Source organism: Lipophrys pholis, assembly GCF_963383615.2.
Source record: "Lipophrys pholis genome assembly, chromosome: 12".
Taxonomy (NCBI): Eukaryota; Metazoa; Chordata; class Actinopteri; order Blenniiformes; family Blenniidae; genus Lipophrys; species Lipophrys pholis.
The window spans coordinates 20,083,193-20,154,068 of NC_137641.1; the positions used below are offsets into that span (position 1 = coordinate 20,083,193).

General features: G+C 41.7%; 6 protein-coding genes across 8 annotated transcripts in view; 3 read left to right on the forward strand and 3 right to left on the reverse strand.

The window, feature by feature from the left end:
- The window catches only part of scarb2c (scavenger receptor class B, member 2c), a 10,109-nt gene extending 7,498 nt beyond the window's left edge, over positions 1-2,611 (forward strand). For both annotated transcript variants that reach the window (XR_013935865.1, XM_080477374.1), the window contains exons 11-12: positions 1-91; positions 304-2,611. The exon at positions 1-91 is cut by the window's left edge and continues 62 nt beyond it. Coding sequence is in view for 1 of the 2 variants with exons in the window: in XM_080477374.1 (XP_080333500.1) it covers positions 1-91; positions 304-342 (130 nt within the window). In the remaining variant the exon portion in view is untranslated. The remainder of the gene's footprint in view (positions 92-303) is intronic.
- A 4,032-nt stretch (positions 2,612-6,643) lies between these two features.
- LOC308117457 (AP-4 complex accessory subunit RUSC2) lies at positions 6,644-20,409 on the forward strand. The gene is made up of 10 exons (XM_080476357.1): positions 6,644-6,949; positions 10,528-11,874; positions 12,538-12,832; positions 13,829-14,836; positions 16,258-16,334; positions 16,472-16,646; positions 16,800-16,905; positions 16,995-17,041; positions 17,994-18,669; positions 18,770-20,409. The coding sequence occupies exons 2-10, from the start codon at positions 10,570-10,572 to the stop codon at positions 18,879-18,881; spliced, it is 3,801 nt and encodes a 1,266-aa protein (XP_080332483.1). The 5' UTR covers positions 6,644-6,949; positions 10,528-10,569; the 3' UTR covers positions 18,882-20,409.
- cimip2b (ciliary microtubule inner protein 2B) lies at positions 19,630-24,393 on the reverse strand (the record flags this gene model as incomplete). Its single annotated transcript, XM_080477625.1, has 5 exons — positions 19,630-20,735; positions 20,932-21,058; positions 21,702-21,856; positions 23,798-24,006; positions 24,329-24,393. 5 exons carry the CDS (start codon positions 24,391-24,393, stop codon positions 20,524-20,526), a joined length of 768 nt encoding a protein of 255 aa, XP_080333751.1. The 3' UTR covers positions 19,630-20,523.
- A 1,853-nt stretch (positions 24,394-26,246) lies between these two features.
- Positions 26,247-31,992, forward strand: LOC308118331 (uncharacterized protein). Its single transcript, XM_080477688.1, has 6 exons — positions 26,247-27,865; positions 30,248-30,400; positions 30,543-30,705; positions 30,851-30,933; positions 31,103-31,200; positions 31,477-31,992. Exons 1-6 carry the CDS (start codon positions 27,248-27,250, stop codon positions 31,562-31,564), a joined length of 1,203 nt encoding a protein of 400 aa, XP_080333814.1. The 5' UTR covers positions 26,247-27,247; the 3' UTR covers positions 31,565-31,992.
- Positions 31,993-33,326: 1,334 nt separating this feature from the next.
- On the reverse strand, positions 33,327-42,701 carry rnf208 (ring finger protein 208). 2 transcript variants are annotated; one of them, XM_080477411.1, is made up of 3 exons: positions 42,292-42,605; positions 42,045-42,162; positions 33,327-35,576 (listed from the first exon to the last, which is right to left on the reverse strand). In XM_080477411.1, the coding sequence occupies exon 3, from the start codon at positions 34,536-34,538 to the stop codon at positions 33,762-33,764; it is 777 nt and encodes a 258-aa protein (XP_080333537.1). In that variant the 5' UTR covers positions 34,539-35,576; positions 42,045-42,162; positions 42,292-42,605; the 3' UTR covers positions 33,327-33,761. The 2 variants fall into 2 exon arrangements, with proteins under 2 accessions (XP_080333537.1, XP_080333536.1); XM_080477410.1 differs by having other exon boundaries at positions 42,045-42,701.
- Positions 42,702-48,986: 6,285 nt separating this feature from the next.
- Positions 48,987-58,830, reverse strand: slc5a1 (solute carrier family 5 member 1). Its single transcript, XM_080477660.1, has 15 exons — positions 58,585-58,830; positions 57,780-57,851; positions 57,323-57,427; positions 57,057-57,116; positions 56,082-56,186; positions 54,760-54,865; positions 54,262-54,342; positions 53,969-54,177; positions 53,446-53,581; positions 53,193-53,300; positions 52,941-53,091; positions 52,221-52,389; positions 51,772-51,987; positions 50,423-50,528; positions 48,987-50,328 (listed from the first exon to the last, which is right to left on the reverse strand). Exons 1-15 carry the CDS (start codon positions 58,726-58,728, stop codon positions 50,114-50,116), a joined length of 1,983 nt encoding a protein of 660 aa, XP_080333786.1. The 5' UTR covers positions 58,729-58,830; the 3' UTR covers positions 48,987-50,113.
- Positions 58,831-70,876: the final 12,046 nt, after the last annotated feature.

Consider the following 70,876-nt stretch of genomic DNA (forward strand, 5'->3'; position numbering starts at 1 on the left):
CGTGGAGAACGTCCCGTTCATGCTGATCAGTCTGGGCATCGTACTGGGAGGACTTTTCATGTTACTGATGTGCCGGCAAACAATCCCAGAGGTGAGTGCTCGGGATTGGTTTAAAATCTACAACAAAGGAGAGCACAAGAACTTTGTAACTAATGGGAACACATTTATAACCACAGACGACTGTCAAAATGTGAAACGCGGTTGTGAATAGGCTGTTTTAATAGTAATTAGGTGTCTTTGGTCAGTCTGTGTTGGTTTGAAATCCCAACACTAATCCGTGTTTTCTGCATGTTTGTTCTTCAGAGCACTACTGCTGAGAGACAGCCCCTCCTCTCGTCGTAGAACCGAAGCACTATGAAAGGAGGAGGAAAGCCACGTTTGCAGTAGAATGTCATGGGGTCGGATGGTTCTGAGGTTTTTACACTGGATTCCAAGTAACAAGTCTTCATCTTTTAATCTTTTTACTAATCGGATGGTTTTTCTAAACAAAAAGAAGAGGACTGTGTTTGAACCTGAATCTAAAAAAAAAACCAACGTTTTCTTCTTGTCATTTTATTCCTACTTCTCAATCTGGAAAGTGAGGATGAAAAAGGAGAAATAATTCGAGTCATTCACTAAATCTAAGCGACACTCGGTTCAGCTGTCCATCACATATAAGGTCGTAGGCCTGAAGATTACAGCCATCTAAGGAGGCTTTACAGAAAGTGTGTACATGAAGAAGGTTAAACCAAAAATAGGACCCCCCCCCCCCCCCCCACCCCATTTTCTTTATTACATCAAGTGTTTCGAAACTTTATTTTCACCAAAACATGGCAAAGGTAGAACACCTGACAAGAAAATGCTCAGTGAAAATGCAGTACATGCTACTGTTCACTTCCCAAAACAGATTCATAAACCCCACAAGACGCTGCTCACAGGGAAAACAGTACAAACGCTCGCTATGAGCACTTGGCCGCCACAAGCCGGTTCTCCCTGTGGAAACTTTTCTGACACTACCTGCTCTGACAACTACAGATTAATTGAAATTGATAAGCAGAACCCAAATGGACGGCCCTGTAACTCTAAAGACGACTTTATCCTTCTTCAGCAAGGTGAGAGGAAATGAGATGCCAGTGACGTAAACTCATCAAAACAAAGGGAAACAGTCATGGGAGACCACAGTAACTAAATAAACCTTTAACTTTATCTGAAATCTCCAGAGTGCCACACTGACTTTAACATTGAAGACGTCTTTGCCGCACTTTAATTGACTTCAATGAGCAGAATGTCATTGAACATGTAGTAGGATTACTCTACCAGCTCTGTTATGTACTCACACTGATCGAAATATTCCAACCCCCCCTAAAGGCCTCCGCCATCACACCAACAGACAGTGGAAGTCGGTCTTGTTCACGGCGTTTCTTGTGAACCTAAAGAAGTGGTTTTTGAAGAGATGCTGTATCTTAAACGGCGTTGAAGGTACAATAAGACCCACAGATAAGACCTACAAAGACCCAAACCCGAAGCAGAAGTACATGACGAGGTCTCGTTGCCCATAACTACACTTCTTCAACCTCCGTACATCGCGAAGCCTGATCGTTATTGAACTACTTCTCACTTTTAGAGATTCAGCTCACAACTCGTCACACCTGCGTACATTTCATTAAAGAATTCACTTGTTCATTGGCAATATTTTTATTTACAGCCGTTACAAAACAGGAACTGATGAAAGATCGATTGTCTTGGAAGGATGAAAATCTGTATTTCATTTTTTTGTATTAATGCCAAGCGTCACTAAAGTGAATAACTTTTGCAAAACGACTATTAGTACAGTTTTTACTCTGCAGCTTAACGAGAATTGTATACAGCCATCAACGTGTTTACAGAGGAAGAGGTTCTGAAGTCACCGATGTTGAAGGGAGTCGCTCCATGATTGGATCCTTGGTGTCCACGTCGTGGAAGCTGAGCTGCAGTAGATCAGTACATGTCCTGTAAAACAAGAACCAACCAGTATTACTTCTCCGGCTGCAAGATAAAGGGAAGGTTTTCTGTAAATGTTTGGTTTAGGCTTGAAACGCAACGAATGATTCTATTTCTTGTACATTTCATTTTGCCCTGAGTTGGTGATTGTAATCGGCGTATGAAGAGCTTTGTGCTCGCCACACTACTAACAAGTGTTTAGACACACCACAATGGTCATCTCTCTACTAAAAACACTGGGTTTTTTTTTTACTGGCGCTTTGTGCAGTTATTTATGACATAAATGAAAGGTTTTGAAAGTGTTCTTTTCCGTACTTCTGTGGATACACTGACCATGAGCACTTTTATTTCTCGTGCTGCACGCAGTATCACTTTAACGTGCGCGTTGTTGAACCTTCTGTAACCACTATTCACTGGTGAGATGACGTGTGTCTGTTGTCTGGTTTTTTTTTTTTGTTTGTTTTTTTTTTTTATGTGAAAGATAATATTGCTTGTTCTAGTATCCCGCAGTAAAAGCAGTACTCCCAATAGGTCACCTGTTTAACAATTTGCACATTGTGTCATTTGCTACAAGAACGTCAATAAACGTGCTGCGCTGTTCTCGCTGAAATGTGTGGTCAATAAATGTCAACACACCTTCAAAGTTATTTGATAAAACAACTGAGTCATTTCATGCCTTTTGCAAATTCCTACAGTCGTTAAAAAAAAAAGGGGGGGGGGGGGGCGGGGCCTTGCGGTGTGGAGTTTGCATGTTCTCGTTCTGTATCAGGCGGGATAAGACCCTCCCGGGTGAACTCATCCTGTTGCTCAATGTGACACTTAGTCAGACGATGGTTCACAATGCGTCACGTGCTATCATGTTCCCTGCTGCCGCGTTTCACTGAAGCTGATAAAATGTCGAAGTGAGTCTCAGGACGTGCGGAGAGAAGAACTTTAGATGCAATGAAAACTGTCCCGTTCTGCACAGACAGACTCTTGCTTGAGTTGGATCGCCTCCATGCTCCATGTTTGATATACAATATCCAAATAAAAAAAAAAGTTTGTTTAGTGACCTGAAACCAACTAAAATGGCTTTAAATATTTTAGCTAAACTAGTTCCAAATCTTTGCTAAAAGGGTGAAAAACAGGTTGACTAAATAAACCTAAATGAGGCAAAAGAGCGAAACATGTCAGCAGTTCTTAAAAGTCATAAATGTCACAAAGGCTACAATGTTCATATAAAGGCTGTATAAAGACGATAAGTTCAAGTATTTAAGATGTATTATCTTTATCTTAAAGGTGACCTTTGTTTTGTGGCTCCAGACAAATTGTGTTAATTTGAAAGTGGACATAAACTGATTTCACCTCGTAGACTCCGGCACTAAAATATTTGACCAATGATATGTTGTGTTTGATGGAGACTTATCACTTTTAGCTTGTTCAAAAAAAAAAAAAAGGCTGATGCATTAGAGCAGTTCTATTTAGATTTGTGTTGTTGGCCTCTTTGTGATTGATTGGAACCAGTGAAGAGGGCAGACGGAGGTAATGCCACTCAGAAGGGCAAATCAGTCCAACTCTGTTTGCTTTTCATTTCAGCATTCTCTTGCACTTGTAGCCTTTTATTGAATCTCAGTCTGATCTAATGAGCTGGAGGCCTGATGAAGTGAGCCAGCACAGGAAAGTCACTTCAGTCCTGCACTGCTCTAATATCTTGAGTTTGCACAATCTCCCAAAGATTCTCAAAGACTCATTGCGGCTTCGGCGAGGGCCCTCTGACGTGGACGTGTCCTCAATTCCCCCGGCTGAAGTGTACTTTTCATCCCAGGCGATAAACTTTGGCTGGAGTCTATAAAACTGATAACTGCCCGAGTGCGAGAGGTCTGCGGTGCTGCAATGGGCGACTCAATCTGCCAAACACACCAGTGAGTAAGTCAGAGAGTAACTCCTCCTCCCCAACCCAGGTTATGGCCTCTTATTACACATGACCATGGGAGCACAAGCCAGCCTGGAGTCAGACCGACGTCTCTGACCAGCTCAGCCTGCAAACAACATGAGGACTCTTCAGGAGAAAGTGATCATTCTCTCTGTCGTATTCTCTCTTATTTGTGCCTTTCAGGTAAATTAATAACCTCTCCGTTTCTCCTGATGTCCTGCTTCTGAACCTTTTATTGTTTTTGTTTTTGTTTTTTTGTGGGTTTTATCTCGGTGTTTAATACTTAATTTGATGGTCGTGAAAAGCTCATAAAATAATCAAATATTTGCTGTTCACAGGTCAATACGCTGCCTGTACCTGACAACTGGAGTGGTTTGATCCAGCGGACCAAACGTTCCCTACTGTGGCGCTGGAACAGCATGAAACCTGTCGGTGCCGGCTGCAGGGATCACTTAGAGTGTGGTACCCAATACTGCAGGTACAACACTGTTTTCAACTCATATCTAACCTTTAATATTCAGCATTAAGATTATGCATTTTATTTACCACTACTTGATGGCTTTCTGTTACAAAATTTAAAAAAAAAAAACAGGGATACTGTTCCACATTACAGTTGATTTTTGACCTGTATTGATGCTTGACGTTTGTGTGTTCACGTGCACGTTGCATGATGTGGATGAAGTCATATTAATGACACCACACTAAAGTTGTTCCTTATCTTTTCAGGAAAAATGTGTGTACCTTCAGGAGCTGAGGGGGCAACACACACAGAAATGACTATGTCAGCGCGTCGATCTCTACAAACATGTGCTTTATGGAGCAAAACCTACCAGACTGAACCTGATCGGCGATGATCTTGGCCCCAACCAGAGATGTGTTGGAAGTACATCAGATTCTGACATAAGGTTGGAGTAATCTGACCTGGCGCCGCTGTAAAATGTGAAATGGCCCCATGATTACTGATCCTGATTTGTTTGGATCGCTGCCACACCCGTTTTAAAGGCTGTGTAGTGTCAAAGTGGTTTTTGATGAGAAAATATAAATATTGAAGCCAAATGTGTGAAGCGCTCTGACTTTTGTATATGTTTGTACATACTGTAAAAATGTATATATAAATATATTTATTCAAATAAGGTTATATCTGCCCCCATCGTCTTTGCCTTTAATTTACTCCAAGACTAGATCGCACGAGCCCCTCGCCGAACAGGTGTGTGTGTGTGTGTGTGTGTGTGTGTGTGTGTGTGTGTGTGTGTGTGTGTGTGTGTGTGTGTGTGTGTGTGTGTGTGTGTGTGTGTGTGTGTGTGTGTGTGTGTGTGTGTGTGTGTGTGTGTGTGTGTGTGTGTGTGTGTGTGTGTGTGTGTGTGTGTGTGGTTCATAAAAGCTGTGAAATTCTAGGTGAATTATTATACAGATGCTCAGCAGCTTGCATTTTATAAAAAGCTGCAGTCTCTACTCAGATTTAAGACACAAAGGACACCATGATTGAAAACAAACTTTCTATCTCTCCTTTGGCTATTTTTACTTGCTTGTCTTTCTAAAAATATCCTGAACAAGCTGGCAAAGGAAGTGGTTCAGACACTAACCAAATTTAAATGGGCAGGAAGCCCATCAGATCTGTGCTTCGCCCTTAGATGAACTTAAATAGAAGTGACCTGTGTTCTCAGGCTGAAATGAAACTTTTGACAAAGTCAATTTAGTTTTATTTATAGTAAATCTGTCTCATGGCATTTAATATGAATTAGTTTTTTTTTTTGTTTGTTTTTTTTAAAAACCAAACTACTTCAGGACATAGGGAGGAAAAAGATTAAGTTGATGACATGGAGAAAAACACAAGGTGAACTAAAGAAGGTCTCTCAGCAGTCTAAACCAAAAGTAGCCCAGGTATAAAATGGTCCATAGTGAATGAGTCAATTTCAAGCTTTTTTTTTTTTTTAAATTGGAAAGATTAATGCATGGTCCCAAAAGTAGAGACTTCTTTTTATCTCAAACTGAAACGGAATTATTTCCACAAAAAGCTGTATGTCTTGATGGAAATTTTTCTATTGCAAGTCCTAATATCCTGTAGTCGACTGTGTGGGTTGCGTAGTTAATATCTTCCAACAAGATAATACCCGTTTGAATTGGTGACTTTTAATGGGAAGTTTGCATGTTCTCCAATTGCCTTTTTGATTTTTATCCACATATTCCAGTTAGCTTTCAAGAGTTTCATGTTTTCTATAACAGATATAAACAGATTTTTAAAAAAAATCTCGTTCTTTATCGTAGTTAATTAATTTCATAGATTTGAGTTGACAGATTGGTAAAATACAAATTCCTACACTTGCGGTTCATTAATGTCACCACTAGAGGGCGAGCTGAGCCCGTTTATAGAGCAACACAATGCACCTGAGCCTTGGGTTTTGCATTGGACTCGTTAACCTTTGCAAGGCATCATAAGATCATTGTTTCGGTCACAAAGGTGACAGACACACTGTGTATTATACATCATTCATTTGTAAACTGAAAATAAAGCAAATACAAAAACACATGATGAAATATGTGCTTTTTGTTCCTCATACATTAACAGCCCCCCTCGTGACCGGTGATCATCAAATATTAGCGTGGGCGCTGCACTAAATCTAGAAGATAAACTGCACGGCTGCCTGTGGTGTTTATTTTTATCGCAGTTGTGTTTGCAGGCTTTAACTCTTCTCGGAGTCCTTGCAGGACTTCTCTGTCTCTTCTCATTGGCCGAGGCCGTCGTGACGCAATCCTCCAGGCAGCCCGAACGGTGCTCGAGCGGCGGCGTGCGGACCACCCGGGTCTGTCTCCGGACGTCCAGACCGGACCGCTCCAGACCCTCCTCCTGTCCTCACCATCGTTTTGTTCCTGAAGTCAGCCGCGAACCCGCTGCACTCATGCACATCTCACGTCAAGTGTGTGTCGAGCAGCGCGTGTCTTATTTTTATTTGTTTATTTATTTATTGGATTTCTGCCTTTTCAGACGCTTGTTTTGTAAGCCGCCGCGTGCGTGAAGATGGATCAAAGTCTCGTGCAAGAAGAGGATGGAGATCTACCTTGACTGACCACTGTTTTCAAGTAAGTGTGCAGGAGATGCTTTAGTGTTTTCTTTGCACTCCGGCGCCATTAAGAGGTTTATTCTTATTCTTGCTCTTTTATTTATAACATTTGTTCTGGTGAATCTAGTCGCTGATTTGTTTTTTGTTTCTGTCATGGATGAGTTGCTTTTATGGGCATAAATATGTGACCAGGATGTCTGGTTGTGTTTGTCAATGTTCCCCTGCCTTTAATATATTTCTGTCATCTCTAAAATCTGCACAGCAGTCACAAGGAGGAATACCCTGATTCATCATGCTCATGTCAGAACAAGGTCACTCAGCTTGTCAGACAGCAAATGAATCACAGGACTGTTTAAATACGAAATACACCACAAGCATAAGACAAGCATCCAAATCTCACCTGTTTAATTGTTATTGTTGTAGTTTTTTTTATAACACATTGGGTTCAGTCCTACAATTGTCTGTTTTAAAGAGTATGAATAGTTATTTTCTTTTCACTCAATTCTTCAATTTAAAGGAAAAAGGCATTCTGGGAAAGGGTGTCCCTCTGACCCACATATGTCTTTGTAAGGTTGACCATTAGAAATCCACAGTTTGTGGGTATTTAAAGCCAAATGACAACAACAGGCTTCACAATATATTGCAACTGTCTCATCATAACATCAACAGGCGCAACATTTTGCAATACATTGTGTGATTAATTCATTTTAAAATGTAATCGACAGTTCTAATTATTTCATACATGATGGCCACAGGGCAGAAATCCAGAAAAAGAAATGACCATAAACCACAAAGTTGAGAAAGTGCTCGTCTTCTAAAACACTGGTGCAGTCACAGTTGGTGTGAATTGAGAGACAAGAGAAATAACACTGTGATTTCTGGACCTAATATCATGCAACTTGGACTTCCTTCTTCTTTTGTTGTCTGTTTGAACTACCTGATCGAACCTGTAGCTGTATTTTCTTTTATTCTATGTGATGAAACACACAAAGAGTGACACAATATTGTCACGGAAGCTCTTTCAGCTCGTCTGTCGCACGTAACTCTACAAGATAAAATTGTGGAAAACTACAGTAAGAAATGAAGACAAGCTGTAGCTCAAACATCACCTCTGATCGTGTCTTCATTTCTCACTGAAATGTTTCCTCGCGTCCATCAAAGATCAACATATCAGCCGCTGCTATTGATGTTGCCTCATTATAGCGCAACATGATCCATAACAAGCGGCATCATGGCCACCGTGGGATCAGACTCTCTGCGTTCACATCACCTCCAGGCCCGTCGCTTCTGGTTTGATGGCTGACTCGACCTGACAGACATTTCCAGAGCGATAGTTGATGGGGGGGGGGAATCCAGCACAAATGTCTCTGTGTGCTCTGAAGAGAGATTTCTGTGTCACACTCTAAGACTTCCAGCAGAGATGACACACAAGAGCTGTATCCTCTTTGCGGAGAAATGATTAGACTTTGCAGACGAGTCGTGTGTCAGACTGGCCTACTTTCCACTGGTACTGAACTATCAGATTTATTCAAGATATTATGCAGCCCCCTTGTTACATTGGCAGAGACGACGATGAAACAAAGCTGGAAACTTAAAAATTCAATCAGCAACTGTTTAAAGAGAGTGGGAAAACGGAGGGGAAAAAAATGTGTGTATGATCGTTTCTTATAAAAGGATTTCTTTAAAATTTACCAGGGGGATTGTACGGCCATAAATTTTTACATCTCGCCTACAAAGGGAGCAAGAACGAGCGCCTTAGGAAGACTCTCCTTCCATTATTAAATGCCTGACTGCTGTTTATTTCCCAGCTGCAGCCATAAAGCCATAAAGATACACCTTGGTTGTTTCCTTGTGCAAATAAACATCCTCTAGTTGACTTTTTATTTTTTTTATCAGAAACGATAAATGCGAAAATGAATAAACATTAATACCTGCCTCCAAAAGGTTCAATATTGTAACTTAATCTTGAAATACTAGACTAGAATTGGACTGTAGTTGCTGTTTAGTCCATGGAGAACATGAGCCTGAAGAAGAATCTGCAGACGAAACATGATTTATTAATATCTGAATTGAATGCCTGTTATAGATTTATTGCTTCACTCAATAAAAATCCCTAAAATTGGTTGAATTGGCACTGAAATGTTTGTATTTTGTAGTCTGCACCCGTCAAGTCTCCAAAATGATAGAAGTGCAAAAAAGTCCATGTCACTGTTTAAATATTTCATGTGCACTTTGCACATGCAGTCTAATTATTTTTAGTGACGGGTTCCCCCGGGTTTTATTCCCGAACTGGAAAATAGTCGCCATCGCTCCACCTCATGTGTACTTTAAATATTCATAGCGAATGTGTGTCCGCACATTGAATTAAATAAGCCGATGTGAAAGTGTATTTACCCCTCGCAGTGCCAGCGGAGCATCTCTGCAGTGCAGCTGCCCTAGTTACAGAGCAGCCGGGAGACTGCGAGAGAGAGACGTTGGTTGGCCCAGGCGGCGGGAGAGGAGGAGTTTGCTACGGTCGACTGAATTATGGAGTGTAGGCTCGGAGCAGACGAGCAAGCAGGACTTTAGATGTGTGGGAGCAGACCTGCGCGTGCTTTGTCAATTCCTCTTCCTCTGCAGGGATGTTTTTGGCCCAATGCGTGTTGCTTTTGTTTGTTTCATTGATCACAAGCGTGTGTAATTAAGTGGTTTGTGGAGGGATTCCTGTGGATTAGCTCAACACCTACTGACACGCTGGATCTAAATAAAGACCTCAAATGGGGATGCCGAGAAAAAAAGATGTCATGAATATTTCATTCAAATGCAGCGTTTCAGTAGGTCTCCATGATGTTCTTGAGTCGTATAGTTCAACATTTTTATTCAACTTTTATTAAACGGCTAACACTGATAATTCTGCTTTAGTTGTTAGTAGTGCATGATGCAGAAAATGAGAACTAAACATCCCTTAATCCCTTAATGAAAATGTATTCAAATGTGTAAATAAGTAACATTTTTGATGGAATTCGGATCCAACTATTATAAAAAACATGTGTATATAAAATCCAGTGGTGGTTTGGTGTACTGTTGCTCCATGTTGGTTGCACCTTCTATTATGTTTTGGTAACACTGACATGAAAAGCCATGAAAAGTACCGTATTGTTAATGGAAGAAAATGTGATTCATTTTAGAGTTTAAGTTCCTATTAAAGTGAGAAGTTCAACGCAAAGGACTCCATTAAAATCAGAGCGACATCTGATTGGAATCCACAGGTTTGATTTGACACAAGCTATCCAGACGGTATATGCTCCAAGGAAGAAAAAAAGCTTATTAAAAAAGTGAGCATGCATGTCTAATAACTATAGGCCCAACTTGTTTATGAACATTTTCTGAAACACACAACTTTTTGTTATAGTAGGAAAAAAAAAAAGTTTAATATGAAGCAGACAAATCATAAATGTCTGTGGATCAACAGCATGATCTTTTATTTTGAATCTAAAGGAAATCTGTAATTCACTCAAACGTTACATTAATGTGAGACGATCTGGGATCAGTTTGAGTTCAGAGTCAATCACTCAGTATGTGAGAAGTAACATTTTCACGTTTTCTTCTCATTTCCAGTAACATGGAGACAGCTTCTTTGGTCGGGCCTCATCCGGCAGCATGATTGGAGCGTCCAGTCTGTCAGGTGACACTTTGATCGCCTGCCACTTCCCTGTGGTGCAGCTTCCCACTTGGCAGCTTCCTGTCCAGGCCCTGTGCGGCTCGGCCAAAAGGCCCAACCGGCTGTGCCCGGCGGGCCTGACCCGGGCCGTGTCCCTCCCGGAGCGGGACTCGCTCAGCCGGGAGCATGCCTTCGCCGTCTGCCGCAGGCACTTCTCCAGCAGCTACGGCAGCCTGAATGAGGAGCGCGCGGAGGAAGAGGGGGCCAGCGACAGCAGCGGGAGGTACGACTCAAACTCGTCGCCAGAGGAGACCAGTTCTCACGTGAAGAATGGAAGCGCTGGAGTGAGAGGAAGTCTGCGGTCGCACAACTCATTTCGACCCAATGCAGACCCGGACGAGGACGAGGAAGACGAGGACGTTGATGGAGATAACTTGCACAGATATCATGAGGACTCTTCTTTCGTGTTGCATGGGAACTCCAACTGGCCGTTAAGTAACGGTGACGCAAATTATGCAATGTCCCCCAGGGAGGTGGACAGTGAGTGGGGCAACGAGGGGACGATGCTGGGTACTGGGAGTGGCCATCAGTGGCTCTCTAACCGGCCGGACTCTCAGCCCCCCGACTGCCCGTGCTTTCATCGGAACAGGCCTGGCATGACGGCGATGGCGTGTTTAGGCGAGGGCTCGAACAGACTGAAGGATAACGCGACCTGCCGCATCCACAAACTCTCCCCGGATCGGCTGTCAAACGATCACACGGAGTATGTCAGCGACTCCTCCTGCAACAGCTCCGATGGCGTCCTGGTTAATTTCTGCACTATTTATAACAGGAGCAACAATCCTGCCACTCCTCATGACCTCAGCAGTCCTGCCCTCCAGCCCTCTCAGTCCTCCGAGGGATCTGTCTTCCTCAACCTCCAGCCGGTTTCCCAAAGTCTAGCTGGTGATGCCCACAGCGCTGGAAAAGCCTTCCAGGAAGAAGGCAACATGGTGCTGTCTGCCTCCGCCTGGTCCCCCCAGGGCCTCGACTCCAACTGCAATCTTTACTCGCTGGAGCCGCTACCCCCGGGCCTGTCCTCTCTGGAGGTATCGGACCTGACCGCCTGTCTGCAAAGCCAGGCCACTCTGGCTGTGGGAACCAATCAGAAATACTACAAGCTGGTGACGTGTGACCTGTCCTCCCAGTCGCCCAGCCCAGCGTGGTCCAGCCTCACCAGCGGCCCCGAGGGTCCGGGCAGAAGCAGCCCCTTCCTTCTCTCGCTCGATGACAAGACGGAGCGACAACACAGTGAAGTCAAGAAGGTCATTTTCAAATAAAAAGATTCCTTACATTGATTTTGAGTGAGACAAATATACTGAATGTAGCAACTTCTACATACATTTTTAACTGTAATTTTAGTGTCACTATTTTATCGTAATTCTTAAAACGTACAGGTGCATCTGTATTGTGCATTGTATTGTTTTTGGTTTTATAATGCTTTACTTCACTTATTTCAGTTAGATAAGATAAGTCATTGATACAAAAAAAATGATTATTCATGCTAATGTAGAACAAAGTATATAAGTATAAAATAGAATGCAATATACATAAATGTCATGTATATTTCATTTAATGATTTTTTTAGTTTCAAATGTCCCAAGTGTGGAAATATTTTCAAGACATGTATCAATACTTTTATCAAGATTTCTTTTTTTATATCATGCTAACTATATTTTTATTATCATATCAAATCAGCAGTGTAATAACATCTGCATTGTCATGTTGACAGTCGCAACTACACACTTTCTACATAAAGAGAAAACCTTGAGTTATTATTAATTAAAAAAATGAATCAAATACCTAATATTCAGATCATTTTAGAATCTGTACGTAAACAAGCCTCATAGTGTATCTCAGGTACGAATGCATGTTTGATTGGATTGTGGGGATCTTAACAGTTCTGCCTTGTTACTGTGTCCCACCAGGAGAAAGAGGATCAGCAGAAGGAAGTGAGGGTCTCTTCAGCGCCGTCTGCCTCTGGGTCCGACTGTTCTCTGCTTCACACGCACGATTACCAGGTTGCAACCACCTCCACTGCAAAAGCCCTCTGCAGGAGGAAGCATGCAGATGGCATCCAGAGCCTCTCCCACTCGCCTTGTTCACTGTGCCCCAGCCAGCGTGGCCCACATAGCAGCAAATGCCAAGACACAAGAGCGGCATCCACACAGCCATCTGTGAGCGAGGACCGGGAGCACGATCATGCTGATGCTACAGAGACGGGTAAGGCTGATGGTGTGTGAGAAATCACATTTGCCTTTCTTTGCTTTGGGGATAATTACTGGGGAACAGAGTTTAGGCGCAAACGTGATACGATGCAAAATACTAATGTAAAGCTGAAAGAGTATGGATACAAGCGGACCCTCCTGGTGCTGCTGATGGTATTTACAAGTAGTGATTCAGTGGTGAAACCGCTGTATCAAGCATACAACCAACTGACCCAATTATGAGTGACCGCGTAAATCACAGCCACTGTCAGTCACACATAATTGTTTTTATTGGGCTCATGTTCCTCATGTCCCTGAATGTGGCATGTGTGGATGTTAATGGTCTATATAACCTATATGCCACCAGGACATGATCAAGATATAGGTGTAGATTAAAAAAAAAACATGTAATTTTATAAAGTAAAGTAAATTTTTTGTGCCTGTGGGTCAAATCACAGTCCTCGGTCAGATTTTATTCAGGCCTGCTTTCTGACTCAAAATCCAGAACAAACAGAAAAAAAAATTCATCACACAAATCACACAATTAATATTGGTGGCATCATTTCTAACATATATGGCTATATTCATTGCTATATTCATTAGACACTGTTTTGGAAAATAATATATTTTCCAAAAGAAATATAAAGAGTTTTCTAACCTATTTTTTTATTTTGTGGTGTGGATACTTGAAGACCTACTGTCATATATTATGAGACAGTTTTGTATAGTTTAAAATAGTATAATGTGGGACTATTGAGCCCTTTCACTTTTATCAAATCCGGCCCTCGGGTTAAATGAAAAGTTTGGACACCCCCGAAATGTCATTGTTTAAACAGAATTATGTAGAAAACAGGGTTGTATTTTTCTGTATTTGGCTTATTTTTCAAGGAGTGGTCACATCTTTATTCATTTTACGGTAAAGAATAAAATAAAGGAAGGACGGGAAGAAGAAGTTTTACCACAAAAAAAAACTGACCGCTCTTATTTTGTTGTTGTATTTCTTTCTCCTCAGGAGTGGGTTCAGCAGAAAACATGATTCGATACAGCAAAGCCCAGAGACCAACCTCGCTGCCCATCCAACCGTTTGTTCTCGTTCCCTCAGGAAAACCACAGTCCCAAGCCCAGCACCTGGGCTGCCTTCTGGAGCAATACATAAATAAAAAAAACGGCAAGTCCGGCAGCTCACAGCCCGGCTTGAAATTTAAAGGAAAAAGCAGCCAATGTCTTTCTAATCTCCAGCTGTCGCCGGTGGAAAGCCACTTCCCGGTGGTCCTGGAGGCTCCAACCAGCTCCGACACCTGCTCAACCTGCACGCCCACCCCGGACTGCTTCACCTACAAACGCATGTGGGGCCACCCCAACAGAAACCAAGGCCGTCCAAGTCCGTGCACGTCGAAAAGCAGTCAGACCAGCCAAAAGGCCACAATGGTCGAGGCGCGGGACAAAGCAAGCCCGTGCTCAGGCAGAACTCAGACCAACGCTTTTTTAAGGCCAAGGTCAACCCTGAATCAGCCCGGCCTGGTTGAAATCCCCACCTACCAGGACCTCATCAACCTCACGCCTAAGCAAGGCTACACTCGTCACAAGCCCAAAACATCCAGTCAGTGTAAGACGTCGTACCACCCAGTCGTCTCCCAGACACCCCCCACTTTACCTCTTACCACAGACACCCTGCACCCCAACAGGCAGGTGTCCCAGACTCCTCCCACGACCACCCTGCCGCAGCAGAAGTGCCCTCAGTATCGAGCCGCACCGGCAGCTGATTCTGGCTTTTTTCACAGCAGCTTCACAGCAGCCCTGTCCTCCGTGGCGCCACTGTCCTCTCTGAGTTCTCTCTTCTCTTTGGCTGCTTCTGGGCTGCATCCCCAACAAATCCAGGACTCTGTGGGACTCGGTTTGAAGCCAGGTCAGAGCCGTCAGAGCGAATCTCTCATCATGAGTGACAGGCCGCCGGCAGAGTTCTGCCTCTCGCCTGATACATCTTATGAATCTATGTCCATCAGCCATCTTCAGAGGAGAGGTGAGGGTCACCTAATGAACTGGTTGGCCGTAATATTCTCCGTAAATGGTGTTAAATACATGGAGTGAATTACAATGTGAGTATAGTAAAATTGACCCAGGAGCTGTAATGGCTGGGTTCCTTCCTGTTTGGATAGTCTAGCCAGTGATGAGCTGTTGAAAGCGGCAGTAAAAACTCACTGCAGCAGTGCCTTCAATACCCTGAAGGGGCTTCCACTCAAACATGACCTATTTTTAACTCTCCCTGCTCAGGATTGGCTCAGGCTTCTGCTCTGTAGCCTATATGTGAGCGTCAGAGAGGATGAGAGGGAGAACGATGCAGCAGAAGCAGAGCTAATGATTTACACCTAATCAGTCCGTGTGTGTATGTGTGTGCGCGCGCCACCATATGGGCCACTCATTGTAAATGTTATTACACAAATGTGAGGCCCTTTTTGCAGTGGGTAATCACTGATGGAGGCATTTGCAGCAGCAGCAGCAAAGAGTCAGTGTTGCGCAGCACTGCAGGCGGCATCAGCACGCATAAAGAATTCACCATGACATTTGCAGAGGGTAGTCAGTACGAGATGAAGAAAGAGAGGCAGGGAAAAGCAAGTCAATGAGGCTCGCTGCTGGAGCGGGAAAGCGACCCTTTCATCTTGAGATCGCATTCCCATTTGCATTCTCGCAATGTGAAAGGGAAACCTGAAATCCTTCTCTCATGCTTCCATGCATTGACCCAGTTCTTGAGGTGAAAATCGTTTCATTTTTGGCTTGAACCTTCCTAAAACCAGCGGCACTCTTAGTGTGTTCAAATTCTAAGTGTAATTCCTACATCTATAAAGTTGATCTGCACCAAAAAAATTTCAAACCGCAGCTTTGTCATCACCAATAATCTGGTGAGAAGTTATGAAGTATAAATAAAAACACCTTCACTGAATCAGTGGTAGCTTGTGTTTAGAGTGGCAGCGTGTCTACCATAAGGCCCATGGACCAAATTCCAGCCAACCAGAGGCTCCGATCTGGCCTGCGAGATAAAGAAAGAAAAAAAAAATAAAATAACCACCACTTCCTGTAGGTTTTTCCCCAAAATTTACTGCTTTTTGTGATTGATTCACTGGAGATTGCAGTAAAGAGATGAGACAAAACAATACGCCTGAGGCTTGTCCTGATAGATCAGTGCTGCTGCAGTTATAGTCTTATTGATTATGTAGCATTGCCATTTGAGGACATTTGAGAAATGTTTCTCACATTTTTTAATTTAAAGTTAAAAAACAAAACTGCAACAAAAGAAATACATGAAGTTGTTATGTAAAATATTATTAAGCTCTCATTTTACTGGACTGGCCCACTGGAGACAAAATTTGGCTAAATGATTTTGACATCCCTCCCTTAGATGAATTACCGTGTTTTACATGTAATTGTTTATATTGACTCCTGCAGGTTTGTTGAGATCTGTGAGCAGAGCGGTGGATTTGATCATGGCTCATTTTGGCAGCAGCAGGGACCCTGAAGAAAAGGTATGAAATTTGCCGAGCTCGGCAACAAATCAGGGAAAAGTGCCAAATTGATATTACTTACATCCACTGGAAAAGATTCAAATAACTTGTGTCAGCAGAAAATGCACAGGGTCAGGTTTCCTTCTCTTCCGCTACAGATGCGTCTGGGAAACAGCTCCTGCAGTCCCACCATTGCCGGCCTGGTCCTGGAACACTTGTGTCCAGCGATTCAGAGTATTTTAGAAGACGGCCTTCGCGATCACAAACTGGACGTCATAATCGGACAGCGACGGAACCACTCCTGGAGTGTGGTGGAAATCTCCACTCGGATCGGTATATATAATGACAATACATCCCAGAATACAGAAACTTGTATGCATGTAGTTCGGGAGCAGTTTGCCAAATGTTAGTAGACACAGTTGGCTTTTGGAGTTCACTCTTCGTTCTGGTCTCTCTTGTATTTTTCATGTTTTCCGTCCACGACAGGTCCGTCCACCAGGGTCCTGCAAAGCCTGGTCTCCAAAATCAGACGGTGTCCACAGCTCACTAGCCACTGCATGAGACTGAGAGCCTTCATCATGGGCCTGCTCAAGTAAAACCAAACTTGCCTCTAATATTACTTATAAGAGCGACTCTAATGAATCTGCAGCACATTAAAGCTCTGATGATTTTCTCTGACAGCTTGAGAGCTTTGGAATTCTGGCTAAGTCACCTCCAGAGTCAAAAAGGTGAGTGCACGGTCCATTTACTCTACTATTTATATATTTATATAAAACTCTAGGGAGCCATGGCTCAGCCTATCCACCACTTTGGCTCACGTTCAGAGAGCTTTACAACTAAATGGACTGTAATGAGCGCTGGAATAACATTATCCCCAGACTCTGCTCTGAGTCTTGTTTGGCACTGTGGAAATGTTTTTTCGCCTGATGCTGCCGGTCCAGCGTGCCACCTCGGCTCCTCGGAATGATTTATACTTTGTACGAACTGGTCAAGATTAGTAGGCTAACAAACTTTGCTGTGACGATGATCATGATTACAATAATCTACTACTCTTTGGCTCTTAAGTTCAAACTCCATTGAAAAGGCAGATGGACTTTACTTATATTGTGCATTACATTGCTTTCGTGTTCATAATGTACTTTGCACAATCAGTCACATTCACCCATTCACATACACAACTTTTATTTTTTTTAAATTGGAACAGGACAGTACATAGTAATATAACATTGCAGCACTAATAAAAGCCCAGCTTTCATCAAGCTGGAAAAATTATTTTTGAGAGATTTTTCTTTCCATATTCAGAGATTTAGTGAATCACAATGGGTCCTAATACACTGTTAAATGCTTTTATTGAAGAGTGACAGCAAATTAATGACACACAATAACTTTAAACTGTAAATATAATCAATGTGACATTAGCTCCAAATTTTCAAAAACATTACTCTTCATAATTTGTCCACCGGGTGTCGCTCTGTGTTAATAAGCACAGCGCTCAAAACTCAACACTGAGAGGTACAACTGAACAGAGGATGGCAAAAACAATCAGAGCCCAAAGATCAGTGACGCTATAAGTTCACAAACACAACTGTGGCTTCAGACTCTTGTCTCTACTGCCAGATTGTCAACATCTTGCGTATGTTTGGATCTTTGTGCCTTTCACGCTCTTTGCTGTCTCCACAGATGTGGTGACAACTTATTACCACTCCTGGGGATTCCTGTCCATGTCGCTGGGTCGCTGTCAGCCTTTGTTTCAGGAGCTGCTGCTTCTGTTGCAGCCTCTCTCCGTCTTGCCCTTCGACCTCAACTTGCTCCTGGAGCCGCGACTGCTGCGCCACAGACAGCTGCGTTCGGACGATCAGGGGATTTCTCCTCAGCCATGTTCAGCACTGTTAGCCACCAGCTGGCCGAGACTACAGGTGGACAGAAAGGTGGGTCGCATCTACAGCAGTCAGCAAGCCAGGGCCTCACCCCACCAGGAGTCTTTCTCACCTCAGAATCCAAGCTTCTGCAAGCAGCAGGAGCAGCAGCAGCAAGGAGGCATTCAGGCCAACAGGAGTCCAATGTTGGCGGCCATTCCAGAGTGGTGGCCGAAGGAGCGTGAGCCGCTGGACGGTGTGGTGGAAGGGGAGGACTGTAGCCAAACTAATGCAGAGACTTGGTTTCACATCAGTATGGACAGCAGGCAAGAAGAGAGGAGTGAAGATAGAGACTTTGGGATCTCAAATTCATCAACTATACCCCAGGAGGAGAGTCCTTGTCGGGGCGGTCTACGCTGGGCCAAACTGTTCGGAGCAGCTGATTGGCCCATCAGAGCAGAGACAACTTCTCAGAGTCACATCGAAGCACAAAACAGAAGGTAAGAACCAGCGAGGAATGAATGAAGTGTCTGTGATAAATGTACCAAGTAATGTGTGCGTGTTCCCTTCACGCTATAGATTTCTCCTTTTATCGTTTAGGAAATCTAGACCGTCCCAGTGGCTGCATCTGGACCGATCACGGCTCGGACTGTTGGCCCAATCCATTCGGTCACTGAAGCTCGGAGGACCACAGACCAACAACCGATGCTAAAAGAAGAACCCTGTGTGGAGTGAAGTCAGACAGGGGACACTGTAACACCACCATGGAACTGCATGGAAATACATAAACGGTCCTCACTCCCACCACTTTACTAATAGAAAAGCGGAGAAAAAGAGAGAGAGCAGCTTTTTCAAAGGCTCGTCTTCATCATGTTTTTGTGTTGCAGTAGCTGTTTGTAAATCAGTGGCTGAGTCAGGTTGTTTCAGTAAATCATGTCTGTTTGTAATAAATAGCAGGCAATTGCTAAGAAAACAGCGACAGCATTTTTCATAACAAACTGTTTTGTGCCAAGTTCGAAAAAAAAAAACGGTCTAAACTTTCAGCTTTAGTGAGGCAAACTTATATCTAACATGTCTCATGTGCCTCAATGTTATTCATACAGTTGTTTGTTGCTTGTCTTTCAATCGGGCTACAACTCTTTTTCTCATTTGAGTTAATCAATATACAACGCCATGTTGTTATATTTTAAAAATGTATTTAAAAATATCTCTAAAACATACAATGATCTGACTATAGTATCAGTTCTGTCAACCTATAGATTTGCATACTATGCAACAATTGACCTAAAAGTCACCGTGTGTACATATTTAATGTGGGAAATCTGCATGTGAGAACTGGATTGTCTGACTTCAGGTTAGTTTGGGTTAAATGTAACTTTCGCTCAAACTTTCAAACAGCTGCTGCAACCAGATCCTGCTCTTAGGTTGTCCATTGTTGTTGTTGTTTTTTTTTTTTTTTTACAGTGTACTTTTGTTACGTGTGCTTATGTCAAATGTGAATTAAGATTTAAGGACAAAAGATCACAGTTTCTTTTCCTGTGACATAGCTGGGTGAGTATGGGCCATTGCCTCGTTTTGCCTTTGTACTGTGGATAAACATGATTAGGTGCTTATGTTTCTCTCTGTGTTACTTGTGGGTGAATATCGGTCACACCATGAATACTGATGTGGACTGTTGGACGATTTAAAAAGAATAGCAATACCCTCCTACTAGTGCCAAATATGCCACAGACACACCAGCCTCCTGTCGTACATTACCAGTGCTGTAACTTTTCTAAACATAATCCCTGCATGGATTGACTGTCGGTGCATGAGTTAACAAACATACAGTATGTGTCCCTCTTTTACTTGAGATCTGAAAATCCTGATGTTTTTATAGCGACAAGACCTGTTTCTTTTGGCACGGAAGTTCAAATATGTGGATCTGCTTGGTTTTTCCAGTAGTATGTCTTCCAGTGCAGTTTGTTCAGTTGCACAACTCTAAGCCATCTTGTGGCAGTTTCAGGTATTTAATTGTGTGTCAGGTACATTTTGATACACAGGTGAGCAGACAGGTTCGAGGAAAGTGAAGGTAATGTCTTCCGTGAGTTTGCTAAAGAGAGATATTTTCTATGTGTTTCAGTGATGTGAAGTCTGTGAAATGGTTCCACCTTTTCTTTACTTTCTCTCCTCTGAATGCTTCCTTTAATGCCCGGTGACAATCGACTTCTGTCAATAAAGACTCAACATGTTTACCCATCTGCTGCCTTCCCACCCCCGGAGCCACTGCTTTCATGCAAATGTGAAGACTTCTTGATAACTTAGTGGATTTGACTCATCATGCTGCCAACAATTACCCTAATGGGATTTGATAGTTACAATGTGTTTTTATCCAGTCCTGTGTAGGAACGCAGCACGCTGTTGTTGGACGGGTAGATGGAGGGCATGGACGACGTTGGCCTGTTTTTTCGGTCTGGCTCGGAAAGATAACTCTGCTGCTTGTGAAACTGGATCAGTGCCTCGTTGGTGGTGGCGGGGTAACCTTTGCCAATTAGGAAGCGAGCTTTTGGCACGTGCCCCATGAATCCTGCAAAAAAAAAAAGCATTGCTCTCTGAGCCAATGCATCACTTTTACTACGACTACTCACTTTATACGTAAACGAGCAATCTTAGAAGGTCAAACATATTGGAAAGCTCTATTTTTTGTTTTGTTTTGTTTAGCTTGATAATTGGCTTTAATTCAACTGCAACATTTCAGATAGTGAGAGTTCACTATGTTGTACCTGGGATGAAGTACTTATGAGGGTTTTCGTCCTCCATCGCATGCGGTTTTCCAAGAGGGGTGAAAGGCTTTAAGGATTTGTAGGTGAACACGTCGTCTGAGATCAACGTCAGAGGAGGTTTTGGTCTCTGGGATGAAAGGCAACACAGAACCATTAAAACAAAATGGAAAAAAGCCTTGAAATAAAGTTAACAAAGGGGTGAATTTTTATACAATCAATGTAAGTACGTTTAAGCAAACGTTCAAGAAACAGTTATATCTAACAATGTAAAATAAATCACAAATTAGAATGGCATTTTATTTTTATTTTTTTAATTTCGATTGTTGAAAATAACCAAAAGAAGAAATTCACTCGAGATTAGTGAAAAGAGGCACATTAGCTTTGCCTGCTACAGTGTAAAATACATGCTTCTGTTGCTTTTTATTTGCTTGTTATTTAAAAAAAAAAAAAAATGGTTTAATAACTGGGTTAAATTACATTTTACTTATTAGAAAGTACCTTGGTGAGCTTACGTTTTCACACGAATGGAAATCAACAAATGCACATTAAAAATTGCATCGCAAACTTCATCTGATTCAATTCAACCGAGAAGAAAACTGACGAAACAGTTTTCACAAATGATGAATCTTGAGATGTGAATCTATAATCGCTCTAATTGTGGATAGTTCACCTCGTTATTACAGTGAAATCGCAAACTGAATTTGACAGTAAACTGAAGAGATTCAGAAGTGTCATGTCAATGTGTGAGTGATTGTGCGAAGGCACGTTACTTCAGTTTGTTGAGTGTTGTAGCCGCCAACCACTGGCAGGCTGGATGCCCGCCGCTGGAATCTCTCTTGCTCTTCTTGGTACGACTCGCACAGCGCTTTGCGATATGTTTCATAGTAGTTGCATCCAAAGAAGTTCCTGCTTTTTGGTATGAAACCTGAAAAAAGACCAACAAGCTAAATTAAATAACCATATTTGGTGAAAGGAAACTTAGCTTGGTCGGGTGGGACGCTTATCTTCACATCAGTGTGTGTGATTGTCTGGCATGTTCATAGGAATGAAGAAAGTTTACACTAAATATTATACTTAAGTATTCTTCTTTAACTTGTTAACTACAGGGCAGGCGCCAAACTTATTTAAGCATTTGAGCATCAGAATTGGAAATACGGTTCATTTAAGTCACTCTGAACGAATCTTCATGGTGCTATCGCCTTCATTTGGACCCGGATCTGTGAGGAAACACCTTAATGAAACCAAGAATGAAGGCAGTCCTACAGGCAGAAGGACGTTCAGCCCTGTACTGGCAAGGTGTGCTACAGAATGAGCTCGATTTAAAAGAAGTGATGATAACATGTCAAAGACAATGTGTTTCTTACCAAAGTCATTCTGGTCATACCCTAAAAATCCATTTTCATTTATCCAAATAACAAAACCTTCGTCCCTCAAATCAGCTAAAGACAGAGCCAATCAGAGAACTATGAACTTTCTTCAAGGGGTCATGATCCAACACAAAGAACTACACCAACCGGCTGCGCTGGTATAAATAAAGCTCGGGGCGTGCAGGAAGGCGGTGAAATCTATGAGGCAGATGCACTCGAGGAAAAATGTAGTTACTTTTAACGACATACAAGACCTCACCCTCTCCAATAATCTAAATCACTTTTATAATTGTTTTATTAATGATGGTTTTAGTGAAAAATGGTGAAAGTCAGGAAAGGTCCTGATGGTTTAATAGGCCATAATGTGAAAAACAGCTGGTTCATATGTTTCATTTCATTCTTAAATATGTTTCTTCTCCTCAACTGTTTCACATCTTTGGAAGGAAAGCCTCAACCATGGTGGTGTGGAGAGGTATGGATTGATTTAAGGAAGAAGCCTTCTGCTCTCCCCACTGCAAAAGTAAACGATCAGATCATAGAGGTTGTAACTCTGCATCACCATCAACGGTGTATTGTCCTTTCAGCACCATGCTGATGCCTTGTGTAAAAAAACAAAAAAACACTGCATGTTTTTGTAAAATAGGAAGCAGATTAAATGTCATCTCACATTTTTATGAGAAGTTTCACTCGCTAACATTCTGGTTTCTTCCAACATGCAAATCAAACAGACACAGGCGGTCACAAGAATAGGGTGACATACTGTATGTGCATACTGTACGGATGTTGCCTTTGTTATTCATGCTTTACCACTGTCTGTGCCACAGATTGCTCCTCGGGGAATACATTTCACCTTGACCTTGCAAATGTACACCACAAATTGGTGTATTGCATCGCTCAGAGCGGCGACAGGAGTTCTATTTCACTCAACAACGGCTGAGCTGAGGCTTTACACAACAAAGGGCTGTGGTCTACAAGGTGAGCAGATATACACCAATAACCCATTTTGACATGACCTGCACTGCTGCAACAACCAACCAAAAAGAAAAGATCCAAAAATCTGAATCACTAAGGACAGCCTGGTTGTAAAGCGTCTCAACATTGTCACGCGATGTGCAGCAGAGACATGACGATCCTTTCTAAAGTCCTTCCAGTTGTTTGTGGTTGTGTTTCTGTTTAACCGGCAGCTCATATTTAATGAAACACGTGAAGGCAGATTATCTGCCTTGTTGTTGCCGATGGCAAGTTGCCAAATTTCAGTTAAGGCAACTACATACTGCTCACCTGATAAAAAAAAGAAAACAACTATTTATATTGACTGTCATTATACTTGACAGGAGCATCTTCCCTATTTAAAAAAGAGAATTGCCCCTGGGGTGTTGGGTTACTCGGCTGACCTTTCTGAGTGTGTGTGTGTGTGTGTGTGTGTGTGTGTGTGTGTGTGTGTGTGTGTGTGTGTGTGTGTGTGTGTGTGTGTGTGTGTGTGTGTGTGTGTGTGTTACCTGTGTACCCTGGTATCACCCTGTTCAGGTTACAGTTAGGGATGCCTCTCAGCGTCAGATCCGCATCGTTGTGTGTGGACTGGGGGTGACCGGTGTGGAGGACCAGGCTGCTGGAGTGTTTCACCTCAGGACAGGTCAGCAGCTCACCTGTCAGCTTCCCGTAAGACTTGGCAAAACTGTACTTCAGCTGGGGGCAATAACCTGTATATCTAGATAAATTAAGGCCAACAACTATTCCCAGTGCGTTTCAGCAACTAATATTATTTTTATATATACTTTGTCATGTATAATTTTAACAGGCAGACACTTTTTCTTCTGACCAAAAACAAAAAACAGTTATGAAGATCTATTTTGTTCAAACAGCATAATTAGAGATGTCTGTATATTTTATGACCAGGACTAACATCTAAGTCAGCACACGTAAATTAATACGAACAGTTTTGAGTCGCATCACAACTCCGCACAAACACATTCCAAACGCAAACCGCATATATCGCATGATACATGTCTCGTGCCAGGAGGCGCACTCACCCTGGGATGTAATGAGGATCTGGTGTCAGCAGGACTTCGCTGAATTTCGGGGCGTACTTGTCCATGTGTGCTCCGGTGCAGCGGCTCGCCCTGCAGACCGCCTGCGGTGTTTACCGGTTGCTACAGAGGATCGAACTCAAACAAAAGAGATGCACTTGACTGACGCACGCTCCAAAACTTTGCCTTGCAAGGTTGCATTGTTTTCCCGAACACCCGGAGTGAACGCGTGAGGGCGCAGCGGCATGTATCAACACAAATGTAACTCTCCGACATTGCTGTCTAACTTTTGATTATTTACAACCTCTGTGGGGCTGCAGTGTTGTGACTCAAGTTACATTTCCCTTCTTGAAGTCAGATCAGAGTTTTAAAAACGAACCGTCTGCTCTCTAACTATTGTAACGCATTTCAAATGCTTGTGTATCTGAATTGGCTGAATCAACACACCAAAAACTAATACCTGAAACTTGAAGATTGTGGAAGATATTCTTAAAAAAAGAGATAATTCTGAATGACGCCCCCTAGAGAGTTTCTGCTGGAGCCTTTAACCTGAAATCAATCATTAGAAAGACAAATACTTAAATGCTTATTAAGGCCTAACAAGCCCTACAGTCCCCAGGACCCTGCTCAAAAAGTACTGTTACATTTAAAAATACATGTTGAATAGATGAATTGTTTCACCCTTTACCCGTTTATTTATTTATCTTGTGATTTCTTCTTAAAAAAAAAAGGGGGGGGGGGGGGGTCAAGCTGGGAAAAATCAACCTCTGACCCACAGGCAAGCTTTCTGATGCCCCGCAGGGAGTCTTGCACCACACTGTGAAAACCACAGCTCAAAACACACTGTCAGGACATTACAGAGATATTTTACATGCATTGGTGGGAGTGATGTGGCGATATCAGGCAGGAACAGGCTGGGTTGCACTGAGGCACAGTGCACTTTCTGATGTACCATGGCGAATCAGACCAGACAATCACAAAAACTTTAAGCAAAAGTATACTCTCGTTGTACAAACTTTACAGAAAACTATTAAAATCTACCCAAAGTCAATGGTTCCAAGAATGTTATTCAAATTAAAATCAGGTAAAGGAAATTACACTCTCACAGTATTAAATGTCGGCTTTATATTAAATGTGTAAAGGTGTTCAAGGGATTAAGAACATCGTGTAGTGCAAACATGAAAAACTGAGGATCAGCATGTAGTTCTCATACAGATAAACTGAGTATTACCCACACAAGTGCCATCTTGTTTATTTTATTTATTTGTAATTTTCTTGTATTTTATAAACATCTGCTTTTTTGCATTGTTGGAAGAAAAATAACACCCAGCACAGACCGTTCTTGTCTCTGCTGGTTTAACAAGTGATCCAGCATGATGAAACTGATTCACACAACATAAGCTGGTTGAACCAGCTGGCTTAACCAGTTTATATTATCCGGGATCAGTTTCAACATGCTGGTTATGCTGATGACCAGTTATGTTTGCTTTTGGTCGTAAATATATTGACAGAGCTGAGAATTTGAACTAAAAGTGATCAATAAGTTGAATCATTTTGTCTTTATTTATTGTGAATAATACAGTTTAATCAAAACACTTCATGACACATCAGATAAGATTAATTACTAAATTAAAGTTCACATACAATGAGACAACAATGGGTGCCCAGCTGTACATTATTGACAACATCCATGCTGTGCACGTTTGTATTTGGTATTCAAAGCATTACGAAGGATCTGGGTCATTGGATGAGGTGACCAACTGTTCACCTGGGGAATGTAGAGCATGCCAGCAGACAGGAGTGTCCTTCCTGCACATTCCTGCAGTCGCAGATAAATCTGGGTTTTGTTGAAGTGACGAATTTCACCATTTTCTCACACTTCTACTTTACACACACAAATACAATTTTTTTTTTTGAAACTATGTTTGATTAACACAAAGACATGTTGGCATTGGGAATGTTTATTTATTGTAGACCCATGGGAAGAATGTAAAAGACAAACCTACAACTGTTCCTCAATATTAACATTTGTTTAGAAATACCTCCGTTTTGGGAAAGTTGTCTGTAGTTTTATCAAGTTTATTTGACTCGTTTTCAGGCAGTTTTTGAAATACATTCAAATAGAAATATGAGCAAACACTGAGGTAAGCTATGATACAATTAGTAGTAAAATAAATCCATGCAATCATCATTTGCTTCTAAGGTTGACCAACACTATAAATATAACACCAATCTTTGCTTTAAAAAGTCTGTAAATAGTTTTTTTCTTGAAATATTTCCTCTACACACTGTTGAGCACTGCTACAAATTTATTTATAAAAAGTAGGGTATTATTAATATGATTTTTCTTTTCAGATTCCTAATTTCCTTCAAAATGATACTGTGCATATACCTAATGCATATATTTAAGTGTGTAAAATTCCCGACGTCTTATACAAGCAACGTCTACCTGAATACTCCGCACAATTCATTTCTGTATTCTGTAACTGTCATCATGTTTCCATCATTACTTAAGATGAAACTGGAAATTACCAAACGTGTTGACTGGCTGATGGACGGTTAAATCTGTCATCGGCATCTGCCAATACAGAAAGTTCTCATGACAAATATATGCAACCATGTCACAGCTTGCTCTTATTATGTTTGGGATTCGTTTTTCTTTTCTTTTTTTTTTACAGGTGTGTGGACAAATTGGCTGAGTCACCTTTCCCCCCCAGTATTTAGGTACAGGAAGGAGCGTGTGTCGACATGCAGCTGAATGCTGTGATGGGGAGAGGCGTGGCGAAGGAGGAGAGGCGGATCACAGGGCATGCTTTGAGTTCGACAACACCAGCTCACCTCAGCTAATGACTGCGTGGGTTGCCTAAACTGGTCTCTTGTTCATTTTTCCGTCGCGACGAACAGAGGTAACGCTTGTTCAAGATGAATTTGTACAGGAGTTTTGGGAACCTTATGGAGACATGGGTAATTGAAGATAGCCCATGTCAAGACTCACTGTGGCCCGGACGTAACGCCAAAGACTCTCCGACAACTTCTTCTTACATGGAACCCAGCCTGCGCTCCGAGTCGGTGGACTCTGGGGTGGAGACGGCCAGCTGCGACACCGTCCTGTCCACGTCCGGCTCTGTTTCAACGGATCACACAGAAATGGATTTGTTCATGCCACAACAAGGACTCTCACCAGCATCCATGTCTCAGTCTCCTGTCCTCTCTTCTCCCGCGCCGTCCTCCTACTCCTCTTCGTCCCCACAGTTCTGTCCCATCAGAGAGGCGGAAGGTTCTACCAGCTTGCACCTGAAGGAGGAAGAATCCCTGCAAAGGACTGACTCTGTTCACCTCAAAGAGAAGCCAAAGACCCTCACGGTGGAGGAGGTGCTCAGTCGCAGGCATCGAGCATCTTTCCTTCCAAAACGGCACACATCAGATTTAGGACATAGGACAGAGAATTTGGGGAGAATAAATCCATCCCTTCCCATCAGGCAGATGTCAGATTTGTGCAGACGGCCAGTTTCTCTGGGTCTTGACAAACAGAGAGCAGAGGTGAGATGCTGTTTTTGACATTTAAACTTTAAAACACTCGAACCCTGTGTCGAATTTCACCTTTGGCGGCTTGTCAGGGACCAGTTTCAGGATTGCATAAGTTATTCCGACTACATGCATGAGCTTGCACAGGCACGTAAGCATGAAAACAAAGCCTCTGAGTGCCAGAAGTTCGACAAGGCCCTCTACTTTTACTTTAGTTACAAGGTTGCAAGTGCAGCTCACAAAACTGCTCTTTTATAGGCTTGTCATCAGTCATGTTGCCTTTCTTTTATGCTCGCAACCTGTCACGTGTCTGTCAATGGAGGGAAGCATCATAAACCAGTCTGGCCAGGTGACAAACATGAGAGGAATGGATGAAGACGCGCGGGAAGTTAAGCCGTCTGTGCTTTTTTTTTTTTCATAAGTAGGACAGACGTGCTGTCAGCCAGACAGCGGAAAGAATTTGTCCTGATGATAATTTCATTTCTACCATTGTGTTGTAAAAGAAAACTGGTTAAAAACAACATGTTCTTCTACATATGGGTGTGAATACCTGCTCATGATGAGCATTGACAGGCATTGAGAACACCTAGATTAAGGGTGCCATTCAAGTTTAATGAACCGTCAGTGTGTTTATTTTAGTCTGTGGGTGTGAGTGAATGTGTATTTCCTTGTTTGCTTTTGGCCCCATTAGAATGGTTTGTTGCAAGTAACTGTCGATAAGCCTGCCAGGTATGTTAGCCGTAATTACACAGTTAAAAACCTTTCGTAATTATGTTTTACTGTATTCAAAAGGTTTTCTTTAGTATTACAAAAAGACTTGTCAATCACTGTGGACTTAAAATTCGTCCGTAAAATTGAAATTTGTCACTTCTCTGTTTTAACGTGTCCATTGTTCATCAGAAGGTTCAAAATAGAGGGAAGATTACTTTCATGAAGTTACAAGTTAGTGATCAAGGTCATAATTTCATTTAATCGGCGTTATCGGATACTGAAGTGAAAGCTGCCTCTGATAGAGAGCAGGCATCTATTTATTCATGTATGTGCAGATCAATACTGAAATATCAATACTTCTACTTTACCTCATATGGTAAAGATTCTTCTTACAGATTAGTCTTTTGTACAAAATGTTATAGTATTGGTGATACCTGCTATGGTATCACTTTCTATTGGATCAGAAAGGAGATCCGTGGTTTTGTCACGTTACTGTCTTACATGGTAGTTCTGTCACACGTTGGCCGTGGCCCAGGTGGTACAGTCACAAGGTACTCAGGGTTGAGGTGCGATCACCGGCTTCCCCTTCGCTATGTGTCGAAGTGTCCTTATGCAATGGAGTGCAGCTGTTGCCATTTGTTTGTGAAAGAGTGAATGCGACAGTCTTAAGTGATTTCAGATTGCTAAAAGGAATGGAAATACAAGTTTCATTTACCGTGCACCATGTGAGTGGGTTGATAAGGAGCTAACAGTTTACATTTGAAGTCATTTAAGGCCAACCTCATGCTGACCAGACGTTTTTTGGACTCTGCATTGGTAGGCCAGAGGTCTTTTGTTTTCAGCTTATCTGACGTCCCCATTCTTTTATAATTTACCATTTTTCAAGCCAACATGCCATACGTTGTAATGCTCGAATGGGTTGTTTTGTTATCCCCTCCTAAATCAGCCGTGGGGACAATTGTGTCATGGCCCATTTGTTTCAGTACTTTCTCAATAGCAGCAGTTTGGAAAGACCTCAGACAACTTTAGAGGTGACGTTTGCCTCCTCTTTGACTTTTACTCAGTTTTTTGGCTTTGAGATCCATCTCTCCAAACCACCAGCCAAAAATGTTCTCCTCCTGTTTACCATCACGCCACCGATCACTGCCCTACCTTCTTGTGTCATATATGAAATAGCCACTAGGGGACAGTATGGAGCCTTTATCCAACCTTAAAAATCGATTCGTTTCGATGCCAATAACACGGTCTTGACAAAAGAAGTTACTTTAATATCACACAAATGTCAGCATAGCTCGTCAGGGTTCACTGCGACATCGCATGAGCATGGTATGAGGGAAACATCTGGAGAGAAAGTTTTTTAATTAGAATATTTGTATACTAATAATGCGCCGGAAATATTGCGGTGAAAAATCTAAAATCAGTTTGATCTTACCAAAGATGTAATGCATCTACAACTTCAGAGAGTGAATTGATTAACTTCTGTAAAACTTTTTGATAATTTGTACTGCATCCTGCCACAGTATTTCCTATTGATACTATATGAGACTTAACCAACGTTAATGTCACCCGCAACTTGGCCGAGTCCATTAGCAGTACAACAGTACAAGACTTTGTACACTGTTTGTACACACTAGCCTTGTGTGAGTTGGATTCCTTGTCATTTGTCTTTGTGGTTGATCTGTGCAGGGCCTTGCTGACGGGACCAGCAGAGAGTTGAGTCCTGGGCTCAACTATCTTGAACAGGTGTGCCAAATGTTGGAAGGATTTGCTCGGGAACAGATGCACAATCGAGGAATACACCCGGAGCTGGAGGCCCTCTGGGAAGATGAAGACGCTCAGGTGAGCCAGGCGTTGGCATTCATGTGCGACATCTTTGTAAGGCTGATAAGGATGAGTCACTTGGCAAAGATCAGTGATAAAAATCTAAATACAAATCAAACCCTGACAACATTGTCCTTCTTTTCTCTTGATTTTCTTTCAGACTGCCGACGCTCGCCAGAGTGACTCTGCAGATGAGGACGATCTCCCTTCACGTCAAATCCTTGACAACACAAAGGACGCTATGAGTAAACCACAGCAGCGGAAGTATGGACATTTTCGGCAGAGATCCGCCTCAGACACAGCTCTCTCAACAATACATTTAAGTGAGTCATTTTCTCCCTGTTTCTGTACTTATTCCCTTCTGTGGCAATGGTTTTGTACTTTTATTCTCACACATAGAAAAACGATATTGTTCAAAAAATGACTTTTCTCTGTGTCCATGAACTAAGTTGTGGGTTTTTGATGCAGGAAAGTTGAACACACACGATAGAGGACAGCTCATGAGTACAACTGATCTGCTGGAGAGGGCAGAGGAGGATGAAGAAATCCAGGTGAATCACAATCTCATACAATACTCAATTAAAATTATTATACTGAGGTGATAAAAGTAAAAAAATAAAAATAAATAAAAGGTAACAACAGTATGTCCCACATTTTTAATATGCTTTATGTTTTTTTTTGTTGTAGTTATTCAGTCTAATTTATTATTTTTGATTTCAGGACTCAATAAAAACGGAGAAGAATAAAACTCACAAGCCCTGGAGGCTAAAATTCGGGTCATTTGGAAAAGGGGAATCAACAGTTTTTAATACAAAGGGGTGAGTTAAGGCATTTATAATCTCATCACATCACACATGATGGCTGATTCTTGTGTGTGCTGCTCCAGCATGGCGGCCGGCCACACTGATGCAGTGGTCCACAGCTAATGCACATTAGAAGGGAAGTCTTTGGTGAGAGTTCATTTTAAGCAGGTGCATCTGTTCCCCCTCGAACATTTTGTCCTTTCTCTCATGAAACTTAGCTTCACACGCCGCCCGCAGTTTTCCCGCAAAGGCTTGTTTCATCCCTGCCTGATGAATTTTTCATCCATACAGCCAACAGACGCAGTCATCTGAGAAAACCTCGACCCGGCGACGGTTGAGCAAGCTGTTCAGGAGGAGGAGGAAAACTCTGCCCATGTGATTGGATGGCTGCCTGGTGTCTGAAGAGGAGCGGGCTTTGCTGTATAATCTCATCAGTGACTTGGCTTTCAATATTACTCCTTATTCACGTAGCAGTAGGCCATGTTTATTTATTACCTGTCACATACTGTCCGTTAAAGAAAAAGAACATTTAATAGAGATGCTGTCTCTAAAATTGTGACTGGGAACTCTTCTCTCTGTGTACAACTGAATGTACAACTTATTGGTTTAAAAAGCTCAATCACAAAATATTTTTTTATTGCCGAGGTTGCAGACACTTCAAGACTTTATGATATATATATTGTATAGTGTTAATAAAGGTAAAATCTTTTCATTCTATTTTCGCACAACAATAATATACTACACTATTGGAAAAAAGAAATCAGTGGCTGTGTAGCGCTGTGACACAAAATAAACTTATTTTGATACAAAAAGTGGTTCTTGTGTGCTTCTTGTATGACTGCAAATGCAATTTAACGTATCGTTCACAGTTATGGAAAACCAAGTTCCTGCTAATCTGGGATTTAAACCCAGGTACCCCTCATTCATGTCAAGGTAAAACCAAAAGATTGAAGACTCATTCAAAGCTGATTGCAACTTTATGGCTATTCAGTGGTAATTTACATAGTATCTGTAATTATGAATACATATTATATTACTGTTTTTGCTCTCATTTCATTTTGTAGAATTCTTAGGTACAGTACTTTTCTTTCTATTAAATCAGGGGTGTCGAACGGATTTTAGTTCAGGCACAATATAAAGCCCTCTCGAGTGGGCTGGACAAGTAAAATAGCGCCAAATTCTTTGTTGTGGCACAGAGTATACGTGATGGAAATGTCTATTTTTTCACAAAACCCAAAAAATTACAACCAAAAATTACTACAATCTCAACATGAAGCCTGTTTCAATATTACCTTGTGATGCAAAATCCAGGGAACTGTCCCAAAAAACGTCTTCTATAGCCGTTGCATTATGCATATTTTACAAACTCACCCTGGCAGCATGGCTTTGAGGCTATAGTTTTGATAGCAAAGAGGCTTTCATGGCAGCCTCACCGATATCTCAGCTCGGTTGTCAGTGCTGTGTCCACTGCTCTTAAGATTGAAATCTTTTTTTGATCAATGTTTTCTTTGAGCATTTTTTGCTTGGTTGTTTGGCGGGCCAGATTGAAGACTCTTGCAGGCCGGTTTTGGCCCATGGGCCTTATATTTGACACCCCTGGGTTAAATGAAGTTCAATTATATTTTTACCTTTACCTTTTTCTTTTGCACTAGAGTAAATGAAAACCTGGCTGGATTACGCGAATAAATGACCTTTTATTGAAAATCGGAACTTTTTTCTTTTCATTTCTTTTTTTTTTTTAATCACGTGAAGTTGGACCGGCATTGACGTCATCATTTTAACAACAACTTCCGGCTACCTTGCTCCGCAAACAGGTAACTACCAGGTCTGTTTGTCGGCACTCCAGTTCCTACAAAAACAGCAGTCGTGCCTTTTTTTCTGCTCAGATAGAAAATATGTAAAGCTCTGACTTCCACCACGTTTCTGTTGTAAATTGAACAGACACGTGATATGCACGTGTGAAAGCAATTAAAATACTCATCAACTAAATAACTTTTAACCATCATTCTCTTATATGTCTATCTGAATGGCTATACATATGACTTTTTCTGTGTTTCTGGTGTTGCAAAAATCATAAACTTTTCCCCCCCCAAACTGCAGAAAAACAAGGACACATCTCAATTATTTCTTTTTTGTTGTTTACTAATCAAAATAAGAATCTGGAAGCCATTTATCATCAACAGATGACAAGAGTGTGCCACACAGATTTCCTTTTTTCATTTTAATCTTTATTCACCTAGGTTGGGGGGACAGACCTCCCCTGGCATTCCCATGTAAAGAGATGTCAATGACAAACACGTCCAACCAAACAAGAGAAGGTGAATAGGATTCCAGTCCATACATAAAATACATTTATTTACTATTTATTGAACCACCAGCATCCATTAGTCCCACACAGCATCCGTCTGTGCTATTAAATATATAGAGATAACATCTATGGAGGGATTTATTTACTGTATGTGAGAGAGACGCGGGGCTTGGCAGAAAGGGGTCGAGCTTATAGACAGAAAGAGTGGTGGTGGCGGTGGTGTTGGTGGGGGGCCGCGTCAAGTCATGCCTGCAGTGCCCCCCCTTGTCTACATGATGCCGCAGGAGGACAAGGGGTTGGCGATCTGGCAGGTGCAGGCTGACTGGCAGTATTGACGCACAGTCTGGTAGCAGCTGCGGTCGGCGTCCCCGCCCCACTGCACGGGCCCATTGGGGTCGGAGGGCAAGCGGCTCAAGATGCTGGTGTTGATGGCCAGAGCAGCCAGCCCATAGTCAGTGAACAGCACTGTCTCGCGCCGGCATGTGGGGCAGGAGATGAACTTGTATTTAGGACAGGACTCGTAGAGGATCTGCAGGCACTCCTCACACACCGAGTGCAGACAGGAGAGGATGCGCGGACGCTTCCCGGCGAAGTTGTAGGTGTGGCCGCAGGTGGGGCAGTCCAGGGGCTCGCAGGGCATAACCGGCCCCGAGGAGGAGGAGGAGGAAGTGGACGACGAGGTGGAGGAGGAGCGTAGCACGTACTGGTTGACGATGACGTCTTCCATCTTGTAGTGGAACTGGTGGTAACAGATTTCGTTGGCACTGGTTTTGCGCTGCGCAAGGAAGCTCTGCTCCCTGCGCAGGATGGGGGCCGGGGGGGACACCATCGGCCTCGGGGACCCCGACATGTCCAAAGTCAGGTCACTGCAGGCCTGGTTGACGATGATTTCGCCCTCACCTCCGCCATCCCAAGCCACCCTCGGGCGCGGAGCATAGCGTGGCTGGGTGACGGGCACGGGGCACTCTCTGGGGAACTTCTCTGACTGGATGATCTTGACGGTGTCCATGGGGATGGTGACTTGCTGGCGCCGGAGGCAGGACATTCGCACAGTTTTAGAAGTGGGAAAGAGAGAGAGAGGCTGTGGCTCTTGTCAGCGCTGGACGCCCCTTGCCTAGTTTTGAGCTGAGGGGGGAGGAAAAGTTAAACTCCTGCAAAGTCAGCCATTAGAGGGGACATGGGGACGGATGGTTGCCTCCATGTTTCTGTCAGATATTCCCCTTGGTAGGAGCTGCACTGTCAGCCTGAGTCTTTATGAGGGGGAGACAGGCAGAAGAACTCAGCCAGAGCACCACAATCTGCAGCTTTTATCCTGTCACAGCTAATATACAGAGATGATTTTACAGTCCAGCTTATAGTAAATGACCAGTGTTGACTACTTAAAGGTTCTTTTTTAATGCTGATGTTTCTGTGCTGTCTCAGATTAATATTTGCAGGAAGAAGACTCCGCACAAGGACTCTTAGCACTTCAGCACAAAGAAAAGCTCTCACTCAGTGAAAACACTAATAAATAATCTCATATACACACACAGATACACATACAGTACAGGTTTGGTGGATGTCAGCATTCACAGAGTACAGGGTTTAAATTACAGGCAGTTCAGAAAAGGTCCAAGGAGGTATTGTCTGAAACTATATCCTGTGCCCTGCTTGAGGGAAACTCTTTCCTTTCTCAAACGAGGCTGTAACTTAGCTTCCTGTTTTTGGCTGCCAGTGTGTGACACATTGACTTGAGTGCGTGAGAAAGAAAGAATAAACTTCAGTATTTCTCTCTGCTTGTGATCCAGTTGGAGGAGGTGACCTCTTGTGACTCTTATGGTGGCTTGTTGACGTAGGGAGGAGGTCTTCTTTTTTGCTTGGGAGGTCTCCTGCTGTAGTGCTCCACAGAGCTGTGGAGTGACTCCTTCAGACTCCAAACGCTGCTAATATCCTCCGAGGTGGGAGTGAAGGTTTTTTTTTCTTTTCTTTTTTTCTTTTGAATGTTTGGACACTCCTCCCAGGCTGAAAGACTTTAGGAAGATGTCTCTGTGCTTGTCTCTCTTTTTAATAGTCTCATGTTTTGGAATTCCTTTGGTCCATCAGCCTGTAAAACACAGAAAAGACAAACATAGAAGAGTTAAACAATACCGTTATAAAAGAAGAGCTATACAGTCTTTTTTTCATCGACATGAGAAGATAGTTTCATATCGCTTATTCACAAACATATTTACATTTTCTCTCAAAGTGTTGTAGCTTTAGGTGTGACTGATAAGAAATCCCTCAGATCAGTCCGTCTGAAGAGCACATTCTTTGTTTTTTATCTGATGGATGGGGGCCAGGACCAAGAGAAAGAATGTTGACCTATTTGTTTTTACATCTTGGCCTCAGCTCAGGTGTGTCTCTACATAGTCTGGGATAATTGTTGTCTTGTCGCTGGCTGCAGCACGGTGAAACACGCCTTCCTTTTGAGACAACACACATCTGAAGATTATGCTGCTATGCAGTGTGCTTCAGCATGATAAGGACAAAACGCAGACGGCAACAACCTGAACAGCAGCGTTCTGATTCATACTATTTAACTAGTTGTTACAGTATTTAGAGTAATTGACTGATTTAAGTGTTTCGTAAGAATAAATGCTCGTTTACGGCATTAACGAGAGCAGTAGAACTGAAGGTGGGTTCTCTTAACATTTATCAGTTATCATGTCGAAAAACATAGTCACTTTTCTGATTTGTAGCTATTTTTAGAGATCTGCTACACCTGTCCAGTACAGTGAAATTCATTTGTTAGTCAAGTTGAACTTTTGTGCTTTTAATCTTCAATTTTCATGTATCTGTCATGGTGACTTTAATCAGCTGAATCAGCAGTGACGCAACAGAGACATATTTAAATATGTTCCTCATTCTTGTAATTATATGAAGGGCAGAAGCATACAGACACCTGTGAACGTGTGCTCTCAGAAGACAACAAGGCATATCATTTTGTTAGTCTCCGGTCTGCAATTTTAAATCAAAACATTTGAAACAGCACAGGTAGTTTTACAGCACGAGTAGAGACAGACTGAACAAAACAAAACAGTCGGTTGTTTATGTCTAAAAGCCCTCAGAAAGTGTTGGATTTACCAACACAATGCAGAACAAAAACTGGGGGTAAAAAAACACTTAATGACTTAAATTACATTATGTAAGTGCGGGTAGTGGTAGCAGACACTAAATAATTAAACAAAATGAGACACAGTTTTACTAGTCTGTGCTTAGATCCTCTACATTGGTTCTCCATCTGTTTAAACTAAATTACATAAAAATGTACTTCTTATTTTGTCTGTTTATATGACAGTCTGTCAGCCGTGATTAGTATGCGTGTATTTTTATGAGCTCTGTACTCTCACTCCCACATGGAACATTCAAAGCCTAAAGCCTGTAAATCTTGAGATGTCAAATTGTAGCATTAAGCTCATCAGACTGCCTACAAAGCAGTAAATGTCTGTGACCAGGTAAATAAAAAGCCGTGGTTTGGCCTCATTGTGTCATCGGAGCAGGTGATTGGGACACATTTGCCGGCCATCTCTTGCCGTTCTTCCTTACTTCCCGTCAGCTCTCGGTCATCTCGTGTGCTGCGTTGGTTCAGCTGCGATAACGCGCGTGGGAACAGGTTACAATCTGCACTGAGCAGCTTGTGTCATACTGTGTGTGGGTTTGTGAAAGAAGAACAAGTGTATGGATGAAACTGTTTAGCTTCAACGGAACAATAGCTGCCGAATAGCAGAAGAGGGAGTATGACACACCGTTCATTCTCTGCAAGGCTGTCAACAGTGATGATTCATTAGAGGCAAAAAAGAACTAACTGAGCAGAGGAGGTGACCTACATGAGCGGGAGAAAGGGAGAGAGGGAGAGAGAGCGAGCGAGTGTGGCATAGCATAGGTCTTGGTTGCTATTTTTGGTCAGTTTATCTGCGCACTTCTCCATGGTTTCCTGCCCCCAACCGCTGCTGAAGATTCACGCCGAATGAGAAAGACGTACATAACAGGCGGAAGTGCTTTAGCCCTTTGCTTTCACGTGATGCACTGGGCCATATACTGTATGAGATGAGCGTGCAGACAATCACCTCTCCCGTTCATCCTTTCCCCAGTAACACACTTGTACACCTAGACACAGAGATATTTGTCGGCGTTACTCAAAATCTCACCCATTGATCGCAGTCTCACCAAATGTTTCCATCTTGCACTGCAGTACTGCAACACTTCTCCTTAAAATAGCCCGAGCTTCTCTGTCATTCTTTTGAGCACACATTTCATACAGATTTCACAAGGCTGGGTGTTGGCTAAGAAAAATAGAATATTCTGCACTAACACCTTCTTTTGGGAATGTTTTGGAGGCAGACACGTATTGGAAACAGTAATGGCTTTAAATTAGTGTTGTCCGTTCCTGGTCCTGAAGGGTCACCGCTTTGCATGTTTTGGACGTCTCCCTGCTCCAACACACCTAAGAATAATGAAGGTGACATCATCAGGGTGTGCACAAAGCCTCAAACACTGAACCTCCCAACACAGTTCCATGTGTTGGTGCAGGTAGTCATCTTCCTATCTTTCAGATTTATCTTTTGCATTTTTGTGAAAGTGTGCTCAGGACACTATTTTCTCTGTGTGTGTGTGTGTGTGTGTGTGTTGCACTTTTCTGAGCTGTGTTTTGGATTTGATGATTATTTAGCACTTTCTGACTATGTCTATGAGGAGTGCTGTATCAAAATAAATCACATCAATTGCATGCAGGACAGCGTGAATGAGGATGGGACGACACTAGTTTCTAAATGTGTTGAAAGAAAGTTTAAATATTAATATATGGCTATATGAAAACCAAGGTAATATCAGCTTTTGTTGCCGTGAACCATTACCAATAGCAAATAATAGGGAATGAATGAAAGATATGTGCCTCCCACGTTGATTCAGGGAACCTTTTACTAGTTATGTAAACCATTGTAGGCGTGATTGGCACAACAACCCAGAAACAATATAAGCACATATTTAGTAATAGGCCACTAATGTAATGTGATTAAATGAAAACAAAATATGACAGAAAGGCAACGTGTTTTATCCATAACTGTGTAATGAAAAATTCACAAAAAACTCTTGTTGAGTTGTTTATGTGGAAAAGTGCTCCTAATGCATCAGAACGACTATGAAAGTCAAAGAAACCCTTGGGGGGAAAGAAAAATGACCTTTTAATGGTTTGAACCACACAAAATACCACAGATAAGGGCTGCATGTTGGTGCACACACATATGCACGTGTGGAGTTTCTCTTGGAACTCCAAATTCCTGCGACAACCCCCCAGAAAATGAGCTAGAGGTCAATTGGGGTCCCTGGAATTGTTTGTATGTGTGTGTGGTGGTCTGTCTCTCTGGGTTTGCCCTGTGTTGGACTGTATATCCTGTCCAGGGTGCACCCTGCCTTTGTCCATAGTCAGCTGGGATCGGCTCCAACACACTGTGACCCTGAGTTGGATCAGAGTGGAATAGAAGTTGGATGGATTCTTAAAAAACAAAAATCAAATGTTCATAATGGATTAATCTATAGTATTCATGTCATTAAATAGTGCCTCATTGACATGCTTCGCAAAGTCTTTGTCATGCAGAATCAGTTGAGCTCAAATAATTATCTCCCAGATCTCACATGTCTAGACACTTTCAGTGAAAACAAACAGCCTAAATCTGTCTGCCAATGGCAAATGTCATTTTGATAAAGCAGTGAAGCTGCACGAGGAGCCTTTGAGCCAGGAGGGGGATGCAGCAGCTAAAATTACCCTGTAATTTGGTGACAGTGCTATGAAAAGAGCTGATAACTGATGCGGCCTGCCTGCTGATGGGTCATCTTTGGCGCAGCCTCCTCCTAATCGACGGAGCCCTCTCCGGTTATGTAAGGAGCTCATCTTCCACCCAGCCACCATATTAACACAGTGTAAACTGCTGCAGCTCTCCACAGCCTTCACATTGTGTGTGTGCGTGTGTGTGTGTGTGTGTACGGCTCTGGATGCTCCTCCTGCAGAAGAATTATTACTCTAATGAAATCATGGCAGGCATTTGACCTCATCATCACAAGCATGGGAGGAAGAGCAGAGCTGACCACAGAGATGTCAGAGGAGTCTGCCTCAGCAGCAAATTCCTCGTACCGTTCAACACACACAGAGCTGCTTTCACATTTTAGGAACACACACACACACACAAGTCCGAGAACATTCTCACCCTCAGACAACTCCCCATTACGTACAGGGCACCACCCTAAACATTCCTGCGACCACACAAACATACTGATAACAGACTGATAGGTGCAAATCGTTAAAAATGAATATCTTCAAATGTGTGATGGGAGATTAAATTATGACTGATTGCACATGCCTAAAAAGATATAGAAACAAACACATTCCTATCATATGACACTGTGTTTTCCACTCTGGGCTTCATGATCAACACTGGATAGGTTCCACCTGTGCAGATTGGCCGTGGAAGGGAAGGGCACCATGTTCTGCATGAGTCATACAGACGGGGCGCATCAGTCGTTCTCCCCGTGTGACTGCTTGTGTGTGAGTGTTTGTGCCTGATTTTCCCAGTGAATATCTGTCTCCATCTCTCCATCCATTTCTGTCTATCTTCACATTGGCTGGACAATGCACAGAGGCTCTGGGTCTTTGTGTCTCCGTGCCACATACCAGCAGTATGTTAGGCATGTCCGCTATGTTGAGATTTCTATCTACATTCATACCTCAGCTGACAAAAAGACAGAAAAAGCTGAATTGCTGCATCATTATTTGGACCTGTGCAGAGTGTTGTGCTTTATTTGGATTACATAACGTGTTATGACCTTAGTGTGATCTGAGGGCAAATCCCCAGATTTGCTCTACGTTTGCTTGTTGTGGCTCTTTCTCTGTAAACTCCCATTTGTGGAGATTCAGTGAAACGATGTCTATTCCAGGAGATTTATTTCTGTGATGTGTTTCACAGTTTGATGGCAAATCAGAGCTTTTCAAATGCACACGATGAATGGAAGTAGGCTCAGTATGTCCGGGTCCCACTCATATTTTGTTTTCGTATTGGGTTTTTTCAAACGGTAAAGTCATTGCGTTGATGACTTTGATGAGTTCTTTTGTGTCCGTATTACAGTTGGTCAGTTTCAAGGTAATGCTGTTGAAATGCCAGAATTCAAAAGTATTTGCATGTTTACCACCTCACGTTTACGTCCACATCGAATTTTTGCATCCGTATCCGTCCGTCGTATTTTCTTTTCGTGGCTCAGTTGCTTTTTGATGTTTGTGCTTCTGCATGGGTGCAAAGTGCTTAGTTTGTTTATATCAAGGTGTTGCTTTTATTAATTCAGCCCGCTGTCATTCATGGGAGACATCGGCCATTTTGCCTCGCAATTCATTACAGTCCAAGTGCTCTTTGTTCTCGTCTATGTAGCTCCCACAGCAACATGGCAGAGCTGCACACAGGCAGAAAAATACAAGCAATAGTAACCAGCAGTGCTTTTTCCCTGGCACAGAACTCATGGACGATTTATGAGAGAAAAGCACAGCAAGGGCTCCATCTCGTCAATAATAGTGGCTTGATTGATTAAGGCAACTGATTCTGTTGCTTTTAAAGAGGCTGTAACAGCACAGGTTTGAGGTGGACGTTCTTGTTGATTGATGTTAGGCTCGCATGTGTGTGTGTGTGTGTGTGTGTGTGTGTGTGTGTGTGTGTGTGTGTGTGTGTGTGTGTGTGTGTGTGTGTGTGTGTGTGTGTGTGTGTGTGTGTGTGTGTGTGTGTGTGTGTGTGTGTGTGTGTGTGTGTGTGTGTGTGTGTGTGTGGCAGGAGTGAGGTGGGCCAAAATATTTGGACCGTGTCGAGATGAGGCGGCTTTAGCGTCGCTGCCTTGCGATGTGGGAGGGGTGCTTTTGGGAGCTGGAGTTATGCAATCGCAGCATGGTGTAGCGAGCGCTCTCACCGCAGCGCCGATGTATGGCCAATATGGAGATGCCTCAGTGTTGCTGACAACGACAGAACAGGCCGTTCCTGTCCTGTCCTGTCCTTATTACACTCTCCCCACCCGCCCACCCTTCCTCCTTCCACCCTCCCCAACCCCCCCCCCCCCCTGTCCGTGCAGAGGTCTGTCAAATGTCACAACCGCCAAAGACAGGAAACCCTCCAGATACCATCTACACCCAAACTCTCACAGCATAAGGACGCTGCATTCACAGTCTCCCACCGCCGCGTATGGTCTGTGCAGATAAGCAGGTGTGCAGGTGTAGGTCTCTGTGGGAGCACATGTGGCGTCGCCATTCATACATGCATCCATGTGGATGTGTGTGTGTGTGTGTTTGCAAAATGGACGTCATGATGCAACAACCGTGCAAATCCCAGCATAACAAAGCAAAAGAGCACCTCTTGTTTTCTGCCTCACTCGCACAAAGACAGATTGAAAAGAGCAGGCGGAGAGCAGCGTAGATGACGAGCCACACCTCTCAGATTTGAACTGTCTAACGATACAATGATGATTTAAAAATGAACTCGCAGAAGAAGCCAAATCTCATCATCCTCACCTGCCTTCCTGCACTCTCGTCTTGTCCCGTCCTCCTGTTCCAATTCTTTGTGTTTTGTGTTTGTTTATCTTTGCTGAGACCTTTCACTCCTGCTTTATTCTAGAAGGATGGAGCAGCGCTGCGCGGAGGAAAAAGATGGAGGAGATGTAAGATGGAGGAAGCTGTTGCAAGGTGGATACATCATGTGTCAGGCTGCTTTCGTCGACCTCCGCATCCTTCGCTGCTCTCCGCCTCGCCTCTCCGGTACCTTTTGTCCTTCACTCCCCCAACCTCACTCCGTCCTCTCTGAGCTGTGGCCGAGCGTCTCCCTCTGGTATCTCTCTCTCCATCCCACTTTTTCTTCTCTTAAATTTGGATTTTCCTGAACACCGCAAGCCTGTCTTCTTCTTGTATGTTCCCCTTGTCCTTCTCTCCTTCTTTCCTTTTTTGCCTCTCTGCCCGCCTCTCTCTTCTGGTCTTCAGGTAAACCTCTTTCCTCCTTCTTTTCCCCCCTTCTCCTCTTCTGTTATCTCTCTTGACTCAGCTGCCGTTCATTACTGCTCTTTCTCCTCCTCCGTCTGCTCCAGTCAGTGCACCTCGCAGTCACACATGCGCAGTCTTTTCATGCACACACACACGTGCGCATGCACACACACACACACACACACACACGCACTCCCTCTCTCTGTGCTTCTGGCTCCCTCCTTATGCATGAGGCTTATTTGGCCTGCCCACCCCTCCTCTCTCTCTCTCTCTCTCTCTCTCTCTCTCTCTCTCTCTCTCTCTCTCTCTCTCTCTCTCTCTCACCCGCCCGCCCGCTGCAGCACACACTGCAGTGCCTCTGCAGGCAGGATCACGTTTTCCCGTTGCCAGAGAAAATATCCCAGCCAATGAGGAGCGTTACCAATCCTGCCCCCTCCATCCTCTTCCCTACATCCAAACACACACACCTACAGACCAGACATGCACATTTACACACAGACAGCAGTCCTCTGAGTTATGATAGCACCAAAAGCTATGAATCATCCTTTATTTGCACAGACTCATACACATGGCTGGGTACATGGGGAACACAGCAGTCTTTGTGTACTCCTCCTATAATTCATGTATCATTTTAAAAAACAAAAGAACAAATACTCTCTAAATATTAATTGTTGTACATTGCTGACAGTGGGTCTTTGGAGTAGCACATGCACCATTTATCCCAGACTTGTATTTTATTCCTGTTTGCAGAAATTGATTCCTATGAGCAGGAACAATACATCCCAGAGCTGACATTCATACTCACGCCTGCTTTGAGTTAGACTCCCGTGACAAAATAAAAATAAATGCTTAATTTGAATTTCTATGGGTTCACCAACAGAGAAACTTACAGGCAGCATTCTCAGTTCCCTCAGATCCGCACATGCTGCGATGTTACATAACAATATTAATAAGTTCTGTATCTGCCTTTGCGTATAAGCGTTCGTGCTGACCAATAAATAATCCTCAGATCAGAGGGGAGAATAAACATGATGTGAATTTTCAATCAATGTAAGAGGGATATGCTTACATAAATGAGGCCATCAAATGAGGGAAAGCAGTGCAGGGAAGGACAGTGACACTGAACACCCAATGGATCCTATTAGAAGGACTTTCTGCAGAAAGCTTGCTCTGGTCAAGGTATGAGGAAGAGCTGCAATGTTTACTTAACAAACCATTGTTGTTGCTGTTGTAAGAGAGCTTCCTCAAAAAAGTTTTTTTTTTCTCAAGTTATTTAAGCTGGCAGGTTTTCAGGCAGCTGAATGAGCTCATCACGTTCAAAACCATTTTCTTAACCCTTTTTTGGGCAAGTGACCCTGTTTATTAATCAAAATGACAGAATACATATTTATAAAGCCCCGCTAAACTCGAACATAGAAGCGGTTGTTATGTTCTGCCCCATGTTTGTTTGTGTCTCTTCCTCCCAGTGAGAGCAGTTGAATGATGCTTTCAATTTTTTAATTATGGAGAGAAAATTATTTATTATAAAAACTGAGCATATAATTTGATTTCGGACTGAAATTAACTTATATTTAAATTACTTTCGTCTGCATATTATACACTGTAGTACAAGAATGGTAGTAAATAATGTGTTTGGTAAATTCAGTGTTTGACCCTAAAATGACATTTAAATCTTCTTTTTCCTGAGTCTTAACACTCAGGGATTTTATGTTGGCACTCGGGCAACTGTAAACACTGTAATTATCCAAAATGTTTTCTCATAGCAGAAGTTGTAATTGTTGACACATGAGCTATTGGTGACCTATTGGTTCCTTGTTTGAGACAGTAAAATCCAAGTATGTTATAAAGCACTACATAAACCATAAACAATCACATAAACCATCCATAATTGTTATATGAGTGAGTTGTGCGTTATGAAAACAAACTGAAGTCCAAAGCAATACTCCCGATATTAAAGATATAGGTATCATTAATTGACCTGTGCAAGGTGCTTCTGGTTAATTTGTCCTCTGTCCGACTTTGCTTGACCCCTCTGCAGGGAAAAGGGGAATGATGATAGAATAGTCATGTACGTCCGGTAACGTTGCAGTCTCCTTCAGATCCGACAGAACCTTGTTTTCATTTTCAAGATTATCACACAGACACTGACTATTTAATTGAAACCCCCCCCCCCCTAAAATGATTTGACTTGTTGAATAAATTGTTCACATAAAATAATCACTGAAATAATTGCTTTGGTAACAGCTTTTGGTAAAACTTGCTATTACAGCGTCACTGTATGAAACACGAGGCACTTTTGATTTCATTTTAAATAAACATTTGTTTACTTAAAGGACAACGTAACGTGGTCAGTTGCTGTGGATGTGGCATTTCTTGAAAAGGTTTTGCCAGAGACTGTGTGAAGTGGAGCCCGTGGAAATGAATGGCCTTGTTTTTCCCTCCAGAAATCTTTCTGGAGAGAATCTGCTGGTCACCCACCTGCGGCCGAAGTTTCTACTGATGAATGAAATCTCTACCTTCAGGTAGGCTGGCATTTTTTTTTTTCTAAAAAGGTCCGTCTTTAACAGACTTTTTAAAAATGTAAACTATGTGGTCATTGACGGAAATGATGATGGCACACTTAAAAAAAACCCAACAGTTTTTAGTGTTTTAAATGTTAAGTCTAAACCCAGGCCAGGATTCTTTTTAAGGAATTACATATGCGTGGTTGCTGAGACTTGACATCTTTCCAATATTATATGATATAATGGCCGCCCAGCTGCAATCTGTGATTGGTTTAAAGTCGCTTTATGATGGGTGGTGTGACTTATTCAGCATATTGACTGAACAGGAAAAAAAAGTTTATCATTTGTTTGAGATATAAGATTATACAAAAGGTTATCAGCAGAAGCAGTAACTAAATCTTTTTGTAGTTGCTACTTAAGAATATTGCTTTTTGGTATTCATGTGTATTTACTTATGTATTTTCCATGGATTTTCTGGTAACGTCTGACCTATTGTCAATTAATTTAGAATTACAGTTTGCATCTCTAATGTTTTATATGCAATCTCAACATTAAGACCGACATTATTCAACACAGTCAGTGAAGTGATACAACAATGATCCTTTTGTATAGCCATTGGTGAATTCCTTGCCAAGCTAAAAATTGAATGAAGCAAAAGAGCTTGAAATATTTCAGTTTATGTGTAATGGATCTATAATAAGTGGAAGTCTCACTGTCTAAACGAAATCATGGGAAAACCTTTCTGGAGTACTTTTTTGATTTCCTGTCATGTGAATTTGATTTAATTCTGGTTATGGTTCAAGTGCTCCTATTTTGACATAGCAGTCTAATATTTATTTATTTATCAATATTAATTTATCAATATAGTTGTACTTTATTGTAACCTCTCTCTCCAAACAATGGCCCACCTTCATACACGGGCACATATCACAATCAGCTCCGTCACTAGTTTTAAAGGATTCAGAGTTCAATCCTGTCATGACTCAGCACAGTTTGTTGAAGTGGCCAACAGATGGCGTTTGTTCACTAGTAATAATGCCAAAATATCTCTTGGTGTGAGAGAGACAAGCCTCATTATTGACCTTTGATTGGTCTGTTGCTCCGATGCACCACATGGACGATCAGAAACATTACTCGGCTAATTATTGAAACAGATACAAAGCAGTTTGCAGCTGTTGGAGATCTAGGGATGGATAAAAGGGATCAAACTTCAGAGTACAAAGCATGCAGCTGCACCGCCAATAATATAAATCATTCAACAAGGCCACACATTTTCATTATTAAATCGTTGCACATTAACCCCCAGAGTAATTGTAAAAGCATGACGGAGCCTGTACTTGTGGGAATTCCTCTTAATTCTTATGGTAAAGAGTATATACATTATAGGGATGTCCCGATCACACTTTTTTGCCCCCGATGCCGATCCGATTTTTCAGAATTGAGTATCGACCGATACCGATACTGTCCCGATCCGATACTCACTTTGCTATTGCGAATATACTCAACAGTCTATTTTTGGAGCAACTAAGATGTCTGAAGCTAAAAGTACTATTGGCAGAAGCTTTGTTTAGCTAGAAATCATTGTAAAACTCACTTATTGAATCAAATAATACAATACATCCACCCCATATTCTGTACATGTCCACACTTATAGGCACCGTGTGCATATTTTTCTATTATATTGTATTTTTATCTGCTTTTTTTTTAGTTCCTGCTATGTGTGCTTCTTTCTCTGTACTATCCTGCTGTACCACTGCAAGTTTCTCCACATGCGAGATAAATAAAGGGATATCAAAAAAAAAATTCTCAGAATGACTTAAACATAAATGCTCTTAGGCTCCAATGTAACTTCTTTGTGTATTAAATTTCAGTTTAACTTAAAGCTGTATGAGAGGTTTGACCTCAATTGTCACATAATATTTACATTTCAATGTGAATTATAAACACTTAATTCCACTTCAAAATGGTAAAACCTGTTTGACAAAAGTAGTCTGATCATAGTTCTCTCAAAAACTTATTCAGAATATCCCAGTCTCGCTTCAAACTAGCGTAACCGTCTGGGTACATTTTTTCACCATATCGCTCCCCTGCGGGTACTTATCCTTTATTTTAAAATCCTTTATTTTAAAGCCGCACCGAGTTTGTTTCTTTTGCTTCTTCTTTGCGGCTTTTTCTTTAGTTGTTGTTGTAAACTGAGGGTACATCCACACGATGAAAAAACAATCTTTTGTTCTCCCTGGCCTTCTCCCATAAAAAACTTCCGTCCACACCTCACTTCTGCACATAAACACATAAACCCCTAGATTTAACTCTAGTTTTATAGGTCTATGGCCCCGCTCCGCCTGCTTCTAGCTTCTGCAGCTCAACCGGAGCTTGTAGTCTGTGATTGTTGTGGTTATAAGGTGACGTTGCGGGCTGCGTTTTTTTTTTTTTTTTTAAGATCGGCGGGGTGATCGGCTGGATTTGCCGATCCTGATCACTCACAAATCACCAATATTGGCCCCGATCCGATATCTACCGATCTGATCGGGACATCCCTAATACATTATACATATATACTTCATAGCCAGTTTTTAAATTGGCCAAACACACGGGAGCAACTTAGGACCCGTTTACACAATGCTTCCAGTGAAAACGCATTGTTTTTCCATTCTCATTTCAGAAAAGTTCCACATTTACCCGGCAACATTTTGAAAATGTCCGTTTAAGTGGACACAGCAGAAATGCTGACAATGATGTTGCACCACTAGTGGGTGCTGTTGTTTGTTTTTGTAATGAAACCACACACATGCACACAGAGAACAATAATACGACAGACAAAGTTGGATATCTATTATGATGACTGTCAACTATAAAATGACCAAGTCCCAAGGAGAATATGGACAGTCATGACAGTTTGGACACCGCCATTGTTGCTATTGTCCATTTACTCACATATGTGTAGAAGAAGTGGTTATTACTTTTGTGGCGCACATTTGCAGTATCAGCGTTTCAGAAAAGTTGTGTTTTCCTCCATCTACACGGAGACGGAGTCTGAGCATTTTCAAAACGTGTTTTCAGTGGATCTGAGCACCCAAAATACAAACAAAAGTTTTCTGTTTTCACTTGAAAATGTTGTTTTGTAGATTCAGTTCAGCTCAATCCAATTCAATTCAACTTTATTTAAATAGCACAGTCATTTGTAGGTGCTTTAAACAGAGAGACCCCCAACCAATCTAAGATAACCTCATGCTTCACTTAATCACATATGGAGAAGGTAGAGTTTCTAACCCACTTGAGCCCAGTTTCAATATGAAACCATGAGGCTGCAAGACAAGCTACTGTGTGGAATAGCTCATTCTGTTGAGCTACAATGCTCATTTACATGAAGACTAGTTTTTATGACAGTTTATGTAAGTGTTCAGTTCAGATGACATTGTTTGACCTGTGTGGATAATGACTATGTAGCTTCTAAGTCACACGCACAATTCTCCCATAACCACCACTCAGTCTCGTTAAAGCGTTAAAAGTCAAATTGGTAAATATTAATCCCAAACCTCCTTTTCTAACCTGTAGTCACCCTCAACAGAGTTTTTCTGTTGTCCTATCATTTGTCCTATTATTTTCTCCTGGAGTTGGATTGTTGAAGTATAAATCCTGAACTCTGGGGGAAATTGAAGTAATGCTTCAACTCCATACAGAAAGACTCCCAGATCTAAGCTGGACTCGGAGGACTTTCTCACTATGACGTAAGCGTTTTAACAATTTCACCACTGCTCAGATCCCTGCATAGATCGAGTAAAGAGCCGACACTTCCACAATCAAAGAACAGGGCTGTGGGTTCATACTCACAACCTCTTGGATATAATAACTATTGGTGTGTAGTCTAAAAATCTAGGAAGAGCCAATAATACTCACAACACTACATGGGACAGTGTACGGAGAAAAGTTGTTGGCAACACCGAATCATGAGAGGAAATAAAGAGAGTCTTTCTTTCTCAATGTTTTTTCAGTCCGATTTGTTTATTAAATAACATTTAAAACAACGCACAGTAAGGTGCATAGATTAAAGAAGAGATGGTGACTTTGAACACACATAATGACAAAGTACACCTTTAGTAGAATGAGGTAGCACAAAGTGGAATCTCAAGAGATTACAGGTTGATGGCTTGCATTTTGTGTACCATTTTTTCCTCATTTCTATCGCAGCATCCTGGTATGAAACATTTAATCAGCATGAATTACATTGCATAAATTACTGTCACATAAATAGTTTAAACAGGAAAGACCACAAGACTTTAATTAGGTGTTTCAGTGTAAGGTCAGAGTAAAAGCTGCAGTTGGATAGAGTTACCAAGACCAAAAAGTAGTGCATTTGGCTTTAATTCTTTAAAATCCCTAAAAATTTGGAGATTTTGTCATTGCTGGTCTTCAGAATATCTTCTTTGCAGAGAGAGTAAAATCTCCCCCTTACTCATAGCAATTTACAGCAGACTGACAAAGACACATCGAATGAATCTAATAAAGCTTAACTTCCAACTCTCATGCATTGAGAGTGCAAACTCACAATCAACTGTTAACGTTTCACCTGTTTTGTAGTAAATTTTTGGTTAAAGTTTTCAGTTAAAAGATATCCTCAATAGCTGTGAAACTCCATTATAAATATGCTATTAATATGTTTTTGAATTATGCACTATTTCATCATCCATGTATTGAGTTCTGAAATGTGTTGGAAGAGAATAAATATTGTGTGTAGTTATTCATACATTTCTACTACTTTTGCACTTTTTATAGTGAAAAACACGACTATTTGAGTTTGCCATATTCACTTTCACTTTTGCTCATCAAAAGCACACAATTCACCCTTGAACAGGCACATACTGTATATGATGATTGTACTCGGAACACCAGGGAGCTCAAAAGGCACATGCGCTATGGTTGAGTTCACTGGGTGTGCAAACAGTGCTTGAATACATACAAGAGTAATGATGCAGAGTAAAAATGATGTTATCGAGGAAGTTGCAGGTTTTGCTGTATTTTAACTTAGTCATAATTTATATTCACAAAATCCTGTCATTCAAATATAAGTTAAATTACATTGTTGAAGTTGCCTGAGTGTCTTTCTTAAGCAAAGTAGCCATGACAGAAGAAAGCCACACACAGTAGGATCATGGCGTTCAGATTGACAATTTTCCTCCAAAGAGGTTTCTCTGTCGTGTCGGTGAGCTTCCTCTGCATCTCCGCCTCCTCTTCCGGCGTCAACTTGACGGCTTTTGTCGTCTCCAGACCACAGAAACACATCACCGCCTTCTTGAAGCAGCCAGGTTCCTCCTCAGGTTCTAGGACAAGGAAAACACAAGACAATGTTGGCGTCGCGTGTACATATCAGCCTGTCTTCGCTGTGTGTGTATTCTCCTGATAGTAGCTCATTACCTTCTATTTCCATGCTCTGGGAGTTGTTGTTATTGACCCAGTCGTCCTGTTCAAGGTCCACTCTCTTCTCCTTAGAGTTTCTCAGGCTCCAGCACAGTCGATACAACTAATTACACAAAAGGTTTGAAAGTAAGTAAATCCCCAATGATGGATTGCCTTGACAATTAGTTCAAAGCTAATAAATTCACTCTTCAGAGTCACTTTCAATAAGTGTCAGCACATAATATTGAGAGAAATATTACCCTGTTGTATGAGGACAGGAAAAACAAAAACAATGCAATGGCTGTAAATGGGCCACATGGAGGAGCCATTGTGTAGCAATAAGAAAGAAGTCACTTTAGGAAATCAACAACTGAAATGGCGCCAGACGAATTTTTAAAAAAAAGCTTTTGAGAACACATAAAGTTCAGACTCTGCACTTTGGTCATGAATCATTCATATCCTGGATACAAATGAGACGTACCGGCCTGTGATTGTATGTGTTTGTTAAGTAGTAAACCTGCACCCAAGATTAAAGATTATCACTATAAATGAAGAGGGAATGGCACGGTAGTTATTTGTTAAGAAATAATAGCAGAAGTTGTTGGGCTTTTCCAGCATGCTTTCTTTGTGTAAAGATTAAATTCAGAGTTAAAGCTCTAATTTTATCAAAACAAACATACTTAGAACTGCTTATATTGTTGGTATAATGTCGATAAATTGAAATGGTGGGAATGAGATATGTTGCAAAAAGTGTTGCAGGTTGTATTTAGAAACTCATATGGACAGTGAAGTAGTACTTGACTATTCATTTTTCTGAATACTTTTTACTTTATTCGCTACATTTGAAGACTGTATTAACCTTTCCTCCCATTATTCATTTTATCATTCATGATGACTCAGAGTTCAAAGTGAAACTATCAAAGTAGTTAACGATAACAGTTATAAACACTGTCGGAAAAAACTTGAGTGATCAAGTTACACCCAAGATGTATTACGTTTTGTCTATCAATAGTTAAAATTAGATTTTTACTTTGTATAATTTGTACTCAAGTAAATTATACTTATCTGGACTTCTCTTTGTATTTCTGTCAATTTCCAACTCATGCATGTCAGAAAATGTTTTTCAAAGTTCCCAACAACCTTTTTTATTTTTTTTGCCCACAGTGCAACTCATTAGAAAGTCCAGCATTCAACCAAAGAAGAAAAAAGGTTCTGTGTGACGTGAGAGTGTGACTTTAGATTTGAATGAGTGCTGTGCTTTCTTTAAATTCAAAACTGCCTTCTGCCAACTGTTTAGAAATACTGTTGGAGCTGATTTCTCAAGGATTGAATGATTTCTCAAGGTTAATCCCTCAGCAGTCACTTACATGTACGTCGGGGATGGGTTTCGTCATGAGGGAGATTCCCACAATCAGAACGCAGCAAGAAGTAAAGAGGATGATGGAGAAGTAGAGATAATGCACGCCACAGATGATTGTTGGGCAGTTGCTGGGTTCGACGCAGCTGCCCGTCCCATAGATAAACTCGGTAATCATCCTGGATAGGCCGATACACAGCCCAATAATCATGCCATAAAAGGCACCCTAAGGACAAAAGAAAATAGAAAACAACACGAGTTCAGATGTGTCTGCTGAAAAGACATTTGTATCCAGTACTGTGGTCAGTGCTGTGGTCAGAAAGATTGGAGAAAGATTGGAGAAAGATTGGAGATTGCAAAATTCTAAGTAGTTCTTTGTCGTACCAGAATAGGAGCGACTGACCATCATGAGCACCATAAACTTAAAACGGAAGCTGTTGAATTATAGAAGGAACTCACAGTTTCATTGACTCGTTTGCAAAAGATGGCAAGAACGAAGACGGCCGTGACGGGTGGGGCGAGGTAACTGGTGATGGACTGGATATAGTCGAAAAGCTGACCACTCTGAGCTGATTGTACGATGGGGATCCAGGCAATGCTCACGCCAATCAGGCCCACGATGAAGACTCTATACACGCACAAAGAAAAACAACATAAGGTCACAGGTTTGACTGATTGGCTTTTTTGAGTATATTGGGCAGGGTCAAGAAGGTCCATAAAAAACAAAAAAACAAAACTGGATTATTGTCATTGGATGCTACATTGTGGAGTATGTTTGTGACTTTTACTCAGGCGTCAAAATGCTTTCGATGAGAAACCTGATCCAGTGATGAAAACAGAATTTAAATTAAACTTTACTGTCCATTTAGACTATTTGAGAGTTGTTGCTGTTTTCTTTCTAATATTGTGCAACCTTAAAATTAAAGTCCATAAAGCGACGCAATCACACCGTCACACTAGTAACGCCAATAGACCAGAAACTCCTTCCTTGTTCCGTCACGTAAACTCAGTGTTGAGTATTGAAGTGGTCTGGTGACATTGAGGAGAACCCTGTCACCACTTTAGCTGTCTGTTGTTGAGTATTGAAATATTCCTATCGAAAATACCTCCTACAACCTCGCATCAAATAATCACCTGTCAGTGAGAAATTTCAAATGCAACCACAAAGGCATATTTTACCTGCCAGCGATCATGAGCTCCTTCTCACTGGCAGAACGCCGTATCTTGGTGTAAATGTCCATGGTGAAGAGAGTACTGGCACTGTTGAAGATGGAGGTGAGGGAGCTCATCAGAGAGGCAAGCATCACAGACAGCATCAGACCTCGCAGACCTGAAGGTGATAAACAAGATAAAGAGAGGGAACAGAAGTTAAAGTAAGAAACTACATTTTGAAGTTGGAGCTCCCGAGACACCTGGTCTTAAGATACCTACCATTGGGCATAAGGGCCACCACCATCTTGGGATAAGCAATGTTACTGCAACCCACAGTAGCACCGCAGTATTTCATACATTCCTTTGGGTCCACACAAGCCACCTCGTCTAGTTGCAGAGAGAAGTTTACGTGTTACACATTTTTATTCAACAGACATCTTTATTCTTAGTTATGTACATATGAGAACGTCTACGACATGAGTTGGCATTTGCTACAAGAGAAAGTGAAGTGAAAGAAAAGCAATCTGCTTACCAGTATAGAGGATCCTACTGATCATGCCGGGGAAAACCATGAGGAACATCGGCAGCAGCTTCAGGTAGCCACACAAGATACAACCTCCTTTAACATGAGACAGGTTCTTGGCAGAGAGGCAACGCTGGACGATGACCTAGTTGGGAAGAAAAAAAAAAAAGTCAAGAGTGCCATGAAACATTAGTTAAAATGAAAACACACGTGCTTTGATAACATGGTTTCAGCAATGAGATTTCTCTTTCGTCTAATTGCATATCGACACACATGAATTTCTTTCTGTTGGTCTTTCTGTCCAGGGTGTTCCCTGCTTTTGTTTTATCTCAGTATCTGCAAACATTACGGTCTAACCCTGAGAATGAATTTTCAAATTCAACTGACACGATCAAAAGTGTGTCAATCGATAGAATAAGTTTGTTCGTGACTTTGTTTGATGCTGGTAGCTCGTCAGCAGCAGTCATCACAAGTGAATTCTCTTCGCAATAAGAACTGTCACAGAGATGTTCTGCTCCTGTGTTTTACTGACCTGATCGGTGCACCAGTACCAGATGGCCTGAATGGTCAGACCGAACACCAGGCCAGGCCATGGCAGGTCCCCTGTTAACGCGTCTCTGAAAAGATGGAAGGAGTCTGCCCGAGGTTCGTAGCACTTTTTGCTGAGGTTCCCCGTGATTTCGGGGATGGCCAACATGTAGCGCTCCTGGAAGTTTTCATAGCCCCCAACTTCAACGAAAGCTGAGGATGTGCAAGAGTTTTTAATCGATGCTGTAATACAAACAAGACGTTTACTTCCAAATATAACAAATGTAAGGCACTTACCAAATCCCATAAGAATGAACGATCCTACAATCATGATGACGGTTTGCAAGGTGTCGGTGTAGATCACTGCAGCCAGTCCACCTGCGATACAATATGTGATATTATTCACCAGAAAGCATTTCATTCATATTACGCAAACTGCAGGACCATCAACATGCTTCACTGAAGGAAAAAGAAAACATATGCTTATGGCGTTATGCAAGTGCTCTGGTAATGGTCATCTTGTAAAATGTTTTTCAGGTGTGGATGCAGTATTACAGAACAGCAACAGAAGGCCGGTGCATCCTTATCTCAGTCCACGGGTGATTAACCACAATAACACACCACTGATAAACTCATCCCAGGGACAGTGTGTGTGTGTGTACATCTCTACATAGCCTTGAGAAAGGGCTTTACAACCACAATCATGGTACCATTCATGCCGATAAGACTTTCTGAGGAAAATATCAATCTGTCGAGATTCTATTTAGAGGAAGCAAATTGTTCCTATGCACAAACCTGTGACTGTGTACAGTGCGGTGATCAGTAGTAGCATAATGACAGCAAGGTAGATGTTCAACCCGAGGGCTTGGTTGATGAAAATGGCACCAGAGAACATGTCAGCCTGAGTATAGGAAAGGAAAAAAAGAACAACAAAAACTTAATAACATCCAGTTTGGATTCAGTGTTGAAATTGCACGTGACAGATTGTGGCACGAGGAAACAGTACAAAGTAGGCCTTTAGAGCAAATTTCCCGACAGCTAACCAACGTTTCTTTTAAATAGGGTAATGTGTTGCCGCTCTGTTGTTAGTGCTATCTGGATCATTTACAGCCATGTGGTTACTGATTTAACCTGTCAGAGAGATCACATTCAGTTTGACCTTTTCTCAGTCGTAAAGTCTCTTTCTCTTGTTTGCTCAGCTTTGTTCTGTCCTTTGAGTTCTGTTTGTCTTTTTAAATCCACTGTGCATTAAATGCACTGATCTAAAAGTGTTTGGAATGCACGCAGTGATTAAAGCAATTTAGTTCATCTCAAATGCAAAATAATGCAATTCGATTAATTTAAGAGTAGAAAGTACTGTTAGTAGTGTCAAAGTATCCAAACCTCTGTTCCTTGTGTCAGGGGAGATATTCTGTCTTTCTTCCCTCTGTTGACAAATTCTGCTCATTTTGTCTTGAAATAATTAACTTTGTTGAATTTCTTCATCTAAGAAAATACCACGACAAGTAACCTTTGAATTATAATATATGTGCTTTTTTTGATTTAGATTGATGATAATGAAGTTTCAAAGCCACTGTTGATCCAACAAAAACAGCTACATCACTATGAACAGATAAAATAATTATTATATGATCCTGGACAACACATTTGTTGTAAATTCCCTCTTTGAATTCATGTTGTATTTCAGATTGTCACTATTTGTTTATTCCTACAGTGGTGTCAAGCTGGACTTCAACGTTATATTTGGAGGTGTACCTAATATTCTGCCCCTCTTATGTATGTTCATGGAAGTAAAAACACCGACAATATCAACACTGTAATAGAGTCCGACTGAACCTTTGTGAAGACAGACAGAGCATAGCAGTTAAGATTGTAAAAGTGTAACTAATGCTGTGTCCTGCAAATGTTGAAATTAATGTGAAAGTTGTGATGAAACAGATTAGCTTTCCAACAACTTGAAACATGGAATGCACCTTAATGCAGCATATATAGTAACAGGTCAATAGTACAGATATTTGTGTTACTAAAATCTGAAAGTTTCTTTAAAACAACAAAACAGAGCAATGGGGCAGAACAAGTTTGTACTTTGTTACTTCTTTGTTCCGTCACTGACTTACTGATATCTTGGTGAGAACATAGAGGACCAGGGAGAGCAAAGAGAGATAGATGCGGATTCGCTGTCCTCCGAACCTTTTTTTCAGGTACTCGGGCATAGTGACCACCTGCAGTGAAGACATCCAGATATAATTAGACATTCGTTTACTTTGATTAGTTTTGCATAGGCTGTAAAGACTGTGCATTATCAAATGCATATACACTTAACATCATATTATGTAGTTTCACTTGTTGGTACAAAATCAGCCCTGACCAGTTGAGTCACTAGACGTCTGAAGGTGTGCCATGGTATCTGGCACCAAGATGTCAGCAGCATATCTTTGACATTCTCGTAGTTACACAGTGTGGCCTTAATCAAATAGAATTGCTTGAACAGGAAATTCCACGTACGTGCAATTTCATTGGAATCTGGTGCATTTAGAAGCCAAATCATCCCCTCAAACTGTTTGCTGTGTTCCTCAACCCATTAACTTACTGATAAAGGCAACTGCCATCAAAGGCTAGTATTTACAGGTCTAAAAGCAAGCAGGACCCAAAGTTTTGTTTTTCCAAACAAAACTTTGGGTCCGGCTTTGTTTTTCCAAACAAAACTTTGTCCAAGGCACCACACTACCCCCACTGGCTCGCCGTCTTCCATTTTTCATGCCATTTGTTCCCAAGCGATGCACCGACTGACGACATCCATATCAGCGGATCATTATTGGTGCATTCATGGGTCAGCGTGGGAACCCTGACTATCCAGTCCAGTACCTCAAAAATCTTTGTTGCATTTTAACTTTTCAGCAGCTCGTTTATTGGATCAGACCACACAAGCCCACCTTCACTTCACACTTGCGTTAATGGGTCTTGGCTGTTCATGATCACGTTGGCTTATCCTTCATAGGATCAGTTTTGATAAAGGCAAGAAAGTGTACTATGGAAAAAAATGTATATATAAGTTGTCTCCTGCGACTATTCGTGGCCAGTGTTGTGCTTACCCCAGCTTTGATGTAGATGGGCACAAAGAGCCATCCCAGAATCACGACGCATAGCAAAGCCTGAAACACACGATCAGAAGTCAACCACACATTTGATAAAGTGTGTTGTTGTCGTCCCTGTGTGAAGGTGTTCACGGCGTTGTGATTATCTGTAGGCCATCAGTCCTTCCCGACGGAGGCAAGTGATGATACGGAATGTGTGTCACAGGTTAGATATATGTTTGTGTAAGAAGCGATAATGGTGTAACACAGACAAGATTACTCACATTCCATTCAAATCCTCCAATGGCTATTCCTGCAGCTGCGCCAGTTCCAGCAACCCCTACGAAGTGGCCGCTGCCAATGTTGCTGGCAAAGAGCGAAGCTCCGATCTGTGGAGAGTTTAATCTGTCAGTCGTGTGTTGATCTTTCTTTGTTGTTACATTTTCAAACGACTTTGAAAATAATTTACGCCTGATTTTTGAATCATGTCATGTCAGCATCGTAAGTAAGTTTAAGGAAGATTTGCACAGATAGTGGCTATAATAAAAACTGGTATTACAGGAACACATCCGTTATGACTTTGAGCCTCATATTTAATGCGCCACATTAGTGCGAAACAATAAAACTTATCAGTCAGTGCATCCCTCCTACAGCCATAATGCCTCTTAGTCCAGGAAGATTACTGAGAAAGAAAAACAGCATAATCTCAGTTAGTCTGAGGATTCCTTGTATAATACCCACCGGCCACCACACCATGCTCCTTCCCGCCAGGAAGAATCCACCCACAGTGGATCGGTTGGTGCGTACCATCGCCTGCAAAGACAAGTTGGAGAAAAGTCGCATAAATCTGTACTAAACACCAAACCCCGCTCTTGTATGTGGTTTTAACTGCAAACTTATTTTGAAGTCTGCATTTGTGTTGAGATTCATATTTGTTTTCTTTAACATTTCCATTACATTGTTGATGCAGAACAATTACAGTCTTAAGTTACATTTTGAAGTTACTTTCAGTCTGATTTCAATGTGCCTTACACACACATTGACAAGAAAGGGATTATGTTGCATCTCACGTATAATGTGAGTATACTATCGATAAACAGAATCATTACATTTATAGCTCACGATTATAAATCAGCTCAATAACAGTTCTGCTAATGAATTAACTTTATTAGTGCTCTGTCTATTTTTAGAAAACAGTGTTCTGCTATTGGATAAGCAACAATCAAACTGCTGAAGAGAACGATGTGTTTGCACAACGTCAGTGTAATGCTTTTATATCGCATTTCCTCCAAATGCCTGCTGTAAAGGTAGAAAAAACAAAAACACTCCTGACGTAAAATGTGATGTCATATTCTGCCTCTGCCTACCTATAAATCTGCACATTTAGTTTCTGGCTCAAGAAATTCTGAAAGAGTTTTTTTCTTCAAATTCAAAGTAATATTGTCAAAGTCAAATAACTTCGATTCACAATTAAACCCCTGAAGCTGGAAAAATTACAACAAAAATGATTAAATAAAGCAAATAAGTACAAGGTTGGTCAACTTACCCATACTCCCACTGCCAAGACAACCAAAAAGTAAATCACAATAACGGAGATATCTGCCGGATTGTTGAGGTACACTGTGGGATTTGTTGATTCATTGCTGTTCCTCGAAAACTCAAATCCAAAATATGATCGTTCTCCAGCCATTTTGCTGAGCGGCCGAGTCAGAAACAGGAGTGTCACAGGAGTCGCTCTTCTTCAGACTGGTGCCACAATCCACAGACCCTTACCTTTATACCTCTGGTGTGTGGCTAGGTGTGTGTGTGTGTGTGTGTTGTGTCGGTGGGTGGGGGTGTGTGGCTTTAGGTCTGCGTGTGTGTGTGCGTGCGTGCGTGCGTGCGTGTTTGTGTGTGTGCGCTTGCATGCATGTTGTTGGGACCTGAATATCTGTATGAAGTCACATCATGGGGTCTGCAAGGCTGTGGCTTGGGAAAGTGGTTGCTATGGTCAAGTTAATGATATGTTCACAGGAGCCACTTATGAATGACAGTGTGTGGAGTCTGACATGTATTTAATGCAGTTGTGTTGATCTGAATCTGTTTATACACTCACATGAAAATGAGAACACGTCAATGTCAGCCTAAGGAAAGTTGAAGCGGTTGAGTAACTATTGAGTACAAAGTTTTTGTAGAAACTGCATGCCTTGATTTCACCCCGCAGATGCTTGAAACTGTTAGAAAATGTGTTAAAATGTGTTACCTTTTAGCAATTGAAGTTGTTAATCATCAACTCGCACGGAAATACCATGAGTAGATGTACTGGTGTTCCTTCAAAACAAAGGAGCGACAGATGAACTCTGTGTTACATTATCAATGACTCCTAAGAGTCAAGTAAACTGTTGTAAACTGTTTCAGTATGAGATATCAAACTATAACGCCGAACAAAAGTGAATCAAAGGTAAAAGAACTTATGAAAGCTCTGTTACGTATCGCTCATTTGCCTTTTCACTGACCTCTTCCTCTGATTTTGTCATCTCTGTCAATAAGTAAAAGTAGGATGGCTGATAAGTACAGTTGTTGATAACATGACATTCATATTTTGATTGGAGTGTCAAGTGACTGTCCGTAAAACAGTTGTTTACATCATGTTTAATATTAACAGGGGTTTCAACTTCAATACGCAAAATTTCAAGCGATATTTTGTATTTTATATTTGCTGCAGGAAAACATGCAAAGATTTAGAAATCCAAAACAGTTATTTTCATCTTCAAAACACAATATTTATTTATATTTATGTTAATTATTAGCTTGAAGTTCATATTAATTGCAAGATTCACAAAGTTACCTTTTACATAAAAAAAACCCCACATAAAATCAAACAAACCAAAAAACAGCCAGGATAATATACTGTGGAATCAGAATGAGCTATATTTTGAGGTGTGAGGCTTCTTTTTTTTTTTTTGATGATGATGATGATGATGATGATGATGTTATTGGAAGGGGGTTGAAAAGTCCGGATTTTCTTTGGTTGAGTGATTGACGGAGGCAGTTGACTTTGTAGAGATTGACCGGGTGACGTTGTCGACATGTGCAGTTAAGGTAGAAGGTGATGTCTCAAGTTCAAAAAGGTCAGGATGACATGCCAAATGAATATAATAACAGGATCAAATGACAGTCACTGCTAAGACATCTGCAGATTGTTCTTGCAATGCAATGCAAAGTGTTGGTATCAGTTCTATCAATCGTCTAAAAAGAAAGTCCTTGAAATGTCTTGATTTTGTCAAATTCAGTGCTGAGAGCTTATTATAACACGCATTTCTATCAAGCAAACCAATCTGACCCTAGGTGGGTTTTTTTATTTCACACATCACCCCAACCTTTTAGGGACTGGGGTTGTTGAAATGCAACTTGCAGTCATAGAAAGCCATTTTTATAAATGAAGGAAGCGATGGCTTGTCCTCTGAACATTTATGTTATCTCAATGTTAATGTGCAGAGAGAAAGAACTGCATTAGGATAAGTAAGTGCAAGTAAGAACCAATAGGTGTCTCTACAGTGCAGTAAAAGTTGAGTTTTGAGTCTGTTTCTTCAAACCCGACACCAGTGAAGTACAGATCTTTTTGACTTAATCAGTATTTTTGCCTGAGTGACATCTTGTCCCCATTGATAGCATTAGATTTGGTGACATCATTTAATTCCTCATAGCGACTCTCTGCCTGCGTGTTTTGGCCTTTGATGGACTGGCTGCCTGTTCAGGGCGTACCTCGCCTTCACCTCCAGTCAGCTGGGAACGAAGATGAATGAATGGATGGATGAAAACCGGTGGTTGAAGAGAATGTGGAAGATAGATGTGTGGACATATTTCCTATTACAAACAGCATCATGACATGTTTTTGGCCGTTAGATAATGAACTAAGAAGGAACAGGCTGAGGTTGCAACGCTTCATTTCTGTATTTACTATGGAAATGTAGGCAAGTACAGCTTCTTGACATTTGTTAATTATAGCTGTCTCTGCAAAAAGAAAAAGGATTTTACGCCATTATTAAAGCCCGCAATTAATTAGGTAGTTCCAACCCATCATCACGTAAACCAAATAGACATCCAATTTGCACCTGATAATAGTGATTAATTAGCTAAACATCGTATTCTGTGCAAATTACCCAGCACATCTGTGTTTCCTGGATACCAATTGGCTTCACTGTTGGTAGATCTATATGTGGAAGTACTGGCTCAAAATCCAACCTGCTCCAGATTGTATAACATCCACGATTCATCTTTTCTCATCAGTGTGTCTGGACCGCTCTGACCCAGCGAGTTTCTGCCTTCAGCTTTATCATGATAATGGTGACATCCATGCCCAAGGTTAAAGCGCTCTGCTTCACCCGGCACTGTCCGGCGGAGCAGAGGAAGAGCCTCTTGGAAAAAGAGGACAAATTCAAAAGTGGTTTCTTTTAGATGTTTGTCTGGGTTTGGACGATTATATTGGACAATATTTATGCAAAAAAAAAAAAAACATGACTGTGCTGTTTATACCACATTGACTTGCAGTATGATATTTGTAAATATAAGAATGTGACATTATGCTGCCCTTCAGAGGCAAACTGCAGTAATTACATGTTATATCAAAACTGGATTATATGTGATGATGTTTACATGTTTTTGCTTTGAGAGACACTAATGTACCAGTTTGTACTTTTGATTTATTTTTTTAGATAATCAAATATTAGTAAATTTGGGTAAGAAAATCTTAAAACCAAAACGGTCCAATCATTCGCTACATTTTCAACCTGCTTTTCCTGCATCCTGAAGATAATATAACTTTGTAAAGTTAAAAGCTAACCTCTCAAAATAGGAGCCATACATCTGCTGAATAATGGAGTCATGTTTCCTTGTGCTCATCCGTAGGATATTTACCAGTGACTTCATGAAGCCGTCTATCACTTTCAAAGGAACTAATAATAACAAAGATCAATTCAAGCTTTTATCTGTAACTGGAAGCTAAAATAACTTTTCAATTCAAGAAAACAGGTGAAAGAAAATCAAAGACAAATTTTATTTGTGCAGCTCTTATTCTTCAAAATGGGGTGTATCAGGAAAGTTTGAAAACAGAGAAGTACTGGTGTAGTATTACAGCCTGCTGGACTGTAAGAATCTGCACAGTGTGGAGAGGTGGTGACACAACGGAGTGGGACGCGGGGAGGGGGGGGTCAGACTGGTACTGTTACAAATGGCTGCTTGATATCTCTAAATGGGCACAATCAATATTCACTTGAATGAAAATCAATCACTGGAATGAGGCCATGCTCTGTGGGGATTAAGGCTCAGTCGCTCTCGCTGAATTCACTCCCTGTTTCAGACCAAAGAACCGACTTTGGCTCTTTGACGGCTTCATTCGTGGCAGGATTGTCTCAGGTGGTTTTTGTGTGTCTGAGTTTGTTTTCTCTTTGCAGCAAGACTGAAATCTGAGCTGAAACCTGGCAGGAGCCACTCTGATGTTTCTAACACAAACACATCACAGAGCTGATCATATCCCAGTGCAGCAAGACGAGAAACAAACATGACTGATTACTGCGAGAAATCGATCTCACGCAGAAGTACATTCCCCATCGTGTCTGCGGACTGTGGGAAAATACCGTTGCTGTCTTTGTTAAGCAGAGCGATGGCACGTCGTGTGGTCAACACAGACCAACTCATGTGTGTGAGCTTTTCTCCCCGTCTTTTATGTGTGTTATTCAGCAAACTTAGCAGAATTCCCTTGACGAAACCTCCGGAAGAAATCCTCAAAAGACACCCTGATGGGAAGTACTGATCACGTGACCTGAGTATCAACGTCACCAATTTCACACCATTAGCTTTTACGCGCCATCGGAGTTCTAATGTTGATTTGATTTTCTTTTATTGATTTATTTTTTATCGGGCTGGAAACACAACAACAACCAATAGACTTGATATAGAAGAAGAAGAATCGTACTTTATTAATCTCCTTTTTTTCACCGAATTGACCCATCGTTAGGCAGCCAAGGGTCTTGCCCAGGGAGCCCCCAGTGCATGTTTTTTGGGATTGTGGCGGAAAATCGTACCCGGAGGAAACCCGCGCACACACGGGGAGAACACGCAAACTCCACGCAGAAAGGCCCTGGGTTGGATTTGAACCCATGACCTTCTCGCTGTGAGGTATGAGCTGCTCCACAGGGTTAGGTTTAGTTAGTTAGTCAGAGAACATCAATCCATATAATTCTTTTAACCAGGTAATAACTCATTGTTATTAAAGACTTGTTTCACAGAAGTGACCTGGCCCAGGTAAAAGTATAAATGCATGGTTACACTATACAAAAACTACAGGAATACAGTCAGTCACAAGAGAACAAACCGTAAAGTATATAAAAGCATAGTCAGCATTTAAAATATTTAAGGAAGAACTGGATGCATGTGTATCAGAAATTCATATCAAAATGCAGCTGAAAAATAATTCTTATGCGTATTAGTGTGAACATCCATTAGCAGTCAAGTGGAACTGTGATGCAGTGGTTAGCGCTCTCGCCTCACAGTGAGAAAACCCTCCGTTCGAATCCATGCCCGGGGCCCTTTCTGTGCAGAGGTTGTGTTTGAGGTTAATTAGTCTCGAAATTGTGGGAGTGGGAGTGTGTGTGGTTGTCTGTCTCTCTGTGTTAGCTCTGCGATGGACTGGCGGTGTGTACAGGGTGTCCCCTGCCTTCACTCACAGTCAGCTGGGATCAGCTTCAGCCCACCATGGCTCTTAACTTGTATGAACGGTCGAGAAGATGGATGGATCCATTCTGTTGAGCTGTTACTCCATCCACCTATCTTCTTTAAGCACCTTTTTAAGAGTGTTGGGGATATGGAGCCTATCACAGTCTACAAAAGGTAAAAGGTGGAGTCTGTCCTGGACAGGTTGTTATCTCATCACTGAACCAAGACAGCGAGAGAGAAGTAGTTACCCACAGACCCGATCACAACTTCATCCATAAAGCTTCAGACCAGGAGCATTTCTGCTGTGTGGAGACATTGATAACCTCCACAACTCTGCACTTTTACACATGTCATTATCTTAGTAAATGAAATAATAATCAATTTTAACTATTCAAAGTTTTTACGTAAATTGTCAGTGCTGAAATACATTCCAGGTACATTACCCTTATGCAAGCTTCTTTAGGAGATTACGTCAAGTGTCTTTTTTCCTTTGCTAAATGTCTTTTCACAGTCAGACGCTGTTGTAAAATACATCAGTCCCATTAATATATGCTTTATCAACCATCTATATAGCTTGAAAACATGCTTCATCTGAGTTAGAGTGTCTGGGTGATGGCAGGCCGGTACACCCTGGACCGGTCACCAGCCCATCACAGGGCGAACACAGATAGACGGGCAATCTCACACGCAGATCGAAAGAGTCGTCAATTAACCACACATTCATGTCTCAAAGAGCTCAGACAGAACCCAGGCACATTCAACATAGAGAAGTCCTGAGCCCATTAATCTGGTGTATTCTAACTGTGAGGGAAGATTGATAACCACAATACAACCATGCCGACCTTAAGTACCCACATTTACATACATTTTGCTCAATGTGAATGTACAGTTTTGTCATTTTTCAACAAAAACTTCCAAAATATTCTGGCCAAACTATCTTAAACATTATAAAACAAGTACAATGTATATATATATATATATATATATATATATATATATATTTTTTTTTTTTTTTTTTTTTTTTTAATTTATTTATTTATTTTTAGCAATGGACCATCTTTGTAATAGATAAATCATGAGGTGTTTTAAGAATTTCAGAATAGAGTTGGGACTACGGATTAATGTTCTACTTCAAAACAAAGCTTTTTTCAAGAAAACATATCCACTGACTGACTACATTATATCAGATATAGTACAGTCCCTCAGCAGCCAAGAATAATGTGCAGTTCACTGAGGAGAAAGCAAGATTCATGATCAGTGGTAATCGGAACATCTCTGGGCATCCTTCCATTCCTGCTACAGAGGTTCATTGTAACTACAAGTTATGACAAAGGGCAAAAGTTTTCTTGTCTCTGGGAGCTGCTGATGTCACGCAGGGCTGCCGGGGGTTATACAGGAGGTGTTTCACGGCCGGAGGTATTGGAGATGTGAGTTTCCTCGCTGTGTGCCAGAATCACAAACCTCCCTACCCTCTGTTTGATCCCGTGGAGTGTGGTGTATTCAATGCAACAGTTCCTCGGTGGTCTCATACAGGACGGCGTTCAAACTGGTGCACTGTAACTGGAATTGATCTCCCAGATAGAGATTCATTGAAAACAACATTAGAAAACATCATATCCAAGATGCAAAGATCGCTCTGCTGATGTTGTGGCAGGAGAGGTTATCGATGATGCTGTGAGTTTGTTTGCACAAAAAACAAAAGAGGGACGTGGTTGCTTTAATGAAATTCTGCTCCTGCCATTTTTCTCTGCAGTATTGAGTGGAAATGACTACCTAACAACAACAAAAATTATTCATATGCTATAAAAACTGTAATGAATGTATGTTATACCAGTGGTATGGATGGTGCAAAATGGAGATTTAACTAAAAGCTAACTAACTGTATATGAAATATTATATATCCATACATCCGCACATACTCACATTCACACCTAAACAAAACTCAGATTCACCCGTTAATTAAAACTCGTGTTTTTTGACTGTGAGAGGAAACCGGAGTATCCACAGAAAGTAATTTTCCACAACTTACAATGACTTTAATGCAAAGGTCACCTCTGACGGGTCCCGAGTCCAAAGTTTCAACACAAAGAGGAAGACTATCACACACCCTTCTGCAGGTTATAGAAATTAGTGCAGGACACGAAAAACCACATGTGCAGAGCAGAATATGCAAACTCACAGAAAAGCCCCTAAGAAGAACTACAAATGTGACAGTATTATATTATATTCCATTATATTACATTACATTATATTATATCCACAAGGTGGCACAGTAGTACAGTCCTGGAAAAATGTTGCATCATTGTGATATAATAAAGAAATACCCAATGAGAGAAATTTTTTTTTTTTTAAAGTAACTTTACTAAGAGCCTTTACTTTAAAACATTGATTTTGACAAAAAGAGACCCTGACATTTCACCAAAAATATAAAAGTAGAATTACATAATTAAATTAAAGAATATAAACGTGTAATAATTCTCATGTGAGAAAATGTAATGATGAGGTAAAATAAACCCATAAAAGAGAGGGAAAAGAAGATGAAAGTGCATAAGTTATGGACAATAAAATTTAATAAAATGATGAAATCACACTATGATCCATAAAAGTGGCTTTTAAGGCAATATTTAAAAGTAGGCACTCACACTGCCAGCCGGTCGTTTTAAAGCAGGCTCTGATTTCCGTCTCATATTTGGAGCATCCAGAATGTGCCCTCACGTAGATGTGAAGCTGTTAACAGGTAAAAAAAAAAAAACCACGTCTATATTTCTTTAATGCACGATGGCGGTGAACACAGACAAGCTTTCAAGTGATCCATAAAATCTTAAAATTTACTCTCAAACAAACCGGGGCAGTGGAAGAAGGCCAAGATTAGAGTCGTGTAAGATTGTCTGGAGCTGCTGCGTGCGACACTACTTAGACGTTATGAGTATCTATCAATAGTGATCAGAATAGGATTTTCTTAAAAGGAAGAGTCATGAAATCAGAGTTAATAAGATGGTCTTACTCTTAGCTAAATGTACAGACTATATGTTTATTTTTGTTGAAAAGATACAATGGACACTTCTCACAGCTGATGATCTCAGCCAACATTAGCATCTATATATTGTATAAACTATCATTTAAAAAGGCCTGAGGATTAATGCACAATAAGAACAGGGTGTTCTTCTGATGTCTCGGGCAACTTTGCAACATTCCTCAGCCAGCTGTGATATAAATGTGTTTTTTGGCCCCAAACAGGTCGATGTATTCTTCTTCTTTACACAAACAGCCAGAAAAAGTAAGAAAACAAAACAAAACAAAAAACTAGTTCTCTTAGATTTGTGTAACAAACTGCACTGTTCATCGTCTCACAACCTCAAATATTTATCAGGTGATCCTTCAGATCGGCGAGTAGTTTGTTTTACCTTCTTTATTTGTGTTAATTGGCAATAGTGCGGCATCTCAACCTGACTGTATTTACGATCATAAAGTAGCTCCATGCTCACCACCCGCCACACTAAAACATACGGCGTATGAAAATACTAATGCATTTGCAGAGTTCTTTCAATGTCAATTTGAAATCCAGCAAACTTTTAGCCAATCAGTTAAAACGAAATAAAGAAAAATGTACAATCCCCTCAGTCCAAACTCAAAATGGTAAAATCACTTTTAACCCACAAGAAATAAACAATACTTTCAGAGAATTCTACAAAAAACTTTACTCTTCACAAATTGATCCTTCACAATCTGAAATAGAGAGCTTTCTGAGCACAGTCAACCTCCCAAAATTAAAAGAAGAACAGATCCAAGGTCTAGAAGCTTCCATCTCAGTAGAAGAACTGCAGGAAGCTCTCCAGCACATGCCTGATGGTAAAGCTCCAGGACCTGATGGATACCCCACTGAATTTTACAAAGAATTATGGTCTTTACTCTCACCTATTTTTTTCAGAATAATTGAGGAAATTAAAGAATCTTCAACTCTCCCCCAACATATGAACTGTGCAAATATCAGTCTTCTTCTAAAACCGGATAAAGATCCCACACTACCATCTAGCTATCGGCCGATATCACTAATCAATGTAGATCTTAAAATAATTAGTAAAACATTAGCAAGCAGACTGGAAAAAATCACACCCCACATCATACACCCAGATCAAACTGGGTTTATTAAAGGACGACACTCCACTAATAATACACGTAGATTAATTAATCTTATAGACCACTGCCACCACAATAAACAAAAAGCCATTATCACCTCCTTAGATGCAGAAAAAGCCTTTGATAGGGTAAATTGGAAATTTCTACTTGCTACACTACGGAAATTTGGATTTAGAGAATATTACCTTTCCTGGATAAAAATACTGTATACCTCACCCAGTGCCTGTGTTAAAACCAATGACCAAATGTCCTCAAGGTTCAATCTTGAGAGAGGCACCCGACAGGGGTGTCCACTCTCACCATCTCTCTTTGCAATTTTCATCGAACCACTAGCAGCAGCCATCAGACAGAATAATAACATAAAAGGAATACGAACAGCAAATATAACACATAAAATATGTCTCTATGCGGATGATGTGCTAATTTTCCTGCAAAACGCACAGACCTCTCTTCCAGAAACAATAGGGTTGATAGACAGATTCTCCTCAATCTCAGAATATTCTATAAATTGGAACAAATCAGTAGTCTTGCCTATCAACTCTACATTTCAGCAGACACCTAACACCCTACTAAAACCAGGGAACATCAAATATCTCGGCATTAACGTCTCAGCCAAACTCTCAGACTTGGTACACTTAAACTACACCCCCCTTATTAAAGCAATAGAGGAGGACCTCACTCGATGGAGGACACTCCCAATTTCACTTATGGGGAGAGTAGCAACAATCAAAATGATGATCTTGCCTAAAATTAACTACATCTTCTCAATGATCCCAGCAAAACCACCAAAAACCTGGTTTAACACTCTTGATTCTCATGTCTCAAAATTCTTATGGAAAAATAAACCATCACGTATAAGTTTAAAAACACTCCAGAACACCAAGGACCAAGGTGGTTTAGAACTCCCAAATTTTTATAATTATTATCTGGCCAATAAACTACTTTATGTTGTAAAATGGATCAATCAGAAACCCCTAGATGAAGGCTGGCTAGACGTTGAAAAAACATTCTGTGAAGATCTCCAAGTCAGAGATCTTCCCTTCTTCAGTCCTGACATCAAAAAGCACAGCTGCTTCAAAAGCATCAATATAAACACGTCGCTGACAGCTTGGTGGGAATTTCTTAAAATAAATGGATCTACACTCATTCCCTGCAAACTCACACCCATCTGGAACAATCCCGACATCCTGCAAAGAAAAAAAACAATAAACTTCCCAAGATGGCAAAATAAAGGAATAAGACACTTAGAACAACTTATCTCCAATAACTCTTTTATTCCATTTAATGAACTAATAGAAACATATGGTATCAGTCAAAACAACTATCTGGAATATCTTCAGCTTAAGTCAATAATACAAACTAAGTTCAAACTAGAACAGATTAACTTGAACTTACCTCAGACAGTGACAAACCTCCTGAAGATCTCAGCACCTAAACCTCTTTCTAAAATTATCTCAATCCTGTCAGGTTCAAATATCTCAATATCCCTTCCCACGTTCAAATGGGAAGAAGATCTCAACATCAACAGAGACCCAACGTTTTGGTCAGAAATCTGTACAAATACATTCAAAATGAGCAAAAACCCCAATATACAGCTCATACAATACAAGATCCTTCACAGAGTTCATTACACGGGACAAAGGATGTTCAAGATGGGGCTCACTCCCACTAACATATGTTCAAACTGCACAGGTGATCTCCCAGATACTTATCTACACGCACTTTGGCTGTGTACGCCAGTCCAAACCTTCTGGCAAAAGATTTGTGAAGATTTATCGTTATGCCTGGGCCACCCTATTCCAGTCTCACCTTCACTTTGCTTGTTAGGAGATCTCACAGAAATTAAAAGAGAAAAAAATGAGTCCTGCATGCTCCTGGTTTCCCTAAGCGTCGCAAAAAAGGCGATCCTCATGAACTGGAAATCCAAAAGTAATTTGAATATAAAGTTATTTAAAAACTTACTTCTAGACCACATCACATTGGAGAGAATGTCTGCTTGTAGGAAAAATCATTTGACAGAATTTGAGTCCACATGGTCCCCAATAATTAAATACACCATGTAGCCCTGTGGGGGGGGGTAGTGGCTCCACCCCGGGGCTCTGGGGACCGTCCGTGGCTGGGGCGTCGTGGCTTTGGTGGTTGGTGGCTCTGTGGGCTCGGGGGTGTCCTGGCATCTATGCTGGAGGGTTACGGCCTGGCCTGGGGAGTCCTGGGCGGGGATGTGGGGGGGGCTCTGCTCTGGGCCGGGGTCGGGCCCGCTGGGGCGGGATGGGGGGGCTGGGCGTCGGGCCCCGGCTGGGCTGTCGACTGGGGGGAGGTTGGGGGCGGGTTGTCCGGGCCCTGGGGGTGCGGGGCCTCCCCCTTCCCGGTGGGGGTGCCCGCTGCGGCGCTGGGGGTGGGTCCTCCCTCTGGCCCCCTCCCCCGGTGGGGCGGGTTGGCCCCTGCTGCCGCGCTCCGGGTCTGCCTCATTCCCGGATTGGGGGGAGCGGGGTACGGGGGGGGCTCCGGGTTCTGGATGGACGGTTAACTGAGAGTGACCTCCAGGGCCTGATAGGGGTGTGCGTGTGCGTGTGAGTTGGGGTGTGTGGGTTGGGGTGTGTGGGTTGGGGTGTGGGGCTGTGTGGAGTGGGCGAATGAGGGGGGGTGCCCTGGCCACTGGCCTCCGGCTGGGCTCGCACTGGGCCCTGCGGGTCTCGGACTCTGCTGTCTGGCCGTTGGGTGGGGTGGGGGCTCCCTGCCCGGGTCCCCTTGCGGCGCCTTGTTTGGGGGGGTGTGGCCCCCCTGGTCCTAGGCCGGCCGCTCGGGGGGTGGGGTGGGGCAGCGCGGGGGGTCCAGCTGGGCCAAGGTCCTAGCGACGGGGGGACCCCCTCCCTCAGAACCCTCCCTGCCTTACCTCACCTTATATTACCCCACAATAGGGAAGAGTGGGGCGGTGCCTAGATGGGGGGTCCAGGCTACTTAATTGCGGTCTGGGTCCTCCCCCGACTTTGCACCACCCACAATTTTAA

Bases quoted from the DNA above. Each gene is read 5' to 3' on its own strand.
- rnf208 (XM_080477410.1), bottom strand. From the start codon at position 34,538: ATGTCCTGCCTCCGGCGCCAGCAAGTCACCATCCCCATGGACACCGTC.
- LOC308117457 (XM_080476357.1), top strand. From the start codon at position 10,570: ATGATTGGAGCGTCCAGTCTGTCAGGTGACACTTTGATCGCCTGCCAC. The intron at 16,335-16,471 runs GTATGAAATTTG...CTTCCGCTACAG, and splicing joins GCAGGGACCCTGAAGAAAAG to ATGCGTCTGGGAAACAGCTC. The intron at 16,906-16,994 runs GTAAAACCAAAC...TTTCTCTGACAG, and splicing joins TTCATCATGGGCCTGCTCAA to CTTGAGAGCTTTGGAATTCT.
- LOC308118331 (XM_080477688.1), top strand. From the start codon at position 27,248: ATGAATTTGTACAGGAGTTTTGGGAACCTTATGGAGACATGGGTAATT. The intron at 27,866-30,247 runs GTGAGATGCTGT...TGATCTGTGCAG, and splicing joins TTGACAAACAGAGAGCAGAG to GGCCTTGCTGACGGGACCAG. The intron at 30,934-31,102 runs GTGAATCACAAT...TTTTGATTTCAG, and splicing joins AGGAGGATGAAGAAATCCAG to GACTCAATAAAAACGGAGAA.
- slc5a1 (XM_080477660.1), bottom strand. From the start codon at position 58,728: ATGGCTGGAGAACGATCATATTTTGGATTTGAGTTTTCGAGGAACAGC. The intron at 57,428-57,779 runs GTGGGTATTATA...AACTCTCCACAG, and splicing joins GGAGCATGGTGTGGTGGCCG to ATCGGAGCTTCGCTCTTTGC. The intron at 54,866-56,081 runs GTAAGTCAGTGA...TCCTATACTCAG, and splicing joins ATGTTCTCACCAAGATATCA to GCTGACATGTTCTCTGGTGC.